This window comes from Protopterus annectens, chromosome 1.part0 (genome assembly GCF_019279795.1).
Source record: "Protopterus annectens isolate FY-2018-M chromosome 1.part0, PAN1.0, whole genome shotgun sequence".
NCBI classification, from domain to species: Eukaryota; Metazoa; Chordata; order Ceratodontiformes; family Protopteridae; genus Protopterus; species Protopterus annectens.
In genome coordinates this window covers 772,158,613-772,230,701 of record NC_056725.1, presented here as the reverse complement: position 1 = coordinate 772,230,701, position 72,089 = coordinate 772,158,613, and the positions used below count along the sequence as shown (strand labels likewise).

The following is a 72,089-nucleotide window of genomic DNA, read 5'->3' as shown; positions in this document are numbered from 1 at the left end:
AAAGAGTACTCAGTGGTGTTGCTAATTCTTGTTTGAGCCCATGTAGGACACAATCTGGGATATTATCGGGTCCCATAGATGCTGTTTTTTTGGCCTTGGAGAGGACGTTTATGACCTGGTCTTTAGAGATACAAGGTAGAGGACAGGTGATAGGGATGTCATGGGGTACTTGTGGTGGGGATAGGGGGGTAAAGTTTTTACAGAACCTGTTGGCTAACAGGCTATGTCCACAGGCTCAGTATATGTGGAATCATTAACTACCAGTTCACCACAAATCTGGCCCTTTCCTTTTAAGTTATGGATGTAACTAGAGAACACCTTGTGGTTGTCCTGAATTGAGGAAGTTAATTTGGATTTGTAGTTTGCTTTGGAAGACTTCACAAGAAGTCTTATTTGCTTTTTTAAGGTGAGGAGGGAATGTTTCCAGTTTAGGGCTTGCTCCCTCTTACTCTTAGACAGCAATTTCTTCCTCTTATTGTATAGCCTGTTAATGGCAGTTGTTCACCAGGCAGGTTTGCTCTTCTTTGAGGCGCTTGTTTTGGTCCTATCAGGTACAACAGAGGCAATGCAGTTATACAGGTGTTTATATAAAGTATTGATGTCTAACTTGGCGTAGTTGCCAGTTCCATCTGAGGGGGGAGGTGCAGTAAAGGTATTTATACCATCCTGTAAGAGGTTATAATCTGCTTTGGAGAATTTTTTTAGTTTAGTTGTTGCTGTGGGGGGGGGGGGGCAGGTGTGATAGTTACTTCGAATGAGGCTGATCTGTGGTCAGATCTCACTACGGAAGACCTCACAGTGGGGGTGCTACAATGGTCCCTCATATTGGTAAGCACCAGATCTAGGATGTTGGCACCCCTTGTGGGGGTGTCAACTAGCTGGTCCAGGGCACTGAAGTTAACAAAGTCGAGGAACCTTAAGGCAAGTGAGTTTAAGCACTAGTAATTTACCCAGTCAATGGATGGGTAGTTAAAGTTACCCCATCCATTGATGACAGACTCAAGTAGATCCAAATAGGCAGAGTGGGTGTCCTGATTCATGGAGGGGAGAGGGGGTTCTGTAGCTGGCAATGACTTGAATAGGTGTCCTACCAGCAGTTAATTGCACCTGAAGTATCTCCAGGTAATCATACTATTTAACCAATCTGGAGGTGTATTCATCTTTAATGAATATTTAGTTTTCATGCCTTCAGTTTGTGGTCTGAAAGTGTAGAAGGAGGTGTAGCCCAGTATGGTTGGAGTACTCTCCATAGCCTTGAACCAGGTCTCTGTGACTGCACAAATGTCGAAGTCTTCTAACGTGAGGACTGCTTCCAGTGAGTGAAGTTTCATTTTTAAGACTCCCAGCATTTAGCAGCATAACCTTGAGGTTGTTTTTAGATGGAGATTTTACATCTGAAACATTGTCCTTGAGACACTGCCTAAAAAATGCACCATGGGGTGGCATGAGCCTTAGCTAATAGCCAAAATCCCATCTCTGGCAAAGCATCGAGGTCTGTCGATCATGTCATCCCAGACTGACAGATACTGTATACCCTTAGAATGATACCAGAAACTAAGCCAATTATTGAAGTCAGTCATTTTCTGTTTGTATTGAGGCATCATCCTGTGGCTGCAGTGGTGGTGCTACGGTAGCATTGTCACCTCACAGTAAAGATGTTGTGTTCGATTCTCAGCTAAAGCGTCTTCTGTGTGGAGACATGCGTGAATGAGCGTACCTTCGTTGAAGGTTGTGTGTCAGGCCTGGCAAGTCGGTATGTAAAAATCTACTGCCAATCATTAGCAGACCAGAGTTCCGCTGTGGCGACCCCTAACCAGGAAAAGCCGAAAGATACAACATTGAGGCATCATCCTAGGTTAAGGTAAAATGCTGCGAGACACATAGTCTGACAGCTCAGTAATGTCTCTCTTCATATAGTTCAGAGTGGTACATCTCAAGTCATTCACACCAACATGGACTATGACAGTCATAACAGTACCTGATTTTGTGAGACCTGAGTGCATGTGTATTATGGCGGATCTTGGCACCTGACAGACAGCTTACTGTGACCTTCTCCTTATCCAGGCTGGTGAGAAGGACATCTATGTGTCTCACGATGGAATCACCTATAACTAATATGCTTAGTTTTGTGTTTTGCCTTAAGCGCTTGACAGGTGAGACACTGGTGTGACAGCTATTATGTGCATTGTATTCTGCTTGTGTTTGTGCTTGGGTGGTCTCTGATGTTTAGTTATGTTTCTTGTGCAAACCTCTGCATAGGTAGGTATGTGTGATGTGAGTTTGGGTGGAGTAGGAGGTGAGGTGTGCATGCTGACAACCCACTCATTGTCATATGTACTGACTGCTGTGTGAGAGAGCATGGATTCAAGATTGCTAATATAGTTGCATCTCCCACATGTTGAGTTTGTGTGGACTAGGAGTAGAGGGTTGTTGGTGAACATGAAGCAGTTGCTGCACTGCCTCAGAATATCAATGTCGACCATGGACTGTCCTCAACTAGGCATGTTTTCTAATAACTTCACCACTGCTGTCCTGCATGAAGCACCCTCAGCTACATTTTATAAAGTGCTAAACTGGAACCAAGTTGTACAACTCCAGTAATTTACCTCTTGCAGCCATGTTATCTGTCTCCTTAGCTTTATCCTCAACTTAGGATAGAGGGTCCCTTGAATATTTATAATGCAAGTTTGGCAGTTCAGAGCCCTGAAGGCCAAGGTGGCAGAGGTAGAGACCTTTTCCCGAGATCAGTGCTCTACTTTCCTTGTCACTGGAGCAGAATTCTTTGCTGAAGCCCCATTAGATCCTTTGGACATGATGGCTGGTAATAAGGAATCACAGCCCTGTAAAAATGATCAGTATTCTTGGGGTCAGGGGACTAAGAATCTTGCTTCAAGGATAAACTGGTGAATACACCCTCCAAGGCTTTAATCATTAGAGAAATAGTTTTAGATCTGGTGCACAAGTAGCTCTTCTGCAAAATTGTCTGTCCATAGTGCTAGGTAAATGTATATGGTCAGGAAAGGAGGTCACACTTAGGAATAGCTAGAGCATGAGAGGTGTGTTTTTACTTCTGAGGCTAGGCTTAGTGTTCCACCTGCCAGTTGAGCAAGGCCACAAGCAAAGTATTAAGGGAAAATTTAACAAGCAAAACGTTTGTGTCTATAACCACCAATGGTAACCACCTCTATGCAGCAGTGCACATTGGTGAGCTACACACAAACAAGTGCAAATGCAGAGCTTAAATAAAAGAAATAACTGTTTTAACTCAAACTAGCCAATAAGAACACTCTCTGAGGTCTAGTCCAGTCACCCTCAACAAGGTGGGACCAAGATAGCAACTTCTTCCCACAAGGGTGAGAAGGGCCCTCTCAACAAAGATGACATGAATTTGATGCTCAGAAGTACAAAACAGACCCAGAAACAGCAAACCTAGAACTGGGCAATGCTACATCTGAACTAATACAGTTTACAGTAATACGCGGCAAATAAACAGTCAGTTCAGACAATTCAAAAAGACAGTAGAGTGCAAATACAATTAAAAGTGCCTTGCTTTGATTGGCTCCAAATTCTTTTAGGGCATTTGGAACAAGTACCTGATCCTGAGGTCTGTAACCTAATTTTGATTGCAGCTGCACTAGTTAAAATTTATATTACTACATTGTGGATTGGTATCAAAATTTGTGATAAGTTCAAAAGGATTTTTCATTGACTAGAAAAATATAGCTAGCATTTGCTTTTCATTTCCTGATATTCCTTGAAGTATTTGTTAATTGTATTCATATTTTGAAATGGTTTTCTCTGCATTACTATTTCATCTGTTGAGATTTTTTTTACATTATGTGGATAGTTTTTCATTAAATATATTTTGAAAAAGAAATAGGAGACCAATTTCCTTCATATCTCTTCAACATAGGTTTTATGCTTAAATTGTTTAAATTATGGGGTAAATTTTGAAAGATGTAAAACATCTTATCAGGTATTCTACAAGGACTATGAGTAGTGCCTGGTCTTTTTACCCTCATTTCTTATAAACAGACTTATATTTGAACTATCTTGCCTTAATGTGCTTTTCGTGTTGACGATTAATGCTTTGAGAGACATTGTACTCTGCTATTCCTGTAAAAGATCATTTAAAATTAAATATTTGTGCCACTGATTTAAACAGAAAAGGTGGTTAGACATATTCACAAAACTATACTAATGCCATTTGTGATGCAAAAAGATTAACTAATATACCCATAAAAAGGAACAACTGCTGAGAGAGTCAGAAAGAAACTCATCACTTGCATTGAAGGATGTGATAAAAGGGCCCTGTTCAAACAAAGCAGTAATCTGCGATTCAGAGTCAATGAGGAAAGACATTTTTATTGGCTAATTTGTATCTGTCTGAATCGCTGTTAACTTCCATGAAATATTTCTGTTGTAGTTAACAATAGAGACTGATGCATTGTGTTAGCAAAGACACCTACCCATTCACTCTCCCAAACAACACACACACACACACACACACACACACACACACACACACACACACACACACACACACACACACACACACACACAATCACATCATATTCCCCAAATGTGTCTCTGTGCTGCTATTAATGACAGACTTCAGATTTTCACTTTTTAGTAATAAAGCTGCTATACTAGTGACTTTCTAAATTTGTAGGGGGAATAATTAAAATCTGTCCATGAGTTTGCCCCATCACTGTTTCTGGCTTTGCCATGATTTCTTGGACTAAGAGGTTCACAGGTATGTTTAATGCTCTCTGTCCCTCTTCAATATAAGCATACCTCTCAACTATTCAACTTTTCACAGACTGTCCAGAGTTTCATCTTCATATTTTTGGTCATTCTTCATAAAAGTTGTGGTTTTCTGTAAAATCATTGAGTATTACTGTCACTAGAAATGACAGATCTTGGAGTTTCATACTTCATATCTTTCAGAAAATACATGCTAATGCAAAACCTATTATTTTAGCATCTTTCTGAGCTTGCAAGAGGAATAATTAAAATCTGTTCCTGGAATTTGGGCATTTATCTCACTATTATTTCCCATTATGTTTGCCTTTGTCTAGATATCTTGATCTAAGATGTTGAGAGGTATTCATGTAAATCACAAACTGTTGAAGATAGTAAATAATGCCCAAGATCCTCATTATGTTAAAAAAATATGTTGCACTAATTGGTTAGAGAAGCAGTTTAATGCTGAGGTTTTCTGAGGCACAAATGCAGGCATGGAATCCTCCAGTCACCCCCCCCCACACACACACACACAGGAGATGACTTTTTTTTTTATCTTACTGTTTTTTTTTTTTACATTATATCCCTGGTATATAGTGGTGCTGGGAGGTGGAAGGGTACAGGGTTGTAATCCCTTTAGGATAGTATCCCTGGTTCTAGTGGTTCCTCGAGCCACATTTTTTTTTAATTAAGAGTCTTTAAGGCACACAATATACAATATCATTGGTGTCTAGTGTCCTCCTCTGACCCACTTCTTCAGAGTGCTCCCAGATGTCTAGTGTTTTCCCCCTGCCCACGTTATATTTAAGTGTTGTTAAGGCACAATATATAAGTTCTCCCTGGTAACAAGTGGTTCCTCCCAATCCTGTTATTTTAAGTGCCATTATGGAACAAAATGAATGAGTTCTTCATGGTGTCTAGAGTTCCCTCACCCATGTTATATGTAAATGATGATAAAAATTATCTCTTGTGGCCAGAGAGACTCGCAACCCATGTCTTTAGAGTTATCCCTGGTGGCTAGAGGTTTTCCAACCCAATGTTGCAGGCCTTGCTTGTTAGTCTAGGGATGTGTGTGTGGAAGTATGACAGCCAACCCAACAAACACACATACCCATGTTTGTTTGTGTCTTTTGGCTTTTTCCGGTTAGGGGTCACCACAGCAGAACTCCGGTCCGCTAATGATTGGTAGTCAATTTTTACGTGCCGAGTTACCAGCCCTGACACACAACCTTCAACGAAGGCACACCCATTCATGCTTGTCTCCATGCAAAAGACGCTGTAGCTGAGAATCGAACCGGACAGCGTCTTACTGTGAGGCGACAATGCTTCCGCAGCACTACCACCGCGGAATAAACACACATACCCATACACACATTTATTCCACACACACACACACACACACACACACACACACACACACACACGCATGCACACACGCACACACGCACACACACACACGCACACACGCGCACATGCACACACGTGCACACGCGCACACACGCACACACACACACACACACACACACACACACACACACACACACACACACATACACACAAAACTCTACCTGACCAGTAAACTTCACAAAACTTGCCTCTACCATGATGGATGAGCACAGACTTTTGGAGGCTGTGTTCATTACTTTGAGTGGCCAGGAGCGGCAATGGTAATTATGCAGCCAAGCGAGTCTCTGAATTTTGCCTGACTGTGTAAATGTCTAACTGCAGGCAGTTCCGAGAAAGAGCTCAAATATAATTAGCACATTTCCATCCCCTGGAATAACTTATTAGCATATAATATAGCTATGGAGACCACCCACCTCAGTGCTGCACATGTTAATAAAAAAGCATTATGGTAGACCTAACTTTGAATTGCAAAACGTTACCACAAGATGTACAGCTCATGTACACCAAACAGTAACTTTTTTGAGTCTGGACCATAATCCTTTTGGTTCAGCTGAAATTACGAAAATGTTTATTTATCTTAGTATATAATTTGATACAATACTGTTTTCTGTACCTCATGCTTAACAGTTTCAAACTAAAATGTTAAAATACATTAGGCTTTGCTGGAGGTTCTCCACAAATCTTGCCCTGAGGAATATACTATGTCCTCCCCCATACCTCTCAACCTCCAAGCACAAGAAATATGCACAAAGCCAAAAATATTGGGAAGACAAAAGTGCAAAAATAAGGGCAGATTTTAAATACTGATCTTATAAACTTGGAAAGTTGCTAGAACAGAATATTTTATGTTAGCGTGTATTTTTCCGAAGGATATGAAGTCTGAAACTCAACTGTCTGTAATTATTTAGTGACTAGAATTGCCATAAAACCGCAAATATTATGAGGAATATACTACAAATATGAGACAGAAATCTGCACATTCTGCTGAAAATGGTTGTCCTGGATTAATCCATTTATCTAATTAAAATCTTCTAAGCAAACAAAATAAACAAACAAATAAATAAGTTGGGAAAAATTATTGATCCATCAGGCTGAATTTGTGGAATGAAAATAAATGGAATCACATCTGAAAAAAGGAGCTCTTGCTAGAAAGTGACAAGCATATGGAAGTAAGGTCTAAAAGCATGAATTAAATATAATTATTTGATTTTTTATTTAAAGTACTTTACAAAAGAAAAGCTTTAGTCATGGCATGTGTTAACCTCATCAAGGCATTTGACAAAGTATTACACAAATGATAAGAATGCAGATTTGGCAGCGTTGGAGTATGACCCACAAATGGTAAAAGAGGAAAAAGACTAGCTATCTAGCTAACTATGTGTCAGATACTAAGATTAACTATACGGGGGTTAACTTTGAAGACAGGAAAACTATATGCATGGCCATCCTTACCATTAGGTGAAGTGTGTAGTGACCTAGGGTGCTATATGAGTAAGGATGTGCAATTATCTTTTTAAAGCAATGAAATATAATAGCAACACTTTTTACTTTAACATAAATAAATCAACAAACAGCCAACTGTGCCCCCTGCCTAATGAAACAGGAGCTGCAGCACCCAATAGGGGAGCTGCATTATATCTAACTAATCAACAGACCTGATTCATATGATGGAAAGTGGCAAACCTCTTGTAAATATTAAAAAGTAAAGAGGTGTAGGTGATAGTGCTGGAAATGATCAACAGTGGCTGGTAGTACTGTGTTTTTTTTTTTACTCTTGGCAGTTAGCCAGATATGGCCAGTGAAGTTTTATACGATTAATGCTGCAGTAATTGTCTGTGGATGGAGAGCAACTGTTTGTGTGATATGGAGTTGAAATACATTACCAAAACCTTTATTTTATTATAGTCAGAAAATCTACACAACAAAGTAGCTATAATTGCTTGGTATAGGAAATGAAAATAACTACTGTAACTGCTGTCATTCTCTTATTGTACTGACTTTGAAGAACTTATGTGATTTTTGTGAAGCACATTGAAATATTTACTATGGCTACTGTTTGGGGAAACAATATTGAGATGTATTACTATAATATATAATATAATATAATATAATATAATATAATATAATATAATATAATATAATATAATATAATATAATATAATAAAAAGACTGCCACACAAATTTGTCACTCAATATTTTATTAAAGCAAACAGCAGTAAGCAGTTTCATCTTTATGACTTGTAAACCAAGACTTTATCATACAGTTTAGTTTTATGGAGTTATTTTATTGGTTGTTTATAGATTACTATGTCTATGATTCTTCATTATAGTCAACAAAGTGGCTATAATTGCTAGGTGCTAAGTAGGGATGGTGGCTATCTTATAGTGCAAATAAGTGACCTCCTTTCTTTTGTTCACTTTAAACAGTCATTAATCTTGCTTTATGGGATTAATGTGGATTTGTGTGAACTAGGTTGGCTGTGGTTACTGTGTGTTTAAATGAATAAAACTTGAAATACATCACTGTGACCAATATTATTATTATTATTATTATTATTATTATTATTATTGTTGCTGAAATCAGATATCCAAAGTATACCAATTCAACAACTGGATATAACGTCTGGGAACATGGGCTGCCTGTGGATGTCAGTAACTGATCTGTCTGTCATAATCAAGTTAAACTGTCATTAGTCTGGTTTGGAGGACTAGTGTGCATTTGCACAAAGCAAGTTGGAATACTTTATTTTGGCCATTTTTTTTTACCAGAATCAGATGTCTAAGGAGTACATAGTCAAGAAAATGACTGCAATTAATTGGTACAGAGGCCATTTTTGAATAAAAATGATTTACCTCTGCTGTTAGTTGTGTATATGTGTGTGTGTGTGTGTGTGTGTGTGTGTGTGTGTGTGTGTGTGTGTGTGTGTGTGTGTGTGTGTATGTGTGTGTGTGTGTGTACGTGTGTGAGAAAGAGAGAGACAAAGTAATATTGCCAAATGGTATCTGCTGGCACACAATACAGACAGTTACATGCATAAATCTTCTGGGTAGCAGTAAAATGCAACAGCTTACAAGTCATTGTCTTTTACAAATAAGACATAAAATGCAACTCAGAATATATAGCCTCTCAGAGCTTCTGGAGACTTGGCAGCCCTACCTACCAGGCTTTATAAATTAATGTTGACACAGGCTTAGTAGAGGCCTCAGCCCTGGACCCCGCCTAGTCTAAAAATGATCCTGCTCAAAGGTGGGCACAGAAGATCATTATTTTGTGTGGGTAGCTTGGGTTAGGGTTGTCATTATTTCTTTACTTTTCCTAACAATCTCAGAAATGTACAAGGACGTTTGCTATAGCTTCTCTGGATGATAGGAGCAGTGTTGTTATTATTTCTCAAACTTTAATTTTCCTCACAATCAAACCTCAGCGGTATACAGTAAAGGTTGCTATAGCTTGTGTCAGAGCTGGGGATAGTGTTGTCATTATTTCTTTAACTTTTTCTTACAATCAACCCACAGATGTATTCACAAATCACTATAGCTTGTATGGGGTTGAGGACAGTGTGATCATTATTCCTTGGGTTTTCTTCCAACTAAACCTCAGAGATGTGCACAGAGCATCATTAAAGCTTGTGGGGGGCTGAGGACAGTATGGTCATTATTTTCTTAACACTCTTCACAATCAAACCTCAGAGGTGTGCACATAAGGTCACTATAGCTTGTACAGAGGAACTGCACTGTCTGGGAACAACAAATTGGAATATATTACTGTGATCAGTTTTTTTCACTTTCCTCACAATCGAGCAGTAGGTGTGTGTATAGTGGTTATCTTATGGGGTAAAGAGGTATGCTGTGTATATAATGGTTAAAGTGTTTACCCCACAATCACAAAGTACAGGGTTTAATTATCACCTCTGAAATGGACAATTATTAGACTTAAAATGGCTCACAATGGCAGCCAGACTAATACTTACCTATGAATGTATGTGTGATAGCAACAGGATGACATATGTTATTGAGTTCTAGTTCTTTTACTTTCATCCCACTCCAGTGTCAGATATCCTTTGCAGTCTGAATTAAGAGGTATGTTGTGTATATGTCTGATGGAAGTGACATAAAAGAAATGATGCTGGCCATTTGTTCTTTCACTTTCATGCCAATCTGATGACAGAGGGATACACAGAAGGTGACTTTTTTGAGGAGAAGGCTAAGAAGACGGGCACTGTTCCCAGATATGATTTATGGACCCTTGCACATGTTAGTCTTTTTAGCTTACTGGGAACTACCAATTTGCCATCTTTAAACATCAAGCCTTGGATACAGCTTATGTGCTGTACTCTGGTTACCAAGTACAAATAAATCAATAAATAATACATACATGCATACATAAATAAATGCAATTTCTACCTTGCAAGAACAAACAAATTTCTTTAGTCATGATTTGAGTTCAGGACATAACTGGATCAAAAAGTTGGGGAAAAAGCTCTAAAATGCACCTCAGAGCATATAGAACTGCATGACTTCCAGCAGCCTAGCAACCTCTAGATGCCCACCTTAATTTGGTTATTTATTTTACAGTTATTACAATACAGTCTTGACTAGTTAGGTGTATGGAAAGGCTGTACAAAAAAAAAAAGATGGAGCAAAATTTAATTTTTTTTTCTTTGACAAGATTTTTGTTTAGGTCATCATCAGATCAAAAGGTTGGAAAAAATCTCTGAAATGCACCACAAGATATCTAGAAACCCATGTTATGCCTCCAGACCCCTGGCTTAATTCAGTTATTTCCTACATAATCATTAGCAGTGCAGTCTCGGTCAGTTAGAGTGTGTTGAAAGCATGCAAGAAATGATGCAGGAAAAGCTGAAGAGTAAAGCAAAATGTGAGAAAACAAGAAAATAGTCATCTGTGTGGTGGGGGGAGGACAGGATGGAGGAAAAATATATGGGGGTACTGGTGGGTGGTGGGGAGGGGCAGTATGGTGGCCAGTATACAGTTGGGGATATCCCGGAGCCCTTTATCTAGCTGTCTAATTCTCCTCTAATCAGCCTTGGTTACATGTAATGTGTAATAGAGCACAGCACTGAGGACCAGCTACATTTTGCACTTGAATAAGGGTAGAGACAATGAAAAGAAAATTACACGCTTTTTTAGGTGATACAGGATCAGCAACAAGCTTCATACACAAAGGGTATGAGAAATGATAGAAAGGAATTTGGTAAAGTTGAAAGAACGGTCAGAAATTTGGTAAGTTAAAACTATTCATTCATTTTCTATAACCATTTTATTTTATTCAGGGCAGCAAAATGAAAAGAAGTGTGCCCGGATACAAAGAAAATATCAAAGATGAATTCACAACTGGAGGAAATAGCAGAAAAGGCTGCAATAACAAATGAGGAATGGGACACTGGGGTAGTCACTGTGAAAGATATGTATCATTACCACCATCAACAGAACAAGCTGCAGGGACAGGTTCTTAACCCAGAGACTGCCCATGCTATGGAATAGACTTACCATACATGTCAAACAGAGCACCTCACTGGCCCTCTTCAAGAGAAATCTTGATGAGTTTATGGGAAATAGAAAATTCACCCCGGGGATCACTCCAGTGGATCTACTCGACAGATGCACTGGGAACTAAGGTTGAGTGGCATGATGCCAGGGTAATCCTATGGGCTAGACTTGTAAAGGCTCCAGGGCCGTTAGCCTTGTACACACCTATGAACCTATAAAAGGTAGACTAGCAATCTGAAAAAACAGCAAGGAGTATGCTTAGGCACTGTGTGTGTCTGTGTGTGTGTGTGTGTGTGTGTGTGTGTGTGTGTGTGTGTGTGTGTGTGTGTGTGTGTGTGTGTGTGTGTGTGCACGTGCTTGTGTGTTGATGGTTACTACAAATTATGGTGCATCACAGCAACTGGCTTTACCAGTAGACAATGGGTGCTCTCTTTCAGCACAGATAACTGCTGAGGTCCTGTCTAGAGCAATGTGTGCAGTTCTGGGGATCTTATCTCCACGGTAATGCAAACAGTGGACTGATGTAGTATAATGAAGGGCAATATAAGCAGCACAGCTTCTATAGCAGTAACCAGAAACGGGAGGAAAATATATATATGTGTCATCGTTGCAGTAGGACAATGGAAGCAGCATAACAGAAATATTGAAGTTTCTCACGAGGATTGACTGCATCCAAATCATTACTATCTGTCAGAAAAAGCTGCAACAACAACAACAACAGATGATTACGAACAAAAAGATTTAACCCAAAACCAAGTGTAGATTTCTGAAGGGAAATGTAAAGAATTAGTTTCTGTCAGGGGAGGTGGTAGACACATGCAAGTGCTGTTCTGCAGAAATTTGGGGTTCATATAGTGATGGCTTTCAAGAATGAATGGAACAAAAAAATAATGCTTAGGTGGGTGACTGACAGAAATTATTATTAAGCCTGTATCTATTTTATTTTATTTTATTTTAAAAAAGATTATGCTACGCACCTGATGGATAATGAATGTGGCATATTATGTGGCATAAATGACACTGTTGTCAGAGTCAACACTGAGAAAATGCATGTTAGAACATGTTATTTTACTAATGGTCAGGAAAAATCAGCTGTTTAAATATGGACTCTTCTGAGTGTATGACATAATTTATCCAGCCAACAGACAGTGTGTTGCTGTACTAAAGACACTAATGCAATGATCCCTGGTGTTCAGCTAACAGGCCAGTAGTAATACTTCAGTAATGAATATCCTGACAGTTTTTGAAGAAATTTTACACAATTACTGCTATCACCCCTCACAGCACATATGCTTACATAAGAAAATTACCGAGCTTCCGAAAGGTAGGTTTTAAGTTATAGTGTCAGATGAGTGGAACATATCCTTCAACTTGTTTACACCTTCGGTATTTAGATATTATTGTAGTGCTTCAATCCTATCTTTGAATTTCTGGATTTTTGTGATAATGGCTCACAATCCAGAGATAGTATACAGATAGGATGTGGTTTAATGATTATGTTTCTAACCGCAGTGGGTTAATTTCAATGCATACACTAGTCCATTACTAAGACATCTGGAAAAAACAATCTGCACCTGAAAATGGCACTGTATACTAGCATTTTCATATGTCCTTACATAGTGTCTTTTTTGTATTTATTTAAAGTAAAAAGTTCCCAAAAATGATGTCTCTGACAGTTGCATAATTGTAGGGTAATATAACAGATTGGTTAAGTTTAGTTACACGTTCTGACCTCTGTCTTGTCTAATTTCACTCAGGCTACTTCCCTTTACAGCACAAAACGGATCTACATATCAGAGCCATAACATCTGATTTTTGAAACTTCATTTGCAGACTACCTGTTCACTGTTAAACGCAAGACGTTTTCTCAGACTCATGCTGTGCGTTCAATTAAAGGTGGAAAAGGCGATGGCAACTAACTCATTCGATTTCTTTTACAGTGTGTGAAAATTCTTTGATGTACCTTCAATAAATATTTACAAATGGAAGGGGGGAGCCTATGTACTCAGAAATCTATGTTGTTTATATAGTTGAAACTCTAATCTAGATAACACTTTAAATCTCTGGGTGATGGGGGATTTAGGAAATACTTATAGTATTTGCTGCCTCTTTAAGCAGTTAATGAAGCTATCAATGGGAGATTAAATCACATCCCAGAAGACTGTTGGGCTTCATCTCTCTCCATTAATTTATTTACCTTTGGCAGTGCTGTGACTAACTAGTATGGATTTCTGAAGAACACTGTTTGGTGATGACAAATAAACTGAGATTGGATGCCTGGAATTAAATGTAAATCACAGAAACAAAAGGCTGATGGGAGCAATTATAAATATAATTTAGGCACATTGGGTAAGTTTCTCTTTATGGAAAGATGTGATGACTGAAAGTAACCTTATATAAAATCTAATGCTTACATACGAATCCAAGTGAATGTAACAGCCTATATACAAAACAGGGGACTCGGGATGAGATATGGGTGGTATGAAGATACACACAAAACAGCCAAAGTCGTGTAACAGCGATAGTAGCAGTAGTAATCAAACAAGACCCAAAATGTAGTACACTAACAAACAGGCATGCTACCTAAATAGGAAATCCAGAATTATGCACAACATGTTGGTAGTTTGCTTTAGGAAATATGTCCAAGAAGTTTAGATCTGAATGACAAATGAATGAATCTAAAATAAATTGACTGAAGGAATGAGTGATATTATTGTGATTTAAGTTGTTTAATGATGGTCAATACACAAAACAAAAGGATGCAGAATGTTCAAGTGTTCCTAATGGTGATCCTAATGTCTTCTATTCTGCTCTATATACAGCTGCAGTAATCAAAACTGATTAGAATACTGTGATGTTCGAACTCAGCTATCCATATTCTAACAGTGGGACATGACTGATGTGCAGCATGGTGTTAATGCATGCTGAAAAGTGCATTCACTCTTTCTTGGATATCTTTCATGCTGAATATGATTATGCTGATAACACTGTCAGGTGGTATTGGCATGCTGTGTTGTGTGAGCTATGCAACTCAATCTGCAGAATTATTGCTTTAACGTTGTGCATTACTATACTCATGTCATGTAACAGACATTGACATTAATTTGTCATATCATTTTATCTCCTAACCAAGCTAGAGTGTTTACTGCATGAAACCTTAAACCTCCTTGGGATATATGCAAATGACCCCTTAAGGACATCAAGTGTTTGTTTCACCTATATGGCTTCTGAATGTCCGTGAATTTCTACTTTTTTTTTAAGTCATTATGGGTATATTCGGGTCATGTGGTTCTTATGCATAAAAGATCCTTCCCGGTGTCTTAAAACAATATTTGCAAAAGCAGAGACCATAGTGACCCACTGTTACTGCACTTTTTGCTGGTAAATGTCCTGTTGAAAAACAAAATAATTACACTCCCCATTGCTACTCTAATTTTTTCTAGGCAAATGCACTGTTAGAAAGAAAAGATAATTGTTAATACCAATGCAACCAGCTATCAGACTACATAGCAGAACAATGACTCCTATGCCCAAACCAGCATGGCTTTTAGGCTAACTAAAGCACAATGACTGCTATTAGGACACTTGTTGAAGACATTGTCATGGCTATGGACAAAATCTTACTGACAGGGGCCAGTTTCATAGACATTATAAAGGCTTTTGATAAGTACATCACAACTTACTGTGCAAAACCCTACTAGAACATTGTGTCAATCAAAAGACCTCCCTGATGTTCATCACCTTTCTTTCACTTCCTTTCCAAATGAACCTTCAACACTTTCATTTCACACAGCACCCCTTCACAAAAGGAGTCCCTCAAACCCCTGCTGTATCTACACCCCTGTTCTCTTTATATATCAACCCATGGAGGGTTGGCACAGTCACAAGGTTTGAGTCTCACCTTCAAGGGAAGTTGGCTAGACTTAAAACGGCCTACGTGGGCAGATAACCAAGTACTTAACTATGAACAAGCTACACACTGACATCTGTCAGTTCCTCATTGTAATGTATGCTGTTGACATGGTCCATCCTGTGCAAACATTAAAACAGAATTCCAGGAGGAGCTGACATCCATTACTAACTGTATAAGAGCAACAAAACTACTCTTATAAAACTAAAGTCATACATTTTGGCACATATCAGACCCTTCAGACCACACCCTCTGACCAGGCAACTTATGGCCAGAACATTTTCCTAGAAACTACAACATTCTTCAAATACCTTTGGCTCTGGCTCAATCCAAATCCAAACTTTCAGCTGCCCATCTACAAAACCAAAATAAAAATGTATCAAACTCTCCTTTAGGCATGACAAATCTCCCACTCTTTGTCTCCTGCATGAAGGACGCCATAGGTAAAGGCATATTCCTAGTGTAGCTTGAACAGAATTGCCCTTAAACTGCATACATCTCAAAGAAAAATTTCACAGCCTTACAAACTACTGCCAACAAAATCTGTCATCATCACCTTGCTCCCACAACCAAACATCACTGCTCAGTTCTGAAAGAAAATAAAAAATAACTGGCCTATAGTCCAACAAAAACCTCACCTGCTTTTTGCTCCCGCATTTCTCAGCTGCTCAACCAAAACTCCTTCCCCTACCTAGCTGGCAGACTTACTGTAGAAGAAAATATCTACAACCTTGGATCTTACCCAAATAATGCTCCAGCCCTACACTTTCATCCAAGATAAAATGCAGTGACCACAGTTTTATGTGATCAGACCATTAATCTGACAATTAACACCACCCCCCACACACACACACACGCTAAGCAGGGATTCTCACGTTCAGTTCAGCAGATCCCTTAAATATCACCTAATAAAGGAAGCACAATGCCACCTCTTCATGACCAATGACATAACCTAAGCTGTGGCAAGGATAGTCACTCTTCCATTCCAAATTGTACATAACCACTTCTGAATATGACAGCCACTCAACCCTCTTCTCATTCCAATTACTGTGTCCTCTCGATCCATATCCTCCTTATCTCTTCAGCATCCTTCATTTCTGCCCCCCTCAGACTATAGTCATATATTCTACTCCTGTTCTTACCCCAGTTGTATAAACTGAACCCTATTATGCTGCAGGATGCCATCTCAGTCTGATAATGTTTATCTGCTTCCTTAACACTGTTTGCAGCCAGACTTGTGTATTACAGCCCTTCCTGTTATAATGTGATTACACTGTTTACATATTTTTATATTGTCCAATTCTCAATGCTTGAAACTTTGTACCGATGTTATTCGTCTGTTTGCATTTGTGCATTTTATATACCTGGGCTGAGCCTGAATTTGGTCCTCTGGAGTTAGTGCCCTACCTCAGTTAACAAATTTAAAGGAATAAGTAAATAAATAAGTGCTCACTGTGACATTTTAAGCCGCCTGCACACATCACTCCTAAAGCAATGCAAACTGTAGGAAGGTAAATACCAGCACAAGGACCCTGATACAGTTTCTGTATTCACACTGCATGTCTGTGTGAAATGTGAAGGCATATATTACCTCCGAATCATACGTGCAGCCTCCTATGTACACCCCTGTAGTGTCACCAGTAGTCATAGGAAGGCTGTCATCTTCTAGATGCTCAACTCTCTCATCCACTGACTTCTGTAATCTGAGATGTGCTATGCCTGTCTAATTACATAGAATATTTCATTATATTGTTTAAGGAGTCCATATGATCTACAAAAGTTTGCTTTTGTGTGTGTTTTTGCATCTTCAGGAGTATTGCTGTTTTGAGATTGCAACCCTTTGAGACTTTAGACATTTTAGTTTACATTAGCCACATTTCCCCTTACAGCAAACCAATACCAAAATTCAGTTTAACAAAGCTTCGTACTGCCTTCCTCAAAATAAACAATTATAAACAGATAGTTACTGCTGCGCTTTACAACCCTCCTGGCAACAATGTAGCTATAGTGGAAGATATCCTACTTTGGATATCCATAACATTTCCACAAGGAAAAAAATAGTACTAGGTGATGTGAATGTCAATTGGTTGGACAACTCCCCTACATCTGGCATGAACTTACATGGTTTCACACAACTAATAAATTGTCCTCCATATTATAGTAAGGCATCAAATTTCCTATTAGACTGGATCCTAGTATCAGATCCTAGCAAATACTCCACCACAGGTACAATGTCAGACTCTCTCAGTGATCATCTCCCAATCTATGCGACCAAACATCTCACACATCCAGTTCAACAGCATATTTATAAAATAATACAAACGTTTTCCAAGCTTAACAGAAATGTTCATTACTTCACTATCACCTGTTAAATGGAACGTCCTAAAAATCCTCCCTTTAGACGATACTGTAAATGAATTCACTACAACTTTTCTAAATATCCTAAATAGCCTTGCACCTTCTAGAATGAGGAGACTAAAAACAAATAATGCAATTTGGCTGTCCAAAAAAGAGTAGCATGCTAAAGCAAGATAGAGAAAACACATGGAAAGAACGGCAAAAATATAAACACCTCATTATCTTGAAAACTTCAGAATGCTTCACAGTTACACTAAAAATCAAATAAATGAAGATAAAAAGCTGTACTATAATACATTTCAGAATAATACTAAACACAACCTTAAAAACTTTTGAACATCTATTAAAGAAATCTTACATCCTGGCCAGAAAATCCCCCCAAACAGCCACATATCACCACATCTTTTTTCACCTTCAAACCTGTGCTCACATCCTATATAAAACTACTCTTAAACGAACTTAAAACATGCTGTTCTTCAGATGATGACCTTCCAGGTGAGCACCTAAAAATAGCAGCCAATAGCATTGCCTACCCTGTCTCAGTCCTTATACAGGAAACTCCCTCTTATCTGGTCTTGATGGGACCGGACATTTGGCTAGATAAATGAATGGCTGGTTAATCAGAAAAAGCATATAAAATAGCATTTCTATGTTATAAATCAGCTAGAATAACAGGATTTGTTTTAGTATGCATTTTCTAAAAGAATATGAAGTCTAAAACTCAAATGTCTGTTATTATTTAGCCTAGAAGAGGCAGACGTGCTGTTCTTCTCTGTTGTCTTTTGCTAGGGCTAAGGCAGAAATACGATGGCCAGTTAAAGACGAGGCTGACTAAACAGAAGCTGGATAACATGGAGTCTACTGTAAACAGGTCAGTCTAGGAATCCCATATTCCCTCTCTCTGGAAATAGTCACGCATTATACCTCTGTACAAAGGAGGAAATTCAATAGACATTAATAACTTTAGACATATAACAATCTTATCTCTCCTCACAAAAATACTTGAAAAATGTATTCAAAAACAATTGCTAGACTATCTCCTGCAGGAAGAACTCCCATCCCCTTCACAACTTGGCTTCTGTCCTTCCCATAATATTAGCACTACCCTGCTAACCTATATAGATTCTGTCAAGAAAGGTAGAGATAATGGCAAATTAGTCTCTTTCTTATTTCGAGACTTGTCTAAAGCATTTAAGACAGTTTGTCACAGCAAACTTCTACTTCAAATGTCCTCAATAGGTCTCTCTCAGCCCACCCTTCTATGGTTCAAAAGCTGCCTGTCCACTAGGTATCAGTCAGTAAAATGGCACTTTATGCTCTCTCTTTACCTCCCAGTCACCACCGGTGTACCACATGACTCTATCCTTGGCCACCTCCTACTTAAGATTTTCACCAACACCCTTTATGAATCCATACAACAGGCCACCCTAATACTATACACAGATGATTCCACTGTCATTTGCACATCTGACAATGTGGCACACCTTCAAAAAAATTACTCAGGAAGCTTTAACGGCCTCTAAATCATGGCTTCATAACTCACAACTCATGCTCAATCCCAAACCAAACTACTGCTCCCCCCCATATCCCTTTCTCATGAAAAAACAAAATTTTAAGTTCTATCTCTTGATAATACAGCCACTGAAGTCACTTCTCTTAGCAAACTATTAGGGGTGATAGTAGATGATAATCTTACATTCGACCTGCATATACAAAATTGCATAAGAAAAACCCATCAAAAACTAGGAATGCTTTACAGAGCCAAAAACTTTTTCACCAATGCAACTAAAACTATACTTGCCACTACTTATCTCCTCCCCACACTTATTTATGGTGCTCCCATCCTTACTAACCTACAGGCTTCAGAAAAAATTAAAACTTCAACAATGTTATAACAACATTGTTAAATCTGCAGCAAATACCCCTTTCAGAACCCACCACTATATAGGACTAAAAAGCCTAATATGGTTAGAACTGCCTCATCAACTAATATATGTGTGTATATATATATATATATATATATATATATATATATATATATATATATATATACACACACACACACACACACACACACACACACACACACACACACACACACACACACACACACACACACACAACTTCTTGCCACCCATAAAATTATTCTGCATCCATTTGCCTGTCCAGCACTAAAAGACATTCTACACAGCTATGTTCCCAGTTGGTCATTGTGATCCAGTGACCAAACACTCCTACCTGTCTACAAACCTATCAAATCTGCTAGGTTGTTTGTACTTGTACAAGGTTACTAAGGCCTAGAATTCCTTACCTATATCCATCGGGTCAACACCCTCCCTCCCATCTTTCATAATCACTCTGAAAGACTTCCTATCTAAAATCTGGGTTCCTATTAGAATCACGAACGTTTGAAATTTTGAATGGCATATGGTCGACACCATATGATCAAAATTTCAAGCGTTTGAAGGTTAAATGTAATGGCGCCGTTCAGTGCAGAATGGGAGAATTTCCCATTTCCGCACCGAAGTGAGATCTTGGAGTTCTTATATTTAAGTGTTGGGGGGGGGGGTGTGTGGGTGCACCGTTAAGGTACTTTTTTTTGTTTTGTTTTATTAAATATTTGAACTTTTAAACTTCACTCATATGTTGTCGAACATATGGGATTCAAAGTTTAGAAAGTTTGAATATATAATATAGACCCTAAAATCTGGCTCTCTTCTTACCCAAAACCAGGATAAACTATATCCTTAAATATGAAAAAGTGCCTTTTCATTCCTTATAACTCCTTACTTTCCCTTCTTCACTAGCTTCTATCTAATTCTCTTCCCTGACTTTCTCTCTAAATATACCATAAACCTATTTTCCCCTCACTTCATAATGCAATTCCTGTTTGTATTAGACTAGCTTACCGTTAATTTTTCTACCAACTATCTAAAATTTCTCTACATATTAAATGATTGTCAGATAATTTGTGTCAATTCTTAATCAATGTGTTTATACTATGTGTAATTTGTTATAATTATTTAAACTGCAAATGTTTTGTTTTTGAAGATTGTAAAATTATTGTTCTTAAAATGTTTTGTAATAGGTTGGACTGTAAAATTATTGTTCTTAAAATGTTTTGTAATAGTTTGGACCTTTTCGCCCTGGGCCTCCACTGAAAATGGGCTTCTACCCAGTCAGACTTTCCTGGTAATAAAATGTCAATAAATAAATGATAGTGTGTTAACCAAACAACACATGGATAACCATACTAAACATAAAGAAAATTGAGGATTTAGAAGAAGAAGGCGGAGGAAGAAAACAAAACAATAAAACATCGACCTTGAACAGAGCATTGCAGTTCCACAGTAACCAGAAGTCAGAACTGACCCCAGGCCTTGGAGCTATATGAGTTATCATCTTTCACCAGCATGTCATCCAAAAAGTGGTACTACAGGTGTCTGTATAGGGGCCAATCCTTTCCACATTCTTTACAAGTGTTATTGGAATACATTTTTTTTTTTTTTTGCTGATGACACAAAATTAAGCAAGATGGCTGATGAGAACAGACATGACAAAATTTAAGAAACTGTGCAATACATGGAAGCTTAGATCTAATGCAAAAAATGTAAAATAATACATCCCAGTAGCACAAAACTATTAAAAGTATACATAGTTTGGGAAGAGGGTTAACAGAAGCAACAAAAAAAAGGAAACAGGCATAAGAGCAGAACATCAGAGGACTGAAAGGTAAGCAAGCAGTATAAGAATTTAGAAAGGACAGCAGGTGAATATTGGAAGGAAAGTGAGGCTATAGTGGCAGAAAAAAAAGGACTTAGTATTATTCCTTTAGCAGTACCTGTTCAAACAAAAACAGTACTCCTGCAAGTACTTCTGGGGGCATGAGCAGTAAAACAGCGTTGTCAGGGAAGAAGGGATCCAAAGGAAACAAGAGAAAGGATGTACTGTCTGTATCAAAAATCGCCCAATAAGTGAGTCAAAAACTAAAAGCACTTAAGGTATAGTTTTAAGGAAAGGAGGAAGAGAAGGGCGAATAAAAGAACATAGACTGGAGATCCAAGATGAGCAGCATAGGGGAGCAATGAGGACATATTATTTACCTAAAAGAGTGGTGGATGGTTAAGCCTTCCTGGAGGGGCAATGGTGTCAAAAACAATGACTAAATTTAAGAATTCATCAGACAAGAGAGACTTAAGGATGTCCCTAAAAGGATAAAGGACTTTTAGATAAGTCGAAACTGCAAGTTGTGTAGTAATTGACTAATTTGGTGGGCCCTGTGGTATCGTTTATTTGTTTGCTGAAAGGGTAAATGATTTGGTCCATAGACCATTTTCAGCAACGATCTGAGCCAAATGTGCATAGATGTTACATGCAACCAATCCAAAATTTTGCAATGCATATATGCAAAATTTAGGAGGGACGGCAAAAATCAAGGACATTCTGCAGAATTAGGGATAGGTGAGAGGGATACAGTGGAGATTGCTTGTCCTCTCTGTGGTCATGTATTTTCACTGGCTGTTACAGTTTCTTCGTAAAGGTGTACTGTATCTAAATATATGATCCTTCAAACTGTCCCTAGAGGACCGTGGGGCTACCCCACTTGGACTTGGTTTCGCTGACTTGCACCCATGGAGTGCCGGGATAGGATTCAACTCCTCAACAACCCTGAAATGACTTAAACAGGTTACTAAATGATGAATACGTGCAAGAATGCAAGCAACGACGTAAGGGGTACTTTTTAGTTTTTTTTTCTTTTCCTTTGATTCCAAAATATACGGTTTAGACAATTATTCTCTTGGTATTGCACATAATCGTGCAAGTGTGGGGTGCACGAACTAACTACGTTACAATGCGATAACAATCCCCAGCAGTTTGCCTTTAAAGAAAATCCCCTTATACACATAAATCGTTTTAGTACTGTCCCAGGCCTAATGTCCTTCCTTCATTCTAGTTTCTAATGGAAGAGATGTATCTCTAATTCTTCTTTAGCAGACAAAACTCCAAGTCAGAGTTGCAATTATCAAATGTCTTCTTTTGAAACGTGGAAGCAGCATGGTAACATTTTGTAAGGTGTCACATTTTGTTGGATGCTATTAAAACGCAATAATGCCAACCACAGAGACCACTTGTTCATATACAGCTGGTATAAACCTGTGTGAAGGTGTCAACGCGTCTGCTGAGGCAAATGGAGCAACACCTTCTCCCGCTGGGATAAACTGGAGGAAGCAGGACAGGTGACAGTTTCTACACATGGGACACCCCATGGGGGATCCTGCAAGTCATGCTCATCCCCCGCCCCCCTCCCCACTACAGCTTTTCTCCTACGGGTCGTGTTGAAATGCAAATAATTTTAATCCACTTTTCGAGGCGGGAGAGGACATAATACAAAAAAAAAACATGCACTAGCTTTAAAAAAGTTCAAGCCAACACTTAAGCCAACATCTGTAATTAAATCCTTATATTGTGCTGCTCCAGTAAGTAATGAAATGTAAAAGTGTGCCGGACTAACTCTTTACAAATGTGTGCGTGTGTGTGTGTATGTGTGTGTGTGTGTTAAAATATTAGTGCTGTTAACTTGAGACATTGACAGAATCAGAGCATATGAATTATTATACATTTTGTGAAGTAAAAGAAGTCTATAGCTCTTAATTATTGCCATTATTCATCCAGTGTAATTCACCAATTTTCCCCCAAATGTCGCCAGTTTTAGAAGGGATTAAGGACAGCCGTGGCAAAAATCCCGAGGTTTTAAGACAAAACATATTTCTTACGTTTTCTTTAATAGTTGCATAAAAAGTTATTTTATATCTGAAACACATAATATTATATGAAAAGGCATAAGCAGCTCAAATGCTAGAAAAATAAGCTTTTAGTTTGGCAAAAAAGTGAAATTATGTCCTTTGTACTAGCCGTGGGTATGTTTTGTCCTGCAAAATCTCACATTTCTACAAAACATGTCCCACTTTGAGCATTTGAAAAGGTGGCAACCCTAGAAGTGTATAGAAGATTAAAAACAAAATAATACAAAACGTAGTAGTAGTAAGGCACAGAATATTAACATAGGCTCATAAATCAGTAGTATATGAATACAATTCATAGGCACAGTAGTTATAACTGCTAAATGAAGCTTAACATAATGACATTGTTAACAAAACCTTGGGGGAAGGGCTAACGCTTTTATGACTGTACTGTAAATTAGATTGTTATGAAGGTGTAATATTAATATCATTAATATGATGTAGTGGTAGTTCGTGCAGCAATGTAGCTGCAAAAATAATTTGCTTATTAATCGTTTGATCAGGGTTGTTCAACAAGAAAGCACCTTGTGAACACCAATTTGGAAAATCCCATTCTTCTACCAGAATATCTAACTTTGTTGTGTCCTTCTTAAATAATAAAATAACAACCCCCCTCAACTGTACCGACTCGGAGTATTAATATAAAAAAGAAGTACGACCTAAGCGACTTTGGCTGTCAGAAAAAAGACATGCTAATACATATTTAAGTAGAGATACTGCTTGCGTGCCCGTTTGATTTTTTTTAAGCATAATATCTGAACAAATGTGAGGAAGATGAATCAATCATTAGGCAGAGGGAGCGAAGGTGCGTGTGTGCGTGTGTGTGTGCGCGCGCGCGCGCGCGGGCTGGAGCGGCTGGGAATGGAGGAATGTACTGGACTGACATATTTCCGAAGTGTATCGTGCATCTGATATACATGTTGTAGTATAATAGATTTGTCACCTTTCCAGGTGCCCACAGGTAACCTCTGAGATTTTGCAGGACAAACCATTATTCAAAGATAATGCAAACTACTTGCTGCATGCTGTTTCACCAAAAGTGCAGTACTAAGCTAGAAAATAGTTTCCGTCTTGTCTGTGTGTGTGTGTGTGTGTGTGTGTGTGTGTGTGTGTGTCTCCTAGGATCATAGCAGGTTACTAGCCTAATGGCCTCAGGGCTGTCTATTGCCCCTGTCCAAGAGGGACACAATAGCGGTCACTGTGTGTGTGTGTGTTGCGCGCAGACTATAGCTGTCTTAAATCCACAACCAGGGACAAATCCAGATATAATCGGAGACAAACAGGATACTTTTAAAAGTACTAGTACAATTAACTCCACAAGTTAATAGAGTAAGACAGTTATAATTTACGTACATTTGTTGAAGCAAAATAAATCTTTGTCATTATTTATTTATTGTGTAATCCACCATCTTTGCTGCAAAAATCACCAGTTTTAGAGGGATTAGGACGGGTCATAGCAAAATGCTGGACCAAAAAAGTCAGAGATAGTTAAGAGATACGATGCAACATTTGGATTAAATGAGGTAGCCGCCCGCAGCTTTTTTAGAAGCTAACTCATATACATTATGACAAACTGAACAAAATCAGTATGCAATACTAAAAACAGTCCAAGGGCAGCATGCTGGTACCTGTAATTATTTACATTTGCTGTACACTCTGTATATATACAACTGCAAGTGCTATATACTGTATATAAACCCTAACTAATGTTGCTATATTTTAGCATTTCCACAAATGGCATGTACCACCCCCCCCATTCCGCTCAACCTATAAGATCAAGAAATTTGGATAACGCCGTAAATAATAGGAGGATAAAGGCCCAAAAATAGGGACAGTTTTTAATATTGCCCTTAAAACTTAGAAAGTGGAAAGAATAACAGGTTTTACATTTGCGTGAATTTTCTGAAGGGCATGAATCCGAAACTGAAATATCTGTCATTATTTATTGACTTCTGTCCTTAATGATTTGACAGAAACCCACAGTTTTATGAGAAATAGACCAAAAATATGAGACAACAATATAGACATTCTGCAAATATCTGGATCTGGATAGTGGAGAATGTACCCCCCCCCCCCCAAGCACACACAAAAGGCAAGAACTGCATAGTCCCTATCTCAATACGTTCCAACATATTTACTAAGTATTTGCATTAGCAGTGCATCGCGGAAAAACAGTCCGCTTGGATCGGTGCTACTCTGATCAATAAATGGTAAAGTAAAAGTACTCCAATGCCCATTTTCCTGATACAGATCAGAAACCCGCACCTGTTCGCGGAAACTGGAAGAGTGCATGAAGAAGGAATCCTTTAAATATCAGCAGTGTCTGGCTTCCTTGATACCTCTCAGCTGTACAGATTTTCACATAACGTCCAAATTTTTGCCTCATATTTTTTATCTATTTTTCATAAAATTCTGTTTTTCTGGCAAATTAATGGCAACTCATTAAAGACTGAAGTTAGAAAATAATGACAGACATTTGCGTTTCAGACTTCATACCATTCAGAAAATTCATGCTAATGCAAAACCTGTTATCCTATCAACTTTCTAAGTTTGTAAAAGCAATATTTAAAATTTGTCCCTATTTGGGGCCTTTGTCCCACTTTTTCCAATTGTTTGTCCAGATTTCTTGCTCTAAGAGGTTGAGAAGTACGCAAAGTTGCTTCTCACCCCGTAAACCCCTCTGCATAAAGACAAGTGCTATTGTTTAATTTATCCTTTGTTTATCGGGTTAGTCCGACTAGGCTAGTGACCTCTTTTCAGGGAAGACCCGAGGTAGTGTTTATACTGCTAAAGGAAATTTGGCCAGGGAATCGATAGGTGCCATTGGATTCCCACACCTCTCAATTGTCCTGATTTTTATTCATATTTTTGGTCTGTTTATAATAACATTTGTGGTTTTCTGGCAAATCACTGAGGATTGAAGTCGCTAGATAATGACATGCATTTGAGTTTCAGCTTCATATAATTCAGAAAAATACATGCTAACACAAATCCTGGTATTGTAGCAACTTTCTAAATTTATAAGAGCAGTAATTAAAATCCGTCCCTGTTTTGGGCCTTTACCCCTCCCCCACCCCAACACACACACCCCATGTTAGAGGTTGTCCAGATTTCTTTGCTTAACAGGTATGCCTGGGATCTTTTACATCTACCTAAAGCTAGCTACCGAACTCGGCAGATGGAGCCTCTCTTTAACGAAGGGGACACTCAGGAGTGTGACATCCCTCTTATGCTGCACTGCACTGTCAGTACTGGAAGTTCAGCCATCCACCTGGCGTGGCCTGGGAATAGAATCCACAGCCTTCTGATTTTCCATCACTAAGGGCAACCTGTTGCGCCATTGATACTGTGAAAAAAGGGAGTATTATTATTATTATTACTATTATAGTTGTTATTATAGATTCATAGCCTCACAAGTTCATAGGTAATAAGCTGCCCTTTCAGGCCATTTTATGCCTAACCAGTTTTCTTTTTTGTGCTCGAAATAACATTGCCCATTTAGAGATTGCCCTTACTCATCCCATGGACAATAATCACATATTACCCCCATGAGAATATCTGGGATCATACCATAGATAATCTGAGGGGACCGATGCATGGGATAAAACACTTATGAGTTGGCTCTGTCCACTAGTAGTAAGGGGGGGGGGGTGCAGTCCTGTGGTAAAGTTTTTGTTAAACATCCATAGATCCAAGTTGCGCTTAAATATGTATTGAGATGAGCTTCGTTTTATGTGGATGGGGATGCCCCTCCAAACCATTCTAGTAATGTTGCAGAAGAGGTTTAAATCCCTAGACCGAGTATTTCTGATGTCATATTATTATTATTATTATTATTATTATTATTAAAGCCTCACATCCCTCCTCACACATATATATATGCAGAATACTGGCGTAACATAAGGAACACAGGGAGCAAAGTTTTTCTGCAAATCAAAAGGTAATTAAGCAGAAATTGACAATACTAGCCTTCAATTGCTTACCCAACACATATAGTTATAAATTCAGTTTTCTGCACTACAGAAAATTAGTACAATGGTTTTCATAATTTAAATATTGTTTTGCTGTTGCTCAAAATGTTTCTCCTGCAATCATTACAACAACTGAACTTTTGAAACTTAAAAACAAGTATACATCAAGAGCAATCCGCCCAGATGAGAGGGCAAATGTAAGATCAAGAGGCGCACTTACCAGAAGCAGCAGCGTTGCCATAATTTTTATGTAGTTCTTTATTTTAGATTCTGCCGTATCTCACCCCTCATTCCTGTGATAATATCAGCATTCTTTGCTGACAAGTTGACTGAATCGTGGCATTAAAATACATACCTCTCAACCTCTTAGTTGAAGAAATCCGGACAAAGCATAAAATAATGGGGGGGGGGGATATGGCAGATCTTAAATATTGCTCTTATAAACTTGGAAAGTTGCAACAATAACATGATTTGTGTTAGCATGCAATTTTCTGAAAGTTATGAAGTCTGAAACTCAAGACATGTCATTTAGTGACGTTAATTTATTTTATTTATTTTATTTTATTTTATTTTACATTTGTTGACCGGGCTAGTCTGGCTGGATACAATGTCCATTTTCAGCAGAGGCCCGAGGAGAAAAGCTCCACTATATACTAAGTACATTACATAATAAAATTTACTATTTTAAGTTAACAGCTAAGATCAGATCTTACAAAAAAAGGAAAGAAAATTTAAAAGGAACACTTTTACTATAAGCAGTTCATTAAATATACACAATTGTACAAAAAGTACATACTTGATCTCAAAACAGTGAAAGAAACAAAACTGAGGAGGGTAGAGAAGAAAAGAGAGGAGGGGAGACAGAGAAAATAGTTAGCCAGGTGTATTGCAGGAGCACAGCCAATGATTTTGGAAGTATTGTTTAAGTTTTTGTTTGAAAAGTGGCAGGGATGTGGTCAGAGTTATGTCACTAGGTAGGAGATTCCAGCTTAATCCTTATTGATTTGCCAGAAAACGGCTAATTTTATGATGAACAGACCAAATATGTGTGGAACAAATCTTGACATTCTGAGAAAATCTGGACAGTTGAGAGGTACGTTAAAATATGTATATTTGAATAAATAAATATGCAACAAGTTGAAATATTAAGACGCTTGACTTGAGTCATTCCTTGCCAACGTGACTACCCTCCCTCACAAATGTAGTGACTCCCGGGAATGGTTATACTCAATATGAGGTGGGGGCACCCCCCAACACACACACACACACACACACACACACACACACACACACACACCAGCGAGGGCACGCTTTACACACACACACAAACACACACACACACACACCAGCTAGGGCAAATTACATCTGATCTTGAATTAAATTACAAGCAGGGAACTTCCGATGATCTCTCTCTCTGTCTATCTCTCTCTAACACACACATACACCACGCACACACACGCACATTATGTGTATACATACCTCTCAACTTGTTAGCATAGCTCTCATCCTCTTGGAACAGAAAATCTAGATAAAGACAAGAATAATGGAGAGACAAAGCCTCAAAAATAGGGACAAAATTTAAATATCGCTCTTATAAACTTAAAAAGTTGCTAGAATAAAAGGTCTTATGTTAACATACATCTTCTGAAGGATATGAAGTCTGAAACTCAAATGACTGTCATTATTTAGTGAATTCATTCCTCACTGATTTACCACAAAAATCCAGGAACAGATCAAAAATGTGAGGCAAAGAAATTGAACATTCTGCGAAAATCTGTACAGCTGAGAGGTATGCAGGCTTGTAGTACAAGAAATCTGAACAAAGCCCTATAAAATAGGACGATAAAGGCAAACAAATAAGGACATAGTTTAAATATTGCTCTTATAAACTAAGAAAGTTGCTAGAGTAACAGGGTTTGTTTTAACATATTTTCTGAAGGATTTGAAGTCTGAAACTCAAACGTAGGTCATTTTTACTGACTTCAGTCTTCGGATCATCCCAGCGATTTGCCAGAAAACCACAAATGTTATGATGAACAGTCCAAAAATATGAGACAAAAATCTGGACAGGTAAGAGATATGTAGTGTATATACATTCACTCACACACTCGTGCACGTAGGCTTGAATAACTGTAATATTCTTGCATATTTTAGATACTGGTTTTGTACTTAATTGGGTGGGGCGGAGCGGCCTTAGGTCAACTGGTGCCCTAGGCAAAAGGGCTCCACGGCGCCCCCACCACACCACCCGGTGCCCCCATCCTAGTGGTGTTTCCTACACCAAATAAATACTGGAAAAGCGCCCCTACTACAGCGGCGCCCTAGGGGGCCGCCTAGTTGGCCTATGCTATCAAGACAGCCAATAAGCTGGAAGCTGGTACGTCGTGGTTGCAATAATTACTTAGATAATTTATTGATCGCTAATGCAAATACCAACGCAGACAGGGACATATGAAAAGATTCTGCAAACCAAGCACCGAAACACCCCCAGACGGAACCAAATTGTTGAATTAAAATCATAGAGGCTGCACAACTTGTGCCACTCTATGTGTAATCGTAAAACACAGCAGATGAGCGAACATACTGTTTTCACAAGGTACCTGGGAAGCAGTTTGTATATTGAAAAGCTCAGAGAATGACCTCAAGCTGCAGACACATCAAACAGGAAAGGGAACATTCACAAATATGTGTTAATGTCTTAACAGCACTTTATTTCAGATTTAAATTGTGGGATAGTAGTGCTTCCGGGGACAATTTACAGTGTGTGTGTGTTTGTGTGTGTGTGTGTCCTTTAGTGGAGTGTGCCATCAGCAGAAACCTGCTGGCCTCCTCCATGTCCTGCAATGAAAAGATCTAGCTGGCCAGCTGAGGCACGCGCCTCCCTCATTATAATCACAATGAAGGGCAAAGCGGAGCAACAGTTTGCAAATCTGCTCTCAGCTATACACTGAGCAGACTCCAGATTGCCAGCTCACTGACCATGTGGCAGCCCGAAACATCAGGCAACTGGGAGCCACTATTATTGATGACATGTGGCTGTACACAAGAAGAAATCAATCATCATCTTGTCCATGGAGCGGGTGCTAAAGGCTCAGTGCCAATCAACAGCTTCACACATAAATCACAGCTCTCGGCTTCTTTCGGAGCCAATAGTGTCAGAAGCTCCCAGAATGAAAAAAAAAAAAACCTAAGCCAATATCTTAAAACACGCATAGCACAGAAAGGGGCATAGCACAGTTTATTTACCTGCGTGGAAACGGGCACCATGTGATGTCATAATAAAATGGTAGTCTTAACTGTGTGATTCTATGCCGTGGTGCAGCAGAAGTGCCCCCCCCCCCCCATTTATCTGAATTAGTGTATACTATGAAATGGAAGACAGCCTTTTTCTTCCCTGTTCTTTACAAGAATAGTTGATGCTAAGGCTTATGTTTTATTTTACATTTGTTAACTAATGAAGCTTACACAAGAGTTTCACATATCAAGCCGTCTATGTTGAGCAAATGCACTTAGGAGAATACAAATTCAGATGGAAAATATTTTGGAAATGAAGTGCAGTCTGTCAGTATAGATAAAACAGCCATTAAAAAGTTTCCTATTGGGTGCGGTTTGGGTTTGAAGTTGTTGTTGGCGGCAAATTAAAGACACGCGCGCTCAAAACTACCCGGCAGGGTTAAGATTACTGACTTTTTTGTGGTAAAACAGTAGAGGCTGCACAAACCGGTGCTCTCAGATGACAGCGCGCCAACAACTACTGTTTCTTTCAGTAAATATAGCGGGAGAGTGTTTCTTTAGTTACGTGAAGTAAGCTGCAAGCATTATCCAAAATAAACATACCTAGGGCAGCAAAATAGCCCAAGGCCAGAGACAGCATTGCGTTTGGTAAAGTTTACGTCATATACAGATTTAAAACTACAAATACCATGCTCAGGTTTTTTTTTCTTTTTTTTTTTGGGGGCTTCTGTACTGCCAAACTCCGAGTGCTTAAACTGGGTGTTTGAAATAAATTCATCTTTCGAAATTTTCGGAATTCACCGACGAAAACGTGAGACCTAATATATAGTGGTATGTTGCTGAGTAAGGCTTTTCTTTACTAGTAACCATTATTTGTCGTCCTTCTTGGCTTCTCTTCTTATTTATTTTATTATCTCTTTAAATTCCCCGTTTAGAAATTTGCTGTTGGATAGAATTGTGTGCGTTATGGCTCTGTCTGGGCCTCCCTGATCCAAAATGTGTAACTTCTGTGCATACCTCTCAACTGCCCCTGGTTCTGCCTTATAGTTTTGAACCGTCTGACATAAAATGTTTGGTCACTGAGGTTAATAATGCCATATATTACAGTCTGGTATTTCTTATTGGTTAGAAAACGCATGTTGATATAACTTCTTGTATTATTACATTTTTTAAGTGAATTTGAGTAGTTTCAAAACTGTCCATGATTTTTGGACCCTTTGTCTCTGCATTATTTTATTTTTGTCTTTGTCCCTGATTCTTCTAAAGAAGTCGAGAGCCGTGAGTCTAAGCAGAGCACTACTAAAAACGTTCACATGTGTGGGTAGGTGCCCTCACTTAAATGGCCACACAGTCCTTTCCATACACTGCACTGTTAGGCAGATGTCGCCAGTAGAGGCGCAGAACTTGTCTCGTGCTGGTCAGGGATGGGCGGGGATCACTGGGAGGGCGTTTCTGTTTGTGGCAGCAAGTATTCATCTGTGTGAGTAAAGCCGGGGATAGTTCGGCAGGTGCGCCTCATTACCATACAGCTGAAGACTCAGCGCGTCCCCTGAAGTAATTATCCCAACATCTAGTCCCCCACCCATCCTGCAGCTTAACAAAACCCCTCCGGATGGTCACAATAGAGTCCTCTCTCGGCTAAAGGCTGCCCAATTTAATGATCAGCACGCGCCGGAACAATTAGAATTTGTAAAAGAAAAAAAAAGGTGGGGGGGGGGGTGGTTGTTTTCTCTCTCCCATATACACTTGCATAAAAATGGCACGTGACAAACTAAGGGAGTTTGTCTGACCATCTAGTATCTCTGCCGCGCGCACACAGATTTATGTTACCGAAACTAAAGTATATGTAACATACAGAAACTTAATTCTAAAAAGTCATATGTCGTTTATAACATTTAGCTGACGCCGATTTGGTAAATCTCCCTTGTATATATCAGTATTCAACACGTTTCTTTCCAAGTCAATGGATGAAAGAAGACGCTAGTTGAAATGATATTTGTTATCTGTACAGATTTTTGCAGAATGTCAAGATTTTTGCCTCGTATCTTTGGTCTGTTACTCATACGAATTGTGTTTTTGATAAATATATCGCTGGCATGATCTAATGATTAAAGCCACTAAATGATGACGCATTTGAGTTTCAGACTTTGTATCCTTCCGGAAATGGATGCTAACAGAAATCCTGTTATTCTAGCAATTTTCTAAGAATGTAAGAGCAATATTTTAAATGTGTCCCCATTTTTTGGTCCTTTGACCCCCCCCCCAAAATCATGTTTTTTTTTTTTTGTTTTGTCCAGATTTCTTGTGCCAAGAGGTTAAGAGGTATGGTTGAAATGTTTCAGTAACCTGCTACTTGATTCACTATAAGGCACTGGTTAAAATCTTTCAGTGGTCTTAAATCAGAACCCTGACCTGTATTTTTATTTATTTATTTATGTAGACTGTGCTCTGTTACGACAGAAAACATTTGCAGAGGAGATACGGAGAAATGTTATGCATGGCAAAGGTAACCAAAAGTAAACATGCTCAACTATATTAAACTGAATTCACCATACTTATATTCACACACACTTGTTACACGTACATTAGTTACCCTTAAAGTGGCATTTAAATTCGGATGGTGCTTTGCTGTCCTTACCATTGTATAAGTCAAACTAAGAAATTGTTTGATAAAATATGCTATGTTGATAGTATGGTCATTCTGACCTGTACGTATCGTTAATCATGCAAGCACAGGAATCGGTAGTTTCCGTTGGGTAAACAAGTTTGCTCGAGAAAATGTCAGTTGTATTTAGCAGACCTGGCTACTTTCCATTTAAGAATAAACTGTAGTTTCAGGATTTAAGTTACTAACTGTCCCTGAAACGGACACAGAGTCTCTCGTCTCATAGTTTGTTATATACCTTCCTATGACTCGAAGGCAGTGTACTGGTTAAGCATTTATTTATGTTTTCCTAACCGGGCTCCCTGCTGAGCTGTGTCTTTGTGGCCCACCATCAACTGAGCCCCTGGAGAAGGGCTCTAACAGAAATATTGTCTGCGTTCAAAAGAACAGTTTGTTTGATATATACGCGTAAAATGACAATGAATTATTTTCTTAAGTAATCAGATCCAGTTCTGTAGTAAGTGACCATATACTGACAAACTAAACAGCATAGGAAATAAAGGCATGAGTACGCGAATAGTGAAGTTTTCAGACTTACCTAATGCTGTGAAGCAAATGAAACATGCTTACAGACGAAAAGAATTGTGAATCCTGGCCAAGGAAAGGTTGGTCGACGCAAACGAAGCCTGGACACTTGTGGTTTACTCATTAGAAAAAGAAATGCAGTTAAATTTTACACAAAGCATACTTGCATTGCATTGTATAACTGTCCTATTATTACATTGGCACTGACCAGCATACCCCTTAAGTTACCCTGTATCACCTGTAGTAGGTAGACTTAAATTACCAGGATTAAAGTATGTGCAATTGAAGACAAGTTAAAAACAATATACACACATATACACAAGTTCTGTGTGCATTCAAGTTCCGGGCTTCCTCAGGTAGGGGCCAATTTCTTCACAAAAGCCACCAGTCACCGGTCCCAGATCTCATTTAGACATGTTTCTGCAGAGCATTTGCATATCTACAACTTTTCACATCTGTACTTGTTACATCACTGGGATGGAGGTGTGAGCTATTACGCTGTCAAGGAACTGTGAAGGACCAAGAGCTGAGTTTTTTTTCTTTTCTAAATTATTGTCATTATCTTATAACAAGGTGACATCAGCGAGGCAACACCTCCCTCCTGCTCCGGATTTACTTTCCTGGTACCCACTATATGAATGAATGAATGATGATGGGGGGGGGGTCGCTTTTGTTCTTTTGATTCGGGGGAGGACTAGCTTTGGCAATATGACACCTCAGGAAGGGCTGTTTATAAAAAGGCAGGCGACAGGCAGCGCACTTCATTTGTAAGCTTGCCGTCGTAATTGCTACAGAAGCAAGAGGTGCCAGGAGCAGTAGCAACTTAGCAGAAATAGCTCTTCCTCTCCTGACCACAATCAAGCAGCTGTAAACTCAACTGGGGGTCTAGACTCAGTCTTCCAAAGCAGTACCGGTTTCTTAGAGCGCATTCTTTAGAGAAAATCTTTTAGGCGCATCGTTTGGAATTGGCTGACATTGCATGTGAGCTGGAGATTTTACTGAACGACACTGGATTTACCCATTACTCTATCAAGTGTTGAGCGGACTTGAGCATCCAAAATGTCATCATCTTTGGTTCTGTACTTTCTTCCCTTGCTGTTTGCACACCGGGTAAGTTGGAAAGCTCGTCTTTATGAATAAGCAAGGAAACCTCCGCAGCATTATTATATTAAGTTTTTGCAACTGTTTACACGGACCGCTAACTTCTCTTTTCACTGGGAGCCCTGATACAATTATTTGCACCGTAGTGCTTCTTGGACTACTACAGGGACATGGAAGTGACTTGCTGAGAATCACAAGGCGAGCAAGGATGGTATGATTTAATGTTTTTGGATTTAAAGAAAAGAGTCATACAGTAGAGGTCAGAGTGCCAACTAATGGACCTACGGACCTCTGATTGGAATACCTCAAACCATGCTTGCATGCCCGGTGCATTTTGAGCGAGTCACTTACACCCCGTCTAACACCACTCTACTTAAAAAAATATTCCCATTAAGAAAGACAGCAACAGAATGACTGGCAGTAAATGGACCGACACCCCTGGCTTTGAATGGGGAATAATTTGTTCTCTTTTTGCAAATAAGCCTACTTGACTAGTGTTTTCCAAAAACAAATTATCTTTTGTCAATATCATGGAATTTCTGACTCGTACTGGGAAGGCTGAGCTGCCCATAAGGCTGTCCAGTACCATTAGTCCTGTGGGCGACGTTTCATTTTATTGTACCCCAGGACACAGAGAACTAGGCCTACCAATCCCAGCCCCCCCCCCCCAAAAAAAAAAAAAAAAAACAGGGCAATAATAATAATAACTGAGCACAGTAAACTCTAAGGTTGCTTTTTGTATATATTCTTTAGTGAGGTCCTTTTCCTCTCCCCCGGGATTTCACTAAATGTTCATTACACATAGAATCCAGTGAATTACTGTGTGGTGTTTGTATGCAGTTTATAATGACCTCTCAACAAATATAATGTGATGTGGTTTTGCAATGAAAACATAACTTGGTTTTAACGTATACAATACCGAATTATAACCTGGAATTAAGCATGAGAATGTATAACCTAACAGAAAAAAATATTGGAGTAAACTGGCAGTCTTTTATTTTTAGACTTTAGAACCCAGTCTTGTAAGTGTAGTCATTTTACAAGGAATATTACGAACCAAACAGAACTTTGTGGCAAAACTAAGACACTTGACAAATTATTAGGTACTGTTTGAAAGAAAAAAGCCGGAGGCTTGTCTCCCTTTTTTATAATTCTCAGTGTTTCATCTCTGAAATGAGGAGCATTGCCACACTTGAAAGATTAAGGGGGGCGCTGGCGATTGTAATGATTCTGACTCGCCTAACAGTGGGTTGAGCTGGCTGCCATAGTTTTCAAAGGTTTTTGACAAGTTTACTCTGGGAGTTGTGTGGAACTTTGCACCATTTGAGGAAGGGGTCATTTTAAACGTGCACTAATCTTCACAATCACCAATTCTGCTATGCAAGTCATTCTGACTATTTTCTGTAGGAAGAGCATCTGTTTTTTTTCGGGGGGGGGGGGCTCGATAAATTATATCATTGGTTTGTTTAGAGAAAAAGCTTCTACATTTATTTTTTTTAATTAAGGGAGTCCAGTGTCTGACTTTATAGTATACAAACATTGGAACCGGGGAGCATAAGTCAATAATAACTCATGATTTTTAACTGATTGAAGTGTTTGGTTTGACTTTATGTTTGCAAACAGTGAAACAGGGTTTAAGAAGTAAATCAGTTCTATCCCTGATCCTTATGGCAAACTGTTTTAACCTACTCAAAGTTGCTCACTGCCCAATCGTTAAGCACATGCAAGAAACACTAAATATGCAAATCGGCCATCAAATAAATTAAGTGGGCACAGCCACGTATATGTTATGTTCGTTGGTTTACTGGCAGTCTGTGGTGAGAGGTTAAACCGAAGTACCATCCATACCTCTGCACCGTCTCTGGTTTAGCTTCGTATTTTTTAAGAATATTGCTTTTGGGGCTTTGTCACTCGCCCCATTATTTATAGTTTTGCCCCCATTTTTTTCAGCAAAGAAGTTGAGAGCTGTGGTCCTATCTGTCTGAGTTGGTGGTAGCTCAAGTAGATAGATTAAATACTTATTGCAACGAGCATGGGAAGTTCCCTGATGCCCTGGCTAAAATTTCGCTAGTAGTGTGAGTACTGCTTCGGGTCTCTCATGAAAAGTGACCACTAGTTTAGTGGAACTAACCCGGTCGATAAAAGATAGATAGATAGATAGATAGATAGATAGATAGATAGATAGACATTTACAGACATGAAGGGCTGTAGTACTTGAGTTTTAACACATCCCATGGCTCTCTAATTGCATATTTAGGATTTATGCCTTAGAACAATTATTTTTTTTGGGGGGGCGGGCGCAGCTTAGCTAAGTGCACAGTTGTGTTTGTCTAAGCTATATTTATGGATGTTGGGACAGATGCTTTAGGCTTTGGGGTGACTGACACTGTTGTACCTTGCGGTTGACACTTTTCGAAGCAATACCCTGCTACTATTTTATCACAGGCTGGGAAGGGAATCTTTATGTACGTTTTTGTTTTCCTCTTTGATATGTGTTATAGTGCTCGTCATATGATGAAATGTTGAACGCCAGGAATGTTTTTCTAACACTGTTGTTGCTTTAATGCCAGTTGTCATTGCACCGATTGCCCTCATGTTACTTATTAATGGGTTATGTTGCACACTGTTTAAAGGACACGACTGTGCGTGTGTGTTTTGTTGTTGCAGGTGCAGTCAGCCGGCAAGTTCGAGCTCAAGGTACACTCGTTTGTCAGCTCGCGCAGCCTGTGCTCACTGCTGCCTGCCCAGCGGGAGTGCCGCCTCTTTTTCCGGGTGTGTCTAAAGCATGCCGAGCCTGTCATCTCACACGATCCACCCTGCACCTACGGCACTGGTGGCACCGAGGCAATCGCGCCAGACAAGGACGCCATCAAAACAAGCGCTCCCATCCGCGTGCCTTTCAACTTTAAATGGCCGGTAGGTACCTAGTCTGCCAGCTGCTGCACACCTGGAGCTGGCAGCGGGACACTAGCAATCTCTTTCAGGGCAACGTCTTAAATGTCTAAGCAGCTAACTCAATTGCAATGCATGTGCTCGAAAACGTAATCATTAAATATTAATTGCTATAAAATTAGATAGTAGCACCCATGCAATAGTAAATTTGTGTCTTTTAACGTTAAGAACACTAGTACTACCTTGAGAGTTGATGTTGATGTAGTGAGTTTACTGCTACTGGATTACTATTTCATACGTTTTCACTGAATACAAATATTTTAATACTTTAAACAAGCAACGGTAATATGTTTTAAGAGTATGGGAACATGTGTTTTAAGTTTCCTTTGAAATTGTAGTTTACTTCCATGTTTACAGCACGGCTTTAATTCAAATTTGTTCTTAATTTGGGACATTGGAGTTAAGCAGTACTTTGGGGTTAGTTCATTACCTTATATTTGCAGCATACCTCTCAACTCTCCAGATTTTCGCAAAATGTCCAGATTTTTACCTCATAGTTTTGGTCTGTTTTTTACAAAATTGTGTTTTTCCTGGACAAATTTGTCAAATTGGTGGGGATTAATGTCAGAAAATATTGACAGACGTTTGAATCTCAAACTTCATACCTTTCAGAAAATTCATGCTAATGGAAACCCTATTATTGTACCAACTTTCTACAATTTCAAAATAAATTATTTAAAAAGTCCTTATTTTTAGGCCTTTGTCTCTCCATTATTTACAGCTTTGTCCAGATCTCTTGCGCTAAAGGTTGAGAGGTATGCTTTGCGGGCAATACACACTTTAGATTTAAGCAGACTATGGATTTGTTAAATGTGCATTTTAAAATGCAGAAAAGCTGCATAAAAGTGCATTTGCTGCAGTACCTGAAATGAACACAACTATCAACTGGTATCCCACGGCTCCTAAAATGCTTGTCTACAGTTGTTTGATAAATTAATATAGTTGTTACTGTTCAGTTTATTTATTGCCAGTTACAACGTTTCCTCAGCAATGTCTTGACGACATCAGTGACGCTGATCTGTAACTGTTGATCCTGTTTACTTCCTAGGGGACTTTTTCTTTGATCATTGAAGCCTGGAACACGGTCTCTGCAGACCCAGCAATAGGTGAGTCTGCTTTTTCATTTTTCCTGCTGGGGGCGCCAGCGTGCTGCTGACCCCCCGCTGTAGTTGTGTGTCCCATGGTGTTGCTGTGAAGAAATGCATGGGTGGTAATCCAAAAAGCACGATTTTGATCCACACATATTCTAAGGTAATTGTCTCACACAAATATATGCATACAACGTGGTGTAAAACAAGACAGAATAATTATTTCAGATACGTGACTGGACATAAAGCTGTGACCAAAATGTACTTCACGAGGAGAAGGAACAATATATCAGCCAAAACATTGGTCCCCAGAAAACAGTAGGGCTTACTTACTGGTTGTTGCACAGGTTTTGAAACATTGCTTTGCCTGGCTAGTAACGCTATCTATTCACCTTTAGGCAACTTTTTACGGGTCCTTCTTTAAAGTTTGAATTATACACAGTAGTAAATGCTTAAAACAAAACAGGATACTGGGGCAGTCATAACCTGCTGCTTTTCAGTTATTTGGCCACTACACGGTCTATGGATACCGAAGTACGTTCACCAGAATCGCAATCCTAATTATAACGATGCACAGTGAAGACACCACTCCTGTTCAGAGGTGTTTGTTTACATGGTAAATGCTGCGAAACCGCTATCTAAGTTTTTGCAAAGGCGGCCCACAGTCTTAAATTATACTCAACGTTACAAGTTAAATTTAATTTCCTAAACTTTATCTTTAAGCAAGGTGAATTTCTAATTACCTTTTTCCTTGAGAGTCACCGCATTAATTGGCATATTTCGATTGAGACTACATTTGATAATATTTCATCCCATGATTCTATGCTTGGGCTTAATGGCATCTTATTTTCACCTGATGAGAGTCTGGTAATGGTTAAAAAATGCCCTGTAATCATGCCTTAAAACCGTTTTTCATGTGGGTCATGCACGCCTGTTTTTGAGGAGACATCTAGTACACGAATTTAGCTAGAGCATAACATAAAAATCACAGACAGGAAATGCTAAACTAGATTAATATTTTCTGTAGACCACCTTCAAACTGCAGAGTATGCTTTGTTGGGTTGACTGCACTTATGCAAGTCAGCTGTTACTTGCTGTATTTTTGTTTCTCCTCATGATCACCATCTTTGCGTGGGTTTAAGATATATGTAGGGCATTAAAAAAACTGTGCATATTTCTAGAAACATGGCCTCTGACAGATAAGGACCCCACATAATCTATTTCCTTTAGGATGTGGATAGATTTTCGAGTAGATGCAGTTTGATTCACAGTTCAAATTCTGGCTTCCTTGAAGCATACTTAAGTCTGTTTTTCAGCTAGAGGAAATCACTTGTTTTTCCTGAACATAAAAGGTATTTCCTTTTCTCACGGTGTGACCTTTGATTTGGAACAATATGTAGCATGGGATCAGGGATGCAGCCAGGGCACATGGAGTATACATGGAAGCTTGCCCCATGTAAACATGCTTTCTTTGTAAATTACTTGCTTTTTATATCACTTATTTTCAACTGGTAGTCTTGATCCATCCATTGTGATGGGCAGATAGCCATTATTGATGCATAAATTCGATGAGATTATAATGCACCACTGTGCCCTGTCAGATCACATTTGCATTCAGCTTAGAATGAGAGTAGTGATAATCCTTAGTAAAACTGTTAGTGACTAGTTTGCTGTGAATTTTGCAGATTTGTTTTCCTATATATCTGTTACATATTCTGTAAAACGTGCTTGGTGAGGTGTAAGCTAATAGCTGAGATAAAATTGCCTTACAGTATGGAATTTAGAGTGTCAGATCCTGTCTCAGATATTAAAAACATCAACTAATTAGGAAATTGTAAATGGAAAAACATAATACCCATCAAAAGGATGATTCTGCCATCAAAGTATTCACTTCTTGCCTTTTTTATCCATTCTGTTTTACAGCAGTTTAACAGCAAATAATATGAATATTGAGTACATACAGAGCAAGGTACACCTAGAAATGTATGCAGTAAAATGTACAATTTGAAATGCATACTTGGCTCTCCCACACCTACCCTTGCATGTAGCATTAGTTGAAGAGATTAATTCATACCAAGCTTTTCATAACTATTAAATGCTATCATGTGCCTTTTCTTAACAGTTCAGAAACCTTTGACATGCCCCTCGGCTTTCTATAACCATTTATTTATTTGCCCACAATTTATAATGGTTACATTGCACATTATTAAAGATGTAGAAATAACATTCAGAGCTAAGCAAAAGCTTAGAAGATTCCTGGACCAGGGCTGTCAATGACAGTACTGCTGTGAATTCTTAGAGTCCAAAATTGTTCTCAGTCAATCAGTTTGCAAATTTTGAAAGTAAGAATCCCTTAGTTTTAGGTGTGGGGTACACATGTAATCCGTATCAGAAAAGAAAAAGAAAATACAGAAAGCAAGAAGAGAAACGTGAAAAAAAAAAGATATATATAGGGTGTATTACAAGCACATGAGACCAATGTGGTTCGGGACTTAGACAGGCTTCTTGTAGCTCACACAGGCTGCTGCTCATGCTAAAACTGACTATTAGCCAAGTTTAAGCAAGGTAAGTGCGACAGCCATGACAGGGAGTTAGAGGGGGTGGGAGTATGATTTAGCATTTCAGGCAGGAATTGAGAAGGGGATTTGGGTTTAGGGAGCTGACTCTAGGATTACGTGTAGGGGGGTATAAAGTTACCATGGTCTATAGGTTAAGGGATCAATCAAGAACTTTTGAGTAATGGAGGGGGTAAAGTAGGGAGTGATCTGGGAATTTGGGGTCAGGGAGCAGGAGGGGAGTGTTACTGAAAGGATTAACAAGCATGAATTCAGGTTAGGGTTAGGGACTGGGTGTGAGAGGTTCAGGTTAGAGTTAGGGCTGTAGTAGGGCTATGCTGTTCAGCAGGGTTGGTGGGAGCATTAGGTGATCATGCTAGTTAGGACACGTGTGACTGAGCGTGTGTCATGATCTACTTATACATGAACACCTGCAGTAGATAGGTATGTTTGAGTGCTTAGCAAGTAGAACTAAGGGATGCATTTATTGAAGTTCATATATTTTAATTAAGAATAAATCTGGGATGAAAATGGGGGAATTTTTATATAGGTGCATATGTCACTGGAAATAAGGCAGAGCTATAAGTTGAAGAAGTGGTGGAACTATACTTTAAGAGACCCTTAGACAAATAAAGGAGACTGGAATCTACAACGGAAGGGCTACAAGTTACTCTAAAATGGAAGCTGGAGGATACAACGAATTGTACAATGGAACTAAAGATAGCACCGAGAACAAGGTCCTTTTGGTAAAGGATTGTTAAAAATGAGATATGAGCTTAATGAGAAACAAGAAAGGCAGTGTGTAATTTATTACAAACTGCCCAGCAAATAAAAAGTACAGATTGACTGAGTGCTCAGCTATGCAGATCATGTCATAAAGATACATTATGGGACTGGATGGTGTCTATTACTAAGTCTAGCTATGTCCTCCCATCCTTTACTTCTTTCTGTAATATACTTTGAAAAAGAAACTTCATTTCCCCTCTAAATGTGTTGTGCCAAATCTCTGTAATTTGTGCTTGTGCCAGCCTTATGTCACATGTTATTCTTCTGCTTAGTTTGCCTAGTTTCTTGCACTATGCATCCATATCTCCATGCCCTCTCTGTTGCACACTTTGTATGCCATCTCTTTAGTCCTATCGCTAGCTTTTTGTTGTTGTGAGGATGTATGTTTTCTCCTTTTTTCTTTTTTTTTTTTTGTCTTTTCCTCAATTCCTTGCCCAGAAGCTTGAATACTTTGTCCATGACTCATTCCCATAGCATGGTCAGACCCTTGAGTTACCTGCATTCTCCTTATTCATCCTTGCCTTTTCCCCATAGATAATAATAATTCAGTCCCCTGAAATGTCATACCATTGTCTTTTTCTTTGTTTCTTGCACTTTTCAAACTCCTATTAATACAGTGGCATGATCACTGGTGGATATTGGTTCTTTCACCTGAAGAATCTTGACCTCTGCCTTGGTTAGTCCCAAACACAGCATTTTATAATTTCTGGTACTTTCTTTAGTAATTGGATGAGCCTCTCCCATTACAGCATTTCAGTTAGTGGCAGAGTTTTGCATGTAAATCAGATTTTCCCAGTGTCCTCCTGACAGAGTGAGATGACCTGGAAGTATAAATCTCCTTCTGTCTAACTTCATTATTCTGTTAGTCGGTCTTTCATCCTTTTCCATTGATGTGTCTGGCAGCTGATATATACATAGATCCAGCCCAGAGATGTGATTACCTGAAGAATTACTACAGTGTGCAAAACCTTGTATAATAATAGAATTGTCATTTCTTTGAAACAGAGCTTTTTCTTTTAATTTATCCATTAGCTCAACATTTACTCACCTGAGCTGCCATTATATCTGTATGCATCAGTCCATTATGTCTCACCTCCTTTTTTCACTAACTCAACCAACAGGGCACTTAACTTGGGTTCTTACCTTTGCAGTCCTCATATCTACTTCATACCTGACTTCACAACTGATTCCTTCTACAGATTGCCTCACTGTCTTTTTCCATTCTGCTGTGTTATTTCTAAATCCGCTTCACTTTGGAACCTCAGAGTGCCATTCCTTCTTGTCACTGGACCATGATTTAGTGATACCAGCAATAGCCATTCACCAGCCTGCATCACTGCTTGCAACTCCCCATCTTCTTAGCCTCCTTACATTGTACAGTAATAAAGCCTATGCATACCTTAAGCCAGTTATGTTTGCTTCTCTGCGATGATAATTACAGACTTTATCCCTTATTTGTGTAAATATTCACTTCTTCTTTACCTTTCAGTTATTTACCCATCCCATTTCCATCCTAGTTAACAGACGCAGTCTTGAAAATGTTTACTTCCACGTCAGCTTTTGCATGTCTTTCACCTCTGGCCTGTAGTTACAGCTGGACTCTGTGTCATGCTGCTGTCTAGAGGATGATGCCCCTTCTCTTCCTTAACTATCCATTTCACTCCTTAACTCTTATTTTCCATGGGCAATGGCCACTGGCACAAGCAGCATTTAGGAAGATGCTGTTTCCGTCTTCTGTACTGATTTGTATGTGTAGCCTTCCTGGTTCTGTTTGCTCTCACCTCATTTGTCTTCTCTCACAAGTCACTGATGTCTACCAGTACTTATATGAGCTTACCTTTTCCCTTTGTATTCACCTTAGCCACCTGTTTCCAAAGATTAATGTTTAAGCTTCAAGGTCAGATTCATTATAAGCAGAGCCCTCTTGTATCCCCCTTACCAAGATACTGAATCTACCCAGTGAATGGGGCTTCTGAACCAAAATTTTCTTCTCTGTTTGCAAACTTACAGTCTTCTTCTGTCTCACTTCATTCTGTTTGTTAACATTTATTTTGTATGCATAATTTTTTACTACATCTTCTATATGCTTTCAAGTGTACACACTTATCCTGCGTTCCTGTGCTACGCCTGACCCTTTACACATCCCTCCTGCATGTTTCCTGTGAGTACTACCCACTGCTGTCCTCATTCGTCTGTCTTCTTATTTCCTTTTGTCCCATTCTCCATCTGAGACCTTTTCCCATTCCTTTTCATATGTTCATATTGATTCTCTGTTATCATCACCACCTGAACCTTTCCCTTATGGTTAACTCTTTTTCACTGTAGCTTCTAACTTTATTACATATCTCTTGCTTATCTTTTGATGTTATACATCTGTTCACTTTCATTTTTTTTGTTATTCCAATGTCTTCTAATATTTCCTTTTTCATACTACATATCCTTTCTTCCATGAAATCTCCACCCCTTTACTACTTTTACCCAGGTGTCCTGTATTGTATTCACCATTCAAACTGTTGGCATGAGAGGTACAAGGTTTTATGGAGGGACTAAAGGTCTGAAGGACAATTCAGGGGAAGGTATAAGTAAAACAGAGTTAAAGTACACATTAAGCATTGGCAGGAGTCAGGACGGAATTGTTACAGAATAAGAAAGTGCTCTACAAACATTTTCATTTAATTTTTTCATTGTGAAGGCTGACTGAACTATGCCATTTTTCAGAGGAGTGTCATCGGAAATTACCAGTAAAGTTAAGGAGAGTGCAAAGTGTTTCAGTATGCTGTAGTAAAATAAGAGCTGATGTCATGAAATGATGTTATTAGCACCATGTTATTAAGATCAGTCACAGGGATAGCAATTATGAAATTATCAGTATATAACTGCCAGTGAAGGAACAGAAATAATCATTAGAAGTGAGATCCAGACAGCATAAATCTAAGACAGTGCAACAATCATCATATGATAAGTCCTATCTTAAATACAGCAAAAAGGAATGTGATGCAAAGTCATAGCTTTCATTAGGGTTTTAGATGATATCTTTTCTCAGTGCCTCTAAGTGTTAGCATGATTCCAAACTAATGTGAATTAATGTTGTTGCATGAAGGAACCTTGTCAAGCTGTATGTATTCAGGATAATGACATGTTGACAGCTATTAGATTTCAAGCTGCATAGATACTGAGTAAATATTTTGTGGGTTTATCATCTTTGTTATCCTTTTCTGGAAGTTAGTATTCTATTTACTAATGGATTTTTACTGTCCATTGGCATGGTAGATAAAAGGAAAATGTTGTAGTTCAAAACCTATTAATGAGCAGTTTGATTCATTTTAGTACTGCTGTGCACATGGATGAGGTTAGAGTACAGATTACACAGACTGAAAGTCTGAAATGCTATTTTAATCCCCTGCTCCCAAAGCAGCATGCATTTGCAATGCCTTGCAAAAGGACTTGAAGATGTCTGAAGTGCTAATAGAGCAGGCTTCTGTTGGGAGAGCGTCTTGTAGCTGAAGAGATAAATAGCCATCATCTCAGACCAGTCCCAGATTTTAATGGTTTAGGCATTTTACAGAATATAAGAGACTGGCCAGGTACCTACATATATTTTCACAGTGGGTCATGATAGACTGATGAAGAAAAGGGACCAGACTATTTGTCACATGCAGTTTGATACAGGCAGTGAGACGGATTGTAATGTTGTAAAAGTCCTCTGCATTCTGACTTTTTTCTAAGACAACATGTGAGCTGCTGGTCAAGCTGAATACCAAGATACTGTATTTTACTGGTGATTTTATCATTAATGCCATTAAAAACTGTTTTCTTTGAGTAGGCATTTCTGTCTGAACCCCACTCAGCTGAGCTAAAGCGAATAACTTTGGTCTTTGGAAAAGTTAGGAGTGAGATATTTTTGGCCACTTTTTGAGTAGCTAACAGACCTTCAAGTAGAATTTTGCTGAAAGAATGGTGTTTACAGACAGAAGTGTACAAAGTGGTACCATTATTCTAATGTACAACTTAAAGGACAGTTTGCAAATAAAAGAGTTCTCCAAGAAGTAAGTCTTGAAGATTAGAGGTCAAGACACATGCTGCTGGCAACACTGAGCTCTTTGGTACACCCAGTTTGCTGACTAGAGGACCAGGTTGTAGCATTACTATAGATGATTAGGTCATGGTTTTATAAAGGTGTCACTGTCAGTTGATGAGCAGAAAGAAAACACATAGCTGGATCTTACAATGGTTCATTATAGAATCAATAAAGACCAGGACAGGATGAAATAATTATATACCAGTACCTTTCTATAGAGAATAGTTAGTTAGAGCTGCTCCAAGTTATTTGGCATCTAACGCCATACTGTCCGTGCTTCAAGTAATGCAAAGTACTAGAACATTCCATTGTAATGCACTTTGTTTTATATAACGTGCACTATGTGCAATTTATAAACTACTGTTTCATACCACAAATAGGCCTAAATCCTATATGCTAATTTGTGCAGTGGAACAGCACTGTCTGTGGGACTGTGTAATTCTCACTGCCATTATTGCAACACAAAGTAAATTCACCTACCATATTGCTAAAACTGGATACTATATCACCTCTCCTTTTCTATTGTGGATTCTTCAGACCAATATGACTTACTACTTGCTCTGATTTCTCTGTAGCATTATATATTTACTAGATTATATCCTTACAGAACAGATCAGTAAGGATTCCTTATGCTTTTTCACTGATCTGATACAGGTTTTCTGAGAAACTGTTTAGTCCAGTTCTTCTTATTGTAAAATCCAACCATAGAAAATGGCCAGTACACTATGATCTTTCTTGGATCTTTTTTCTTCTTTTGGCAACCCCAAAGAATCTGTAATTTTCAGTACCACATGAACATTAGTTCTGGAAGAAATTTCCTCATATTTTGTCTTTTTGTGTTGTTTTACACTGACTTTCCAGATACCAGCATTTGCACATAATTCCTTCTACTGTGGATCACAGAGTAACTGCTTTCACTGCCACTTGACATCATCAGTTTGTCTGTTTCAGTTTATGTCACACCTGAGTGATTACGCATACCTATCTGGTGTTTTCTAAGAAGCGTTATTACCTATATGCAGCAGGCCTTACCTCATTTTCTTTTTTTCCTATATGATGAGTGCATAGAGAACACCTGTAGTCAGAGCAGAGTTTCCCCCCATCTTTGTAAGAAGCCTGTGGTATGACACTTTCTCAAAGCAGAGGGATCACATCCTCAGTGTTGCCACTGTCCCCTTCCTTGGTGACCCAGTCATAGAATTGCATCAGTTTAGCCTGACAGCATCCTCCTGCTGTGATTCTATGATGGAGCTGATATTCTACTCCTGGACCCTTGTAAGAAAAGTCTTTCTCAGCACTGTCTGCCATGATTCTGTTCACTACTGAGGCCAGGCTAGCAGGTCTCTAGTTTCCTATGCTACTCATTGCTCTTTCCTTGTAGATAAGCACTTCTACCTTTTACCCCCATGACCACCATCTTTTCTAAGCGACCTGTTTAATCCTGTACCAAAGTGCTCTCTGTCCTTTTTTACAGTATCTAGTCATGCCATACCCTCCTTCAGCCCTGCCTGTACCTCTTCCACAGTGTCTTTTATCTCTCCATCTGTCCATCCTTCTGCTGTTATTATTCTATTGTTCATCCAACCCGCTATCCACCCTTCTTCATCCTCTTTGAAGAACATTATTGTGAAATATTCATTTAGAATTCTTGCTTGTTCTTTGGCATCCTTAAAGATGATGAACATCATGGAGCTTTTATTATTTTATTTTTCAATACAATCATATTCATACTCATCTTTATGGATGCAGAGACTATTTTATTGAAAAAAACAATTCAGAATGTGGTGACGTAATTAATGGACATGCTGATATTCTGCATGAAGTACAACATGTAGACAAAGGACATAATTACATAATTTTTGGGACAAGTACTAGTTACAGTTAATTAGAATGCCTAAGAATTGTAAAGCAATTAGGTATTTGCCAACCTGTTAAATTTAACAGTTTGATAAAAACAGCAATCTGTAGTTAGTTTATATAATTAAGTGTCCGTTTTTTTGCAAATTGTTAATTAACAGTTTGGCAATTATGAACTTACGTATTATCGCAACCACATTTTCAAGTGAATGGTGGTTGCCTTCCCTTGTGTCAGCTGGGACCGATTAAGTATGAAAACCCCCCAGACACATGTTTTCTTTAATGTGTTCTTGTTTTTAGGAAGGTTTCTCACTTTGGATAAAAAAAAAATTAAGGTTTGAAAGAATAGGTTTCCCCATTTACTGCCAGTGTCTCAAGATGTCAGTTAAGCAAGTTCCCCCATTCCACACTTAAAACATGTTCCGCAGTTCCTTTTTCTCAGCCTTTGCCCTGACAACAGAAAGCATCGGGAAACAAAAAGCCAAAGCAGTATACCCTGTCTGACTCCTTACAAAGTGATCGGGAAGGGTAGTAGACTGTTAAAACACTATCTTGGTGGATTTTTCTTTTTCTTTTTTTTTTTGGTTTGTAAAACGAGTATGGGTTTTCAAACGCTGCTTGCAATTTTTGGCTAGCTAATCCATTGGAAGATTAGACGTCTGATAGGAAGCAAAGACAATGAAGGGGATTTTCGAGTAGAAAACGGCGGCAGTACTGCAAAATCATTTAAGCATCTAATTAACCTCTCTAATGTCATTGATCCATAAAGTGAGACTAGCATTGGGGGAATGAAAGGAAGTTAGCAGATGCAAAAGATTTTGCAGTACTGCTGTTTTCTACTTAAAAAAAAAAAATCTCCCTTGATTGTCTTTGCTTCCCATCAGACATTCTTCTGATGCACGTAAAAGGGCAGAGAGACTGCAGCTGGTTTCTCCAGTCAAGTCACCGCAGAGTCAGTGAAGAAGCAGCGGAAGAAAATGGTGACTGCTTTACCAAGCCCTTTGTTTACAACCCAGCCTTACATCGCACCTCAAAAATGTTTGAACTTTCTTGTAAAACACATATCAGACAGACCTTACAAGGTAAAACCAAACGTCCGTTCTTCAATTTTACGTCAATTATTGCAGCATGAAAATGTGGTTGCGATAATACGTAAGTACCGAACTTACTTTACAATTCTTTAGAAGTTCTATTTAATCATAAGTAGCATATGCCCCAACAAAGATGCAATTGTGTCCTACCAGCACATTGCACTTAATTCAGGAATTTCATTATACTTGTGCATTATGAGAGTGTTTTTAAGAATTTAAAGTAATTCTTTTACAAAAGAAACTTGCTTTTCCCCAAAAGAGTATTTACAGGCGTGATGATGCCTACACCTCATGCTTACAAATACTCTTTCATAGAAAAACAAAGTTTTAGTTTGATCATTTACACACTGTCTTCAAACATCTCAATCTAGTTCAAAAAGTTTATCCCATTTCTTCTTGCTTTCCTCATGCACCCAAAGAAAGTTTTCATTCTTGCCCTAATGCTTGTGCTTGATTTGACCTTCTCCAATTTCCCATTTGCCTTCCCAACACTCTTGTGCCTTTCAAGCAGCAATATATCCTCCTCTTCATTTTTTCAATCTTTGTGTTTTCTTTCCTTTTCATTTATAACTGGATCCCTAGTTATCGAGACTGTCTTTCTCGTTCCATATGTCTTGGCTACTGTTCTTAGTTCCTTTTCCATCCCTGCCCCGACTGTCACTGTTTAATTTCCTGTAGTTCTAAAACTCCATTTTTGACCTTTTACCTACACATATCTCTTGCTATGAGCTCACATATCTTTTTTTAGTTTTCTCACCTGCAGTCCTTAACCTTGGTCTTTGCTGCTTCTCTCAGCGCATTTTGGATCGTCCGTGTATAATATAATGTTTTATGGTCACTGTTAGCTAGTGGAACTGTAGATATATAGATCACTGAGCGCATCCTTTCCTGATTCTAACAAGTACTTTTTACTCAAACCCTTTTAAGCGGAATATCTTACAAAGGGTCTCCTCCTGCTTTGGATGCAGGGATTTTCCTGTCTGATTATGGCAAACTGAAGTCTCCTTTTCCCTTTTTTTCAATACTTCACTGGTTCACTTTACCTCATACTTGACATTAGTGACCTATAGTGGGGCTGATAAACTGATTTCTTCATTTTTTTTCAGTCCACCATTGTGGCTGAAAAGTTTGTTGGTTACTCACCCACCTTCCATTGCGCCTGTTGTATGTCTATTCCTCCCCCTTACTCCTTACCTCATCTCCTCAATTTCTGTTTTCTTGGCATCCATTCCTTCCTGTCATTGTGCTGCCATCTCTGACCTGTCATTCCAGAATACACTGTACAGTGATATCATCATGTCCTATCCTGTCCCATCACTAGACCACATTTCTGTTATTATAACACATTAACCTCATTCTCCAGCATAAGTGGTAACATTTCCGCTGTCTTCCTTCTAAGGCTTTTCTAAGTATTCTGGCATTACTGATCACTGCCCTGACTCCATTTTCACTTTCCCACCTTCCCAGTTTTCCATTTCCTTGTCCTTTCTCCTGTCGTCTACCTCTATGATTCCAGGATCATGCCTTCTTCTATCCATTCTCATAGTGCACTTATTTATAGTCACTTATAAATCCCTAACCTTCCTTTCTATATTAGCCTTTGTGTACTCTGCCTGTTTTTCTACCCCACCGTTCCTAGTAGCCCCCTGCCATCATTCTTCTGGCTTCTAGGCATGGGTCAGCACTTGAGCATTGACACACACACACTCATCTGGGAGGAGGGAAGACAGTTGTTTTGACACTGAATAAAGATTTTGATTTTGTTCAGAATACATATTTTTATCTTAAGGTCATTATTATAGCATGCTATTTACATTTTCTGAATTGTGTGTGGTTAAAGGCAGAAAACAAAACATGGATACTTATTTTGTAATGTTTACTAAAGCAGACTGTATAACAGCAGTATGAAAATGCAATGTTCTTGACATGAGACAAGGTAAGCTGGAGTGTAGGTTCATTACCCCTTAAAAGGATTGGGGGGAATAAGGGCAACCCAGATATGTACTCAGTAGTATCTTATTAGTTTGTCTTTTCATTTCTTTGTAATCATTCACTGATAACTCAATGTGCTGAGTGAGACATCGGTGCGGGTTGCACTGAAAATAGGACTATGTTTGATGAAATGCTGTTCTGAAGATAACAGGATGTGAAATGGAGTACAATCTATCCACCAACTACACTGAAGCAGAAAACAAAAGACAAATGAGCTGCACGAATTATTATTGCATTTTGACGTGGACCAAATTTGCATTGGTTCTCCTAGATGGAATTCATTATTAATAGTAGGAGTTACGTTTTGTCCCAGTAATGATTTTAAATTGCGTCCTTCAGAAACAGACAAATTTGACACTATAAGCAAACATCATGAAAACTCCAGTGCAGTGTCTGTTGTACAGTGATCTGTGCTACCATGTTATATTTAGTAGTCTAGTGTATAGATATGAGTGCTCTGCAAAATAAAATGTGTGTTTTTTTTCTGGAACTAACATTTTCTTTTTTTTCCCTCTTGCATGTTACAGAAAACTCTAAGAATCTAGTCAGTCGTATTGCTACCCGCCGCAGATTGGCAGTGGGTGAAGACTGGTCCCAAGATGTCCATCTTGGGGAGCAGAGTGAACTGCGCTACTCTTATCATGTTGTGTGTGATGAGCATTATTATGGTGATAGCTGTTCTGACTACTGTCGTCCTCGTGATGACACTTTTGGCCATTTTACCTGTGATGCTGGCAACCGAATCTGCCTTCCTGGTTGGAAAGGAGAATACTGCACAGAGTGTAAGGGAACATGTAATTCTTAAAAACAGAATCTGTAGTTAGCTAGTCTGTTTCTTGGAAACATGAAATCTAGATGTGTGTAGATGACTAACTCATTATATTAAATTGTGCTGATACAAGCAAATCCTTGCGCATGAAAAGTAGCAATTTGATTAAATGTTAAAAAAACTTTGCTGTCTCTTTCCACCTCTTCATAGTAGTAGCCAGTTAAACAAGGGATAAGGGTAACCATAGAAACCATCTAATCCTTCAGATTTGTTGTTAAGCAGAGGGAGTTTGACTGGGTCAGTGCCCCATGAAGGCAGGCTACACCCCCCACCTTAGAGATTGAGGGACCCTTTTGTCTTGCTGAACAATGGGTGAAGAGAGTGTGATCAGGAAGACACGCGTCTCTTTAATGCAGTCTGCCTTGTGTAAAGTGTGGCCATGTGTTTCTTTTGTTCAGAAGGGTTTGTGGTGGAAACCACCTGCTTTACTTCTTTGCTTAACTACTTGATGTATTAAACAAAATCTTTTTTTTTTCTTCACAGCCATCTGCCTGCCTGGGTGCAACGAAAGCCGGGGATATTGTGAGAAGCCAGGGGAATGCAAGTGCCGTGTTGGATGGCAAGGACGCTTTTGCGATGAGTGTGTTCGCTACCCAGGCTGCTTGCATGGAACTTGTAGCCAGCCATGGCAGTGTGAATGCCAGGAAGGATGGGGTGGGCTGTTCTGTAACCAGGACCTCAACTACTGCACCAACCACAAACCTTGCATGAATGAAGCGGCCTGTACCAACACTGGTCAGGGTAGTTACACCTGCACCTGCAGACCAGGCTTCTCTGGAACCAAATGTGAGATTGAGATCAACGAATGTGACAGCAACCCATGCAGAAATGGAGGAAGCTGCAATGTTAGTAATCAGTATCTTTTGCCTGCATTCAAAAATATTTCACTTTATTTCTTTAGGAGATTTAGATAATACTTTGTTATTACCCTCATCCATACATTGTCACAATCATTCATTTTTTTTGCACTTTATTGAAGAAATAATTATGTCATGTAACTATAAGAAACATATGGCTTGTAGAGAATTAGTACTCAGTATTTTATATTTTTATTTTATGTACACATTGTCAATTAGGATATTCTTACAAGACCAGTGACCTCTTTTCTAGGGAGACCGGAGGTGGTATTCATACCGACTAAGAAATTTGGCATGACTATCAGGGAAATTCTCCTTTTTTTTCTTGTAAGTACTGTTGTGTCTTTTGCATCTATCTGAGCTACCACCAGCTCAGGCAGATGGGATTAGCATCCCATCTGAAGAATGATATGCTTAGGAATGCAGCAAACCCTTATGCTGCACTACAGTGTCAGGATTTAAAAAACATGAACCCAAGGAATAGAACCTACAATGTGGTAGGTTTCTGGCAAGCAAAGATTACAAAATGAATGGGAGGAAATAGTTAAAATTGCTACCTGTTGATCCAATGACACTTAGTAGCTCAGGAAGTTAATAGAAAGTGATTTATAAATAAGTAAATTGAAGAAGTAATGGTTCCAAACACAGGCATTTGGGGGAATGTATGACATTCTTTGATTTTATATCCAAGATAGTGGTTATATTTCTTCCTTTAATCAGGAAGGCTGGCAGGTGATGGCACTGTGCTGGATTTATGAAGTAACTCTTTACCTAAGAGGTGGCATATCAGTGTTTGGCTTCCAGTACATCAGCGACATTGTCAGCTCTGTGGCCTTATCTCACTGGTGACTTTTACCTGATAGCTGTTGAAAGGCTGCTCAGAGGATAAATCCTCATTCACAGCAAGCTGAAGCATTAACTGTGAAGTGTATGTATAAGTAAAACTGATGCATCTCCAAGCAGAGCTGTTTTTTAAGTTTATCATTGCTATATATATATATATATATATATATATATATATATATATATATATATACATATATATATATATATGTATAAAACAAATGTTTTCTGCGATGCCATTTAACATATTTTCACATATGTTCTTTCCACATTTTTGCCATCGTACATACAACATGAAAGGTTGTTTTAAGCGTTAGTCATTCTACCTAATAATAGTAAGTGAACAGACAAAAAGAAGAAAAGTAACTACATCAGTATAACATGACTATTCATATTTAATTTCTTTATGTTAAGTTACATTTTTGTTTAATTTCTAGTGAAAAGGCTCTAATAATGCTTAGTTGTTGAAATTGGGACATCACTTAAGTAGCTCTAAAAGTTATTTACTCTATTAAATATCTTGAAATTAATTTATTCACTCTATTAAATATCTTGAAATTCATTCTTGAGGATGGATAGAAGTTAGATGATAAAACAGTAATACTGCATTTAACAACTAGGAGCACTACGGGGGCAGCTTATGACTTTGATGAATAACTATGTGGAGATATTTAAGCTAAGATCCTACAGAAACATCAATGATATTACTAAACACTTGCTTTATAAATATACTAAACAGTGTGATTTTGTTTATACATTTGTAGGCTAGAACATAAAACAAATATATTCCTTCACTGAAGTGACTGCTTTACAACAAACCAAATGTTAGTTAAATAGCCTGAATCATACTTTGGAGTGTCATACTATACTTTCCTTAGGCAAAATGTTTATTCGCTAATACATGTCACAAAGCTGTATTGAGAAGCACATACTGTCAGCTTTAACCAAACAGTATTATGACAGGGTAATATGGATGGGGTAGCAGCTCGATTTTCACAAATGAATAACTAGCAATTATGACTGCGAATGTATAACTGAACATAAATTTGTTTTGTGTACAAATGCTCAAAAACATAACAACAATGTGGTTGTTACTTTAAAAATACCTAAAAGAGTTTTATATTTTGCGATTCTTAATTAATGTTTTCAGTAATGGTAACAATAATGTTTGAGGTTAGCCATTAAGTTCAAGAAATACTGAACCAAACAATGGAGGTGATTTTCTAAATCTGAAATGACAGTGTAATATATTTTTTTTCACAAATTAAAAGACTGCCAGAGTGTATATGTGGTGCTCTGCATTGCCTGATTGCCATCCATATTATTTGCTTTACATGTCCATAGGCAAATACTAGGCTAACAGTCTGCAGGCTATTACAAGTCTAACCAATAACTAGAAGTTAGAAGCAAACTCTGTTCTTTGTATATCTGGGATAAAGACCTTAACCATTATGTTAACTCTCTCCCAGCCCTCATCTTTATTTAATTATTACTTAAACAAGTAATTTGCAAGTACAATATATTATTCCATAGAGCTGTAAATGGAACTTTTACTTTTTTTACTCTTCAGAAGATACGACCAGTAGTACTAGCACTTATCTTTTTGTCACACTAGGAATACTGAAAAATTAGTGACTTGAATTTGAATAGCATATACAAGCAGAGTTTCAGCAAATCACATTTTTATTGTCAACATATGCAGCATATCCAGTCACATCATTTCACTATAGCACATATGCTATGCTGTTAGACCTCCTAGACAATATTTAGTCAAAGTTCATTCTGGTCAGATTGCCATTGGGTTGATTAAAGCAGCCATATAAAAATGTGCTGCCAGCTTTTAAGAAAAATGCATGTACAATTTGCTGAGTTTCATAGGAAATATAGAAGTACATTACATTTATTATAACAAGTAAGTAGAAAGTATTTTCTAAATGCGCTGGAATGTAGTACTTATTTTTTGTTTTTGACTCTGTGATAATACAAACTAGTTTTCCTGAATGTAAAATGTGTACTTACAAACATGTACTTCTAAATGTTTGGTGTTAAACTAATAGAAGCACCTTTCTCCTAAGCTGTATTTTATTACATTTGGCACTGCTTTTTTGTCATTGTTTTCTTTTTCTTTTTGTTCTGCAGGATCAGGAGAATGATTACAGCTGCACATGCCCTCAGGGATTCTATGGTAAGAACTGTGAGATAAGTGCCATGACTTGCGCTGATGGCCCCTGCTTTAACAGTGGTACCTGTGTGGAGAAGAGCACTGGAGGCTACAGTTGCCTTTGCCCAGCCAACTACCATGGATCAAACTGTGAGAAGAAGATTGACAGGTGCACCAACGGCCCTTGCCTTAATGGTAATGACAACACCATTCTTTTAATTGCCCTACAAACAACTTACTTGTATTTGGTCTGGAAGAGCAATGTAGCACTGAAAGCCTGTTGTACAGTTTTAATTTATTAAGTTGTAATAATTTGTTTGTTAGCAGTATATTTTTTTAGTTCATATTAGTGACAGAGGGTGATGTGCCTGTTCCAGTTTCTGCCTGTAGTATGCTGTTAACAGGAAAAGAACTTAAACTGTAAGGCTAAGGAAGTTTGGCTTATTTGTTTGTTTTCTTTAACCCGGTAGGCACAATAAACAGTAAAAATATGTATTTTCAATCATGCAATCATACTTCCAGTTAGAGGTGATACTGTGAAATGTAAATTAAGAGTGTAGATACAATGATAGCAGTACATGAAGTGTAGATATCTCGTTGTTAGAAAATGCTAATAATTTATTTGAGTAATGAATCAGTCTTCTTATGGAGTCACACCTCATTTATGAGTCTTTTGTGTTCTTACTAGGTGGATTTTGCCTGGACATGGGCCGTGGAGTAATTTGCCGTTGCCGTCCTGGATTTACTGGACCCCGCTGTGAGATAAACATTGATGATTGTGCAGTAAATCCCTGTGCCAATGGTGGTACCTGTATTGATGGAGTTAACAGCTACACCTGTTCCTGTACCCTTGGTTATGGTGGGAAGGACTGTAGAATCCGCATGGATGCATGCAGTTCAAATCCCTGCCAGAATGGCGGCATATGTTATACACACTTCACTGGACATGTCTGCCAATGCCCTGCAGGTTACATGGGGTCAGTTTGTGAGTTTCTGGATAAGCCCACGGCTCGTGAAGATGTGCAAGAGAATCAATTTTCTGTTGCCCTGGCTATCTCATTTGCTCTTGGGCTAGTTACTTTGGCTCTGGTTGTTTGTGCCGCTGCTGTTCTATTGAAACAGATGAGGCAGAATCGGAGAGGTAAAGAAGACAGTGTCAAGAATGACCTAGAGACGATAAATAACCTAAAAGAGAAGGAGGCCTTTGTTATCTCCACAGGGCACTTCAAAGTCTCAAATAAAGATGCAGAGTTGAGCAGTGACTGCCTTACAGAAAAGTTCAATTATAAGCAAAAACTTTTGGATTATAACCTATCAGAAGAAGATTGTATCCTTAAACAGAAACGAGAGAAGTAAATGCTTCCTATTTATCTGAAAATAATATTATTAATTTGCATGAGTAGTGTAACTAAGAATGTTTTAATAATTGTTTAATGTATTTTTATTTTTCCTTTGTCATTGTAGCAAAAGATCAGAGAAGTCCTTGTCAAATCCAACCATTGGATATCCAAAAGAAGGATTATATCGTCCTATTTACGTCATCCCTGAACAGATAGAGCAGTGCATTTTTGCAACAGAGGTAGCATCAAGTTTTCATACATTGATTCATACTCCTTGGCTACTACTTGGTTATGGTAGATGAGGGTTTTATTCTAGGCAATGCAAGTTCATAGGTATCCTTTTATGCTCTAAGCAGATGACGGTCTGATTTCTTGAACCTGCATATTTCAGGTTGTTTTTTGTGGTTTTGTAGTTTATGTAATGTAACTTGTGTCTACACTTCACAGATTCACACACAGTTGCTTACGCATATTGTGCACCACACAAGAGGTAATGCAATTGTTTCTCAGTCAGTGTTTTTGATGTCCCAGCACTAACAGCCTTAGAGTAATTCTGATTTTACAGTATGGGATCTCCTATTTGGACTTGCACAGCAGTCCTCCAATAACTAGAGTCTAAACTAATTGTCTTGCCAGTAGTTAGAAACTAATGTCTTAATTCCGGAAACACTAAAGAAACTGGACACTGATATTGGATTAAATCATTTGTTGTACTGTTGCTGGTAACTGAAAGAAAATGGATGGTTTTCACAAAAAAAAAAAAAAAAAATCTTAAAATCCAATTTATGAGTAATACTCTAGGAAATCTGTGATTGTATTTAAGGTTAGAACCATGCTAGGGATATTGATTGATGGGACAAGTAATGCTGAAATACAATGCTTCACATGCTGACATGTTTTTAAGTTAATATGTTGTTACATTTTTCATGACACAGTTTGTAGAGTGATTGCAGTAGTTTCTGCAAAGAAAAGGCAATATAGGAATATATATTGCAATATACATGGACCACAATGCCACAGTGAAAAAGGATGTACACCATGCAGTCCAATAATAATTCCAATTTGGAAAGGCATGCACATATTCAAACACACACAATCACACACACACACACACACACACACACACACACACACACACACACACACACACACACACACACACACACACACTATGACCATTAGGCATCACATTTTTTAGTGGGGCCCTGTGATTTGATCCCAGAATCTTTCACTACTGTAATGTCCTTTTGCATAATAAAGATCCATTGAATAACATTGAACTGTTACGTCCAATAAGAAGTAAAAGAAATAGGCAGACTGAGAGCTGAACTTGACAAATGCATTAATGTTACATTTTGTAGTCTCACTAAGATCCTGAAATAAAAATCATGGGGGTAAGTGTTGTGTTACTTTCTTGAGATACTTGGTGTCCAGTTCCTTTTTGTGAATCGTGTTGTTTCAGGCGTTACTGTAGAAACCATCAAATCCCACAGTAGTTTATAATACTTGTTGAATTGTCCCTTTCTGTCATAAACAAGTTGTTATAAAGTAAACACAACTTTCTCTAGTCTTCCTGACTGTTCAGCATGAGATGTCTTAGCAATGTAATCCTGTGTGCATTTGTAGTCAGTCACTAAAGGCATAAACGGTACAAATCCCTGCTAGAGTGAATGACTTTAGAGTAGCAAAATAAAGTAGCATAGGATAGTCTTGTAAATACTGCTTGCATACCTTTGTGGCCTCCTAGTATGTCCCTTATAGATTACAGAAATTAGGCTACTCTTAAATGATTTGTACCAAAATGCAAAGGAATACAAATAACCTGCTGTTTTTTTTCTCTTAGGTTTGAAAATAAATCATAAAATTCTTCCCCTTCATGCGACTGCTAAGAAATGTTTACAGTCATTTGGACTATTAAGACTTGATGTATTTCTTTATATTTAATATTTATTCATGCTGCTACTTCATGGAACGGACTACTGTCAAATATCAAAAAGGATGTTTTAAACCTGGCTTTGAAGAGAAAGAAAGAAGGATGGCGGAGGCAACCTTTGAAATGGAGGCGTTTGAAATGAAAGCTGGGGATATTTGCACTACTTTTTGAGGATATAATTTCATATCTTTAGAACCAAGGATTAAAGAAAAAAAGGCTGGTCCTTTTTTGGTGGAAGTGCCATGAAATTGTGACTTTAGAGATAAGACAGACTAATACTATTTTTACCTGCGATACTGGAATCTCGGCCTAAAAGTGGTTGAAACATTTTCTTGTCCCCTTCCGTTGAGCCAAACCAGCCAAAAATGTACCTAACATAATAAATAAAAATTCTCAGGGGAATTTTTAGAGTTACTTGTAACAAAAAGTGCCTGATAAAATTAAAAGGGATGAAGACTTTGGTACTTTGTTAGAGCTTGAAAAGCAATTTTTTTTATTTGTGTATAGGAACCAATTCAAAATGAAACATCAACAGTTTAGGAATTAGTAGTAAAGCTGCAAGATGTGTTTCTGATCTTTCCATTCAACAGCAAGATGCCATAAAATTTGCAACTGGATTTGTGTTATCTCATATAGGTTTGTCACTTTCAGGAGTAAGTTTTGAAAATGTGTCTATATGAAGGTCTTGATTTATCATTGGAAGCAGTTTATCATAATGTTTTATTTTATTTTTTTTATTTTATGTCATAATTTAAAACATGCTACCTGTACAAAGCTTTGAAATACTTTTTTTTATATATTTAAGTTGTATATATGTATATTTATGAGAAGACTGTATATATGTCAGTGTTGTGTTTTATGTCTTTTCAGTCAGAGAAAGAGTTCAGAATTATATATTTTTTGCCAAATAAATCTGAAACCATTCTAGGCCGGTACTGTGTCTTTGCCATTTCCTGCAGTAGCTGGTGTAAGCTGAAGCAGTAAGGTGTGCCATGTATGTATTTTTCATACAATGCCAACTTATAGAATTTTTAGGACACTAAAAAGTAGATTAACTTGAAAACCTGAAAATGTGTTTTTTTTACAGGGGTGTTTTTGCTTTTTAACAATATGTCTTGTTGTCTTGCAAAACACATGCTAAGTCAGACAAATTTAAGCACTGTTTTAAATATTACAGCTTCCTCTGAGTTCAGTGAAGAAATGAGAAACGTAAATGTTTTACTTTTTTTGTGCAGAAACTTAGGTGACTATAATAAGTAGTAGGGGATCTGGTTAAACAGGCCTCTATACATAGGGGAGTGTTAGGTTTTTGCCCTGCATAAAACACTGATTTTGCATACATGCCCATTTGCAGTCTTCTGATCACAGTTAACTTAATTTGAGGTAGAATGTGCACTATTTATAGACAACCTCTTCTTCAAATTTGTGAGTTTGCGCACACGCGCGCACTTGTGTGTGTGTGTGTGTGTGTGGTTACCCATCAATCCATGGCTCTTTGTTAAAAATGTATGCCATTTAGATGTTCATTTCAAGTGTTCTTGTGATGTCTATAGGCAGTTGAAGTTAATAGAGAAAGGGAATACTGGAGATAACTTAAATAGAATGGAATTCAGGATTAGATGTTAGGCCGATTTTCTGTGAAACACCTTAATCTGTTCTAAGAGTTGTATCCATTGTGATATGCAACAGGTAATAAATCTACAACATATAAACACTTTTGACAAACTAAACTTCAATTTTTTAAACAAGAAACATCTTTATTAGATTATCATTTATGACATAAGATTATTTTAAATTCCCCTCTCTAAGCTATAGGCTTTCAGCGCAGACACACTAGTCTAGACTGGAAACAGTCTCAAGTAAAACTTATCTCCCTCCCCAAATCAATTTCTACCCCTCATATTTCATGTAGGTATTTGCTTTGTCAGACAAAGGGGGGGTCATGAGAGAAACTTTTACAGGCCAGGCATATAAAATGTGCTGTTAAAATAACCTTTTCCAAAAATAATCACTACTTCTTTTAATCTATGCATCATTCTTCCAGTTTTATTGCAGAAGAAAGGGTGATGATGTTCCTTTCTTAGTTAATCAGTCTAACAGGTTGTTAGTGAGTGGACGATGAGATTAATCTTTTCAAATTGAATTAACTAATTTATGGTAGCTATCTGTAGGCATAGCACAGACTTTTAGATGAGGTTAATTTAACATCATCCGTAAGTAAACAGTTATCTGTTATACATGCATCTGGAAGGATGCATTCACATAAATCACACAAATAAAGACCTGAAAACAGGGTCTTTAAAAAACACTACCTTATTAGTTTCATCTGGTAAGGAAAGACTGTCTAATTTCTATTGCACTACGCACACCTCTCTGTATACTTTTTGGAAGAAGATGTGTCATTATATTAACATGAATAAAAATCTAATGCCTTTCTTGAGTCCCTTCTTCAAACAGATTATCAAATGATGCATAACAAAATATAACTAGATTCAAAGTAGCATCAAATTACAGTCTCTTGATATGATTTCAAGGAAGACCTTCTACATTGCCCACCTTATCATGAAGGGATTCTCATCTAGATCAAGGGAGGTCATAGTCTCCCTTTACTCATCACTCATCAGACCAATGATTGAGTACAATGCCCCATTCGGAATGTATCTGACCCGACACTTGCAGCAGCTGGAGAGGCCACAAAAGTTCCTCACCAAAAGGATAAAGGGTCTCAAAAATCTGTCCTATGCTGCCCGACTGAAAGAACTCCAGCTCTATTCAGTCGCCACCGCTGCTCAGAGGTGACCTTTGCCTAACATACAAGGCCATGTCAAACCCAGATTTGATGAATATGCTTCACCTCAAAAATCTAGATCCATCAGAGCCACAAGGGCGGGAGACTTAAACCTTGACACGGCTATTAATAGGACGTGCTGGAGGGATAGATTCATCACCCAAAGACTCCCTATGCTGTGGAACAAAATCCCGGTACATGTGAGGCAGAGCACCTCGCTGGCCTTGTTCAAGAGAAATCTTGACCAATGGATGGGAGATCGCAGATATACCCCAGGGATTACCTCAGTGTCACTGCTCGACAGAGGCACAGAAAAATAATGGGTATAGTTCCCCATACTAAAGGGGTGGCCTAAGCCACAAAACGATGGGCTAGGCTTGTAAATGCCCTCGGGAAGATAGCCTAGTATGAACCTATGAACCTATGAACCTATCACTTATTTACTTTATGAATGTTCTGCACAGTGGCATGATTGTAAGCATCACATAGTATAGCTAATTTATGTCTTGCAATCCATATAATTTTACCTACCATTGTCCTCAGATGAGCAACTCTTTTTTCGGTGGTGGTGGTGAAACCATCACTTTTGAAAGTCTTAATATGATTTATAGAGTCAGGGTGAAGATTGTTAATACTGATATACAGTGTTCCAGTTATATACATGGAAAATCACCAGAGGAGCTTACTTTTAGGACAATGAAGCATAAAATGTCACACTCCTTTCATCCAGTCAGAAAAACATTTCTTTAAGTAGGAACCAAGTACTGAAATTGTTAATGATCCCCTTCAAATAAAATTATCAACAAAGATAATAAGCAGCCCACTTACCTTGCAGCCTTTATTATGCCAGTAGCAGACAGCATGATGTTTATCCAATATATTTACAGGTATTAAGATAGTGTGCGGGATTCAATAAACTCCGTGTAGGCTTCGTGCAGAGCCTTCATGAAGTTACGTGTTTGTACGACAGTGCGCTGTGTGAGTGGCAGTGTGCAATGCATATTAATGAGGCGCGGTGCACCTAAGCTATGTTTCTTGACTTACAACAGCATTGCTGGCAGCAAAAACTCATAAGCAAACATGGATAGCAATTCCATGTAAAAGAGAGCATCTACGGTGTGCAGATTTGCATGGAATACCACAATGATCACCAAGGCTTTACACATAGTGAAACCTTATCAGCGAACGTGGATAGCAATTTTATGTAAGGAAGAGCACCTATGGAGTGCAGATTTGCTCACAGTGCCACAATGATCACCAGGGGTTTTACAAGTAGCTGTCATTTTGTTGGTGCAACACATCTGCACGGAGGCCAACTTAATGAGAGGGCAAATAACCAGTAGTAGGGACATATTTGGCATAGCTGTCACATATCACATAGAAACGTGTTTGAATGTAACACTTACAACCTCTTAGAAAGACAAATGTGGACAAAGCCATAACAATGGGGGGGGATAAAGGACCAGAAATAGGGACATATTTTAATGCTGCACTGACAAACTTAGGAAGTTGATAAAATATGTAGGTTGTACATTAGCATGAACTTTCTGAAGAGCTTGAAGTTTGAAACTCAAATGTCAATCATCAGTTTCTGACTGCAGGCTGCAATGACATACCAATGATTTGCCAGGAAAAAAAATGATATGAGGAAAATTTCACAAATATGAGACAAAAACTGGACATTCTGCACAAATCAGTACAGTTGAGAGGAATGCACTCAAATGTTTGTAATATTGAGTCACATCAGTCCAGAGATCATCCCAGTGATATGGCAGGAAGCCACATATTTATTAAGGAAAACATTTGGACATCCTGGGAATATCTTGACAGTTGAGAGGTATGAATGTGAAGTATATGGTCCAAACACAGTACAGGACAGTACAGAACAGTGCACCTACATACAGTGAAGATTATTGTGATATCTCATTCCTGGCACATATATCAACCATGATACACAATGTCATATCAGATGTTGTGTGCTATGCAATGCACATCAATCTGGTGACATGCAGAACTACAGCTATTGACCCATATGCCTAAAAAAGCTTTATCTGGTTGGCTACTGCAGGAATTAGCATGAGCCATATTCACAGGGACAGAAGTGACCTTCAGTACACTTGATCCTACCCATTTTGGGTTTAACAATGATCTTGCTTATTCAACCTTGTGGACTTCTTGGATACTGACCCCAAAGACCTGGATGAGGGATAACAGCACATACCGCCCATGTTGTTATCCAAGGCCTTTGACACTATCCCCAGTTCATGTTTCATAGTGAAGATCTCCCACCTGGGAATTAAGCCATACAGTACTAGATGGAGAGCCAACTGTCTCACCAAAAGAACACACACTGTCAAAGTTGTGGACTGCACCTTCATCACTAGCCCACTCACCAGTAAGATACCACACGGATTTGTGCTGGGCCATCAACTGTTTATGAAATACTTCCCTGAAGCGCAGGTAACAGTAGATGGCCTATGGTTTACCAAGTTTGCAGATGATTGTTAACTGGACATACTCATATAGAGATCCCCAGTGATGGTAACATATTGCAGTAGGGGCTAACACAGACTGATGATTGGTGACAAACTCATGGACTGAACTTTAAGCATACAGTGACACTTTTGTCAATTAATTACCACTGCTAATTATGGTATACATATCACTGCCTTAAGCTCAAACACAGTGTTGTGAGACATGGGAATATATGTTGATAGCAATCTACATTTTCATCACTATGTCCCCACAGTGGTGATACACACACAATCTGCATTGCACACTTCATACATATGATCATCACATCCAAGACCAGGGTAGTCATACCTCTGGCATACTATACCCTTATCACAGCAATAATGAAGTACAATGCTCACATCTCTTTATATCTCATCAGACAACTGCAACAACTGGAGAGAACACAGGGTTGTGCCTAAGAGACTCCCAGGCCTCCAAACATCACATACATGGAAAGGCTAAAGGACTTGTCACTGTACTCCGTTTCCTGCAAGCTGCAGAGTGGTTACCTATGTCTGACCTACAAAGAAGTCTCAGTTCCTGCCCTACTGGAAATGCTGGACATTTGCAAATCAAATAGGACAGGAATAACTTGGTCCAGGGTTCTCAACCTAGCCTATGACATAAACAGAACATGCAGGGGAGATAGATATACCCCCCCCCAGTGACTCACACTCCTGTGTAATAGGCTCCCACTGCATGTGAAGTAGTGCTACTCAATGACCCTGTTCAAACACAACCTTCACTACTGGTTGGGTTATTGTAAAGTCACCTCTGGGGTGGCACCTATGTCCCTCAGAGACAGGCCCAGTTGTCGCTGCTCACAAAATCGCTCTGCAAACAACAACCATCTAAATATGCTTAATAAGGGTACTTGTGTTTTTACAAAGCCAGGCTTCTATTGCCTCATGTATACTGACAACCATGTACTCGTAAAAATTACTAATCCAATATGTCAGAGATGCAACTATACAGTGAATCTAGAAAAATGGTCTCTCTCAGGTAACAACAAACCAGATATCAAACAGGTTCTCAACACACACACTTCACCTCCTCAACAGACCACGTACACAACACATAACCTCACATATGCAGAGGTAGTCATTAGAAGCTTACCAAAAGGGTAGAGACCTCACAAATGCAAACCTTCTGCACACATTACAGTCCCAACAGAACCCACTACACATAAAAACAAACACATCAGTATGTCAGCCATTAAGCCCTTAAGGCAAAACATCTGGCCATATGTGAGTCCATAGTGAGACACACAGCTGTCCCCCTCACCAGATTGTACAAATCATGGTCACCTGCCTGTTATTTACCAGGATCCGCAAAGTCATGCAAACACTCAAATCTCTGAATAACAAACACAGTTACACCTCTGTCGTACTCCATGTTGAAGTTAATGACTTGAAATGTACCTCACTGGACTATATGAAGAGAGATATGACTGAGCTCTCAATTTATCTGTCCCAGACAGGTATGTCAGTAGCCCTAAGCAACATTCTACCTTCACCCAGGATAATGCCTCAATATAAACAAAATAATTATCAACTTAAACAATTGGCTTAGCTACTGGTGTCCATCCAGGGGGATCCAGTATTTGTCAGCTTGGGATGATATGGTCGACAGACCATGCTGCTTTGCCTGGGATGGTCTTCATCTGTCACCTCTTGCTTTTCGGTTACTGCCCAAGGTACTTGCCTCCCTCATAGTGGCTTTTTTAAGTATTGTCATAAGAACAAAATTCCTGACATAAAAAATATCCAGAAATGACAAACTGAAGATAATGCTGCTTAATGTTATTAAATCAGAATCTGAATGGAGGTACTACTTATGTGGGAAGATGACGATGTTTGTGCAGACACAGAGACATGGCTTAGGGCCGCAGAGAGTACTCCAGCCATGAAAGGCTATAATGCTTTCCACACATTCAGGATGCAAGATAAAGATACAAGAAACAAAGATGGAATTGTATCCATCTTCATGAAAGACAAATACACCTCAAGACTGGTTAAGCAGTATGATTCCTTAGAGTTACTCCATGTCCAACTAACTGTAGGAAAGACTCACCCCTCCACATCACTGCTAGCTGCAGGTCCAACAACATGAACCATAAAAACCACACAGTGCCTTCCTGGACCTACCTGAGTCACTCATAATACAGCCAAACACCCTAGGCGTGGGTGACTAACTATCCTTCCATCGATTGGAATAGATAGATAAGCTCAAATACGCTCACCCTAAGGTTCCTGCACTTTGTAAACACAAATGCCCTGGAACAGTTAGTCTGCACTCCCACAAGGGGAAGGAATGTCCTTGACCTAGTGTTCACCAATATGGGAGATTGCTTCACCACCCCATTTGTGAGACCCTCCCTAGAAAGATTTGACCACAAATCAGTCACATTCAATGTAACAATCATACCTGACCCTCTCAGGATCCAAAAGGTTGAACAGTCTCTCCAAAGCAAAATATAGTCTACTAAATGCCATATATAGTTTCAAACCTCCTGCCACCACTGACAGTAAAGACTCTTATACTGAGGTGTACACAAATTCCCTTTATAAACAGCTTTACAAGTGTATAGACTTAGTCATACCAGAATGGATCACAATGCGCTCACAGAAAAATAAGCCACCCTAGTGGACAGCTAGCATGGATAGTTTATGCAACATGAGAAAGAAACTGATGTCCAGGAATTAGAGGGAACAGTCTCAGCAGAAGACTGTCTTCTACCTTATTACCTTAGTCTGGCGTTCTGTGTGCTCTTAAGTGTTCAAGTGCTCTTACTCTGCACCTAGTGCCTGAATTCTTGATTTTTTTTCATAATTTACTGTTCTCTGCACTTGTTTTTTTGTCATTTTTAATTTATCTGCATTTATTTAAATGGTATTTGCCTTAATATTGCTACACACTCAAGTGTGCTAGCTTGTACTGCATTTAAAGTGTTTTTGATATTGTTTTAACCGCTTTTCTGCAAAAAAAAAGTTCTAAGCTTGTTTCCTGTCTTTCCTGTAACTAGCCTAGTCCAGATACAGATTTGCTGTATCCAGGACTGTTTTGTAAGTTTCTGAGCTCCCCAGACCTTTCTATGTTGGAGGGAAGCCTTCTAGCTTATCAGTGGGAGTGGTAAGCAAAAGGTAGTCTATCTAGCACACGAGGAGTGATTTCTGGCCTAGAAATTGTAGTTTATTGCCCATTTGGGCTGTTTTCCCATCTCTTTCAACTTTCTGGTTTAAAAGCCCATGTTTGTGTAGGTTTGTGCTCCAAGGATCCAGTTTTGGCATCTTGCAGACTACAGGAGCAACAGGAAGGAGAAAGAGATATTCCATTTTGACTTTTTTTTCATAATTTACTGCTCTCTGCACTTGTAATCCGCGGTGGTGGTGCTGCAGTAGCGTTGTCGCCGCACAGTAAGACGCTGTCTGGTTCGATTCTCAGCTAGAGCGTCTTCTGCGTGGAGACATGCATGAATGGAAGTACCTTTGTTGAAGGTTGTGCGTCAGGGCTGGCAACTCGGCATGTAAAAATCAACTGCCAATCATTAGCGGACCGGAGGTCCGCTGTGGCGACCCCTAACTGGGAAAAGCCGAAAGACACAACAACAACTGCTCTCTGCACTTTTGTTGTTTTTAATTTACCTGTATTTATTTAAACTGTATTTGCCTTAATATTGCTACACACTCAAGTGTGCTAGCTTGTACTGCATTTAAAGTGTTTTTGCTACTGTTTTAACTGCTTTTCCTGAAAAAAAAAAGTTCTAAGCTTGTTTCCCACCTTTCCTGTAACTAGTCAAGTCCAGATACAGATTTGCTGTATCCAGGACTGTTTTGTAAGTTTCTGAGCCTCCCAGACCTCTCTGTGTTAGAAGGAAGCCTTCTAGCTTATCAGTGAGAGTGGCGAGTACTAGGTAGCCTATCTACCACAAGAGGCGTGGTTTCTGGCCTATAAATTGTAGTTTATTGCCCGTTTGGGCTGTTTTTCCACCTCTTTCAACTTTCTGGTTTAAAAGCCCATATTTAAGTGGGTTTGCACTTGCTTAAGCTCTGCTGAACCAGTTTTGGCATCCTGCAGACTACAAGAGCAACAGGAAGGAGAAAGACATACTCTAAGTGCCTCCATTTTGATTTTTTCATAATTTACTACTCTCTGCACTTATTTTTTGTCATTTTTAATTTATCTGCATTTATTTAAACTGTATTTGCCTTAATATTGCTACACACTCAAGTGTGCTAGCTTGTACTGCATTTAAAGTGTTTTTGCTATTGTTCTAACTGCTTTTCTGCAAAAAAAAAAAAAAAAAAAACAAACAAACAAAAAAAAAGTTCTAAGCTTGTTTCCTGCCTTTCCTGTAACTAGTCTAGTCCAGATACAAATTTGCTGTATCCAGGACTGTTTTGTAAGTTTTTGGGCCCCCAAGACCTTTCTGTGTTACAGGGAAGCCTTCTAGCTTATCAATGGGAGTGGTAAGCACTAGGTAGCCTATCTACCACAAGAGGATTGGTTTCTGGTGCAGAAAATGTAGTTCATTGGCCGGTTGGGCATATTTTCCATTCCTTTCAACTTTCTGGTTTAAAAGCCCATGTTTGTGCACTCTGCAGTGGTGCCAGAAAGTCTGCTCTTCAATTTTCTTCTTAGAACATGCTTGTTCTTTTACTTCTTTCACTTCTATTAGCTTAATCGGCTAGCACTTTAACAGGCTTTTGTAGCATTTATTGTAGCACACTTAGGTGCTATCAGCACTAGCTGTTCCTACGCAGAAACAGCACCAGTGCTTATTAGTTATGACCACCCCTCCTGCTATGATTGTAGGGCAATTTCCTGTGCTTTCTCCTGCTAACCTGTTGCACTTGGGCATTCTGAGACAGTGTGGCAACTGTCTAATGTACACAGACAACCCTCTCCTCTTACCTCCCAACACATACCTGTGAGAGATGCACTTATATCACCAAAATGGAAGCAGTGCACACTCCAACCAAGACTGGACTAGCTGGTCAAGAGGAGAAGGCCAACACCTGCAACTCACTACATAGAACACACAGCCCTTGAAAACACCAACCATCACAACCCACACATCGAAACACAAACCATACACCCACCTTCGCGGAGGCTCTCAATAAAAATTTACCCAAACAACAGAGACCCCTGAGACAGAAATGCATTCAACCACCACAACACAGCACTAACCCCAGAACACATAGCTCACCATCACAGTGTGCCCCTCAACCCAAGCCCTTAAGGAAAAACCCTTTGCCCAATGTTCTAATCATAGGATACTCAGTTGTGAGGCACACTGATGTCCCACTCACTAGGCTGAAGAAGGAGAAGGTGACAGTCAGTTGTCTATCAGGTGCCAGGATCTGCCACATAACACATGTACTCAGGTCACTCCACAACAAATACAAATATGACTCAGTCATTGTCTATGTGGGTGTGAATGACCTGAGATGTACAACCCTGGACTACATGAAAAGAGATGTGATGGAACTCTTGGATTACGTGGCCTAGGCAGGCATGACCCTAGCCCTGAGCAGTATTCTACCATCACCCAGAGTGATACCACAGTATGAACAGAAAATGATTGACTTCAACAATTGGCTAAGTTTCTGGTGTCATTCTAAGGGGATCCAGTATCTGTCTGCCTGGGACAACATGATCAACATACCTCAATGCTTTGCCAGAGACGGCCTGTATCTGTCATCTCTGGGATTCCGGGTACTGGCTAAGGCTCTTGCCACCCCTATAGTGCCTTTTTTAGGCAGTGTTCCAAAGACCAAAATTCCACCATAATAGGTACAAACAAATGCAATCTGTGGGTCATGCTGCTCAATGCTAGAAGTCTAAATCTCAAGATGCACTCGCTCGAAGGTCTCCTCAAAATGGAGAATGTTGACATCTGTGCTGTAATGGAGACCTGGTTTAAAGAGGCAGAAAGTACCCCTGCAGTCCCAGGCTGCAACTCATTCCATACCTTTCGGCCCCAGAATATGGCCGGAAGCTCCAAAGGCAGTAGTGTCTCCATATTCTTAAAGGATATGCACACCTCTAGACTGGTAGCCCAATGCATCTGAGATACTTCAGGTACAACTAACACTGGGTAAGATGGTGATAAAAGTTATAGCCTGCTACAGAACCCCAAACATGTCCCCAGGCTCTCACTCCAAGTTCCTAAGCACCCTGGAATCTATCATGGTCCAACTCAATACTCTTATATGACTTCAACTACCCTTCCATCAGCTGGAAAAACTATGCAAGTACCAATGTACAGGCCCAACGGTTTTTGGAATTTATCACTTTCAATGCCCTGGAACAGCTCATTCTGACCCAACATGGGAGACTGTTGCTCCACACCTATAGTCAATTCCTCCCTGGTTAAATCTTTCCACAAACTGATCACCATGGAAATCTCCATCTCACCTACACCCCCCACTTAGGTGACCACCTTGAAAAACTTCTCTAAAACCAACTTTGGGCTTCTAAAAACAGAGGTGGTTAACTTCTCGGCACCCATGCCAATGGAAAATAGCTGCATGACTGCAGAATCATACACCAATGCACTGTATGAGCATGTACACAAAGGCATGGACTTTGCCATACCAAACATAACTAAGATGCTCTCCTCCAAAAAAAGAAGCCAATCTGGTAGTCCCCAGCCATCAATAAACTTTACAACAGAAGGAAGAAACTGTTGCAGAAAAATGAAGTCACATGACTGGAAAACCTCCCTTATCAGTCTCAACAAAAAGCTGAGATTCCTTATCAAATCCTCTAAAGCCAGCTATGAAGGCAGATTGTGGCTGACACCAAAAACAACCACAAAGCCTTCTATAGCTATATCAAAAACCTCAAAGGCAATACCCAGATCTGCTCTGAGTTATTGCACAATGGCACCTCCTATACTGAGCCAATAGATATAGCCAGCATACTGGCTGACAGATTTAGTGCCAACTTTACTGCTCCCCCTCCAAGGGCCCCATCACAATGCCAGAAGAAAGCCTGGTATCCACCATTTCTGTGGCACAGGTAAAAGCTGAATTGTCTAAAGCCAAGAATACAGCATCCATGGGACCTGATAATATCCCTGGCTGTATCCTACATGATCTACAAAATGAACTTGGCACCACATCTGTGTGCTCTGTTCAATAACAGCCTTACCTCAGGCTATGTCCCTAGTGAATGGCTCACTGTTACAG

The 72,089-nt window shown here is 38.9% G+C and overlaps 1 protein-coding gene across 2 annotated transcripts; it reads left to right on the top strand.

Moving 5' to 3' along the window:
- Positions 1-34,886: 34,886 nt before the first annotated feature.
- LOC122794456 (delta-like protein C) lies at positions 34,887-60,524 on the top strand. 2 transcript variants are annotated; one of them, XM_044062864.1, is made up of 9 exons: positions 34,888-35,238; positions 37,897-38,145; positions 39,230-39,287; positions 52,156-52,410; positions 52,941-53,302; positions 56,297-56,513; positions 57,007-57,670; positions 57,783-57,897; positions 59,502-60,524. In XM_044062864.1, the coding sequence occupies exons 1-9, from the start codon at positions 35,188-35,190 to the stop codon at positions 59,505-59,507; spliced, it is 1,977 nt and encodes a 658-aa protein (XP_043918799.1). In that variant the 5' UTR covers positions 34,888-35,187; the 3' UTR covers positions 59,508-60,524. The 2 variants fall into 2 exon arrangements, with proteins under 2 accessions (XP_043918810.1, XP_043918799.1); XM_044062875.1 differs by lacking the exon at positions 37,897-38,145 and having other exon boundaries at positions 34,887-35,238.
- The last annotated feature ends 11,565 nt before the right edge of the window (positions 60,525-72,089 follow it).

What these genes read in the sequence shown, in the direction of transcription:
- LOC122794456 (XM_044062864.1), top strand. Translation starts at nt 35,188, where the DNA reads ATGTCATCATCTTTGGTTCTGTACTTTCTTCCCTTGCTGTTTGCACAC. An exon ending in CCTTGCTGTTTGCACACCGG is followed by an intron (nt 35,239 to 37,896) that starts GTAAGTTGGAAA and finishes TTGTTGTTGCAG; the next exon opens with GTGCAGTCAGCCGGCAAGTT. An exon ending in CTTTCAACTTTAAATGGCCG is followed by an intron (nt 38,146 to 39,229) that starts GTAGGTACCTAG and finishes TTTACTTCCTAG; the next exon opens with GGGACTTTTTCTTTGATCAT.